Below are 72,089 nucleotides of genomic sequence, written 5' to 3'. Positions count from 1 at the left end.
TGATAGGCCCTGCTCTAGGAATTCTAAGTTGGAACCCAAGAAAATGGGAGCTACCTCATACTAAGTGCTCAACAACAAAGGCTTAATAGAAAAAACTCACAGGCAGAGTAAAATCTCAGCTGGGGTCCATTTTGTAGGTGTCATTGTGGATGGAATAATCAGGGAGGAGAAAAAGGATAAGGGGCAAGGGAGAGTTGTTGATGGGACACACTGGAAGAGCAACCCTGCCCCCCAATGCCGTGTTACCCAGGCCTTTCTGTGGAATGTGTAAGCAGCTCCTAAAAGAAAATTGCAGACGTGAGTAATTAAAAGTTTTGTTCTTGCCGATCTAATTATGTGCTGGTTTTCAAGGGCTGTGTTGGACCTTCCTCTGAAAGTGTCTGTCTGTTAAAAGCTAGGGCTTACAGAGTGCACACACTGAGGTGTTTGCTCTGTGCTACTGTTGGTAGTCATTAGCAAACTACTACATTGAGAAAAAAAATCCAATTGGTTCTACATTGAAAAGGAAGCAACCTACATGGAGATATTTCACATAAAGACAAATGTACTCTGTGCTAATGATTTCAAATAGTTTTCACAGCCAATTCCTTCCGTCGATCCCATGCCTGAGGAAAAAGTTGACTTTTACCAACTTCTTTAGTATGTACATTATGAAATAGCATATGTGACAGAGGGGTGAGATAATCTTTGCCTTCATGAACACAGATTTGCTTCCAGAAGGAAATAGATGGCAGAAAGAAAATTTTCGCGAGATTGGTTAAAGGAAAGAATGAAATTTTTGGTGGAGACAGCAAATGAGAAGTGCTGGAGTTTCTCTCTGGCTTCAAATCAAAGGGATTTTAAAAATTATTTTAAAATTCCATTGGTGTATTCATTGTGTGCTGTGGTGGGTTCCATGGAGACATTTGTCACACAGGTACATCATATGCTTTGACCACATGCAATCTTCCACTGCCTACATTTCCTCCAACCACTTCCTCTTATTAATCCCACTCATTCACACAACCTCTTCTCTATTCCCATACCACACATATAATTTATGTTATTACGTAAAATGCAGGCTCCACAAATGGGAGAAAAGCTGAGGTTTGGTTGAGTCTGAGTCCTTCATTTAATCTGATGAGCTCCAGTTGCACACGTTTTTCCTTCCGATGGCATGAATGATTCTTGTAAAATTCCATTGTGAATATGAACCACATCTTCCTTATCCATTCATCCATTGATAGATACTGCCTTAGTTGATGTTTTACTGCTATGAAGAGTTACCCCATTACCATGGCAACTCTTATAAAGGAAAGCATCTAATTGAGGCTGGCACAGAAACTTAGTCCATTATTGTGACGAGAAGCATGGTAACATGCAGGCAGACATGGTGCTAGAGAAGCAGCTGAGAGTCTACATTCAGATTGGCATGTGGCAGGAAAATAGATGACACTAGGCCTGGCTTGAAATTCTGAAACCCCAAAGCCCCACCCTCCTCCATTTCCACCAAGGCTACAACCTCTGAAGTGCCTCTCCCTAATGGCCAAGTATTCAAATACTTAGGGTCTATGGGGCCATATCTATTCAAACCACCACAGATATTGAGGCTGGTTCCATTTCTCAGCTGTCAGAAACAGTACAACAATAAATCATGATATGTAAGTATCTTGTGATGTGCTGATTGAGTCCCTCAGATGTCTATCCAGGCGTGCTTCCGGTGGTCCAACAGGAGTCCTTTTAGCTTTTCTGGGAAACTTTCATACTGATTTCCATAGTTGCTAGACCAATTTAATTCCCACAAGTTATGGTTAAAAATTCACCTTTCCTCGCTTCCAGCATTTGTTGATATTTATTTTCTGTTGATAGTCATTCTGACTAGAGCAGGCAGAAGAGACAACTTTCAGAATGGGATAATAAATAGCTTTACTAGCTACACATAGAATGAATGCCTAAATGTATAAAAACTTGAGAGATCTCTCTGGAACCAAACAACCCAATCAATAAGAGAATGGGATGGACAGTCTTCAAAAGAAGAGTAAGCCATTAAGCATGCGAGAAAACCCTGAACATCCTTAGACATCAGTGAGATGTAAACAAAAACTAAAGAGACAGTCTTGACTCTGTTTTCTGTACAGAAATCCTCTCTAGCCACTCACCTTTAGGTGAACTCGGGGGTGCTTTTGAAAGCTAGCCCAGTGGATGACTCTGTCAGGTAATTCTTCTTTATAACCTGAAATCCTCCCACCCTGCTTTCTCCCATTTCTTCCTCTTAGTTCAACATTAAGCAAAACTCACCATTTTGGATAAGGTTTTGACATATTTAACACCATGGACATCTGTTCCTTAACCACTGGAGGGCAGCTATTTACTCTGTGAACTTTCAGAGTGCTATAGGTCCAAGAGCCCCTGGTTCCTCAGCACCTGAAGGCTGTATTTCCCCTTCACAGCAATTTCTTTCTGGAGACTCTGAATTAGTAAATTCACTGAAATTGGACATCCAGAGTGGAAAACAGTTTCTGCTGTGACTAAATCTGCACAAAACCCAAGCCTGATTATAATTTTCTGTGTTGCATGTCGCTATCATATCTGTGCAAATTAAATATAATTTTAGCAACTACACTGAATTATTTGCTTATGTTATAGACATTGTTTTTCACATAGACTACTGCCAAGACACACTTCCAGCTCTGTACTCAGGAGTTTGAGTATTTGAAGGTAAATACGAGAGAGAACATTTGGTTTTCGCCTTTCATTCCAACTTGTCAAGAACATTTTGAATATTGATTTTATCGTCAATCATACTCACTTCCTCTTCCAACTTTCTGTCATCAGTAAACTCAATAAGCTTGTCTTCCTTCCATGTCTTTATCAAGTCCCTGATGAGAGTGGCCAGTGGGGCTGCATTCCGTAACTTGGCTCTGGAAATTGTGCTCTGGTTTCAGCAGGCTTCCCCCAAACATTTCTCATCCCCTTCTATCTCCCAGAAAATGTACCATAAAAAGGCAAAAAAAAAAAATCCTGTAAAATTACTTAAGTTATGGTCTCAGTCTTTGGATAATGTTTTCATTTCCTAGGCCTTGTATTGTCAGTAATTCTTTGAGGATGAGAATGTTAAAATGACAGTCATTCTATGTGTGGCCCACTAAGGAGGTACTGGTCTCTGGAAAGTTCTAGAAACATCTACATTACCCAAAAATAGGCACTGAAGGTAGTTTGACCTGTAAAAGGATTTTAACCCAGCAACATGGCTGCTTTGGGGTCACATACAAATTTCTTCTAGGTCTGTGTGATACCTTCCCTCTGGAAAGTACACACACAATGCAGCAGCCTCTTTAAGGAGTTTTCTAGACCTCAAGCTTGCTAATGTATAGTCCAACTCCTCCTGCTTCATAATCTTCTGTGCCTTCCTAGTCCCCAGGATTCCCCTATCTGATTTTTGGGTGGCTGAGAGTCTGTCTGTGGCTCCTTTGGGATTCTGGGATGGCTTTGGCCTGGATTTATAGACAGTGACACTGTAGACAACCCTGACCTTTTCTGCAAGCCCTCAGCTCTGTACTGGGCTTCAATGTGTTCCTGTGGTATACTTCCAGTTTGAACTCTCCTCTTCTGTCTCAGAGCAATGAAAGCACAAAGAGGCACAGAGTAACCCAAAGAAGTCTTGTTAATTCTAAAAGCTTATGGATCTTCTAGCTCCTCTGACTCTAAAAGCTTGTGGATCTATCAGCCTTGGTAACTCCCCAAGCTAATGGACCTGTACTTACCAGTGTGATTTGCAGCAACGTCTCAGGAATAACTCTCAGAGTTGGTGCCATTCAGTGTTTCTTGAGAGTTGAGTGGAGAAAAATATTTGTGAGATTGTCTTAAAAGTTTACAATTCATCCATGCCTCTTATGCTCCCAAACTCCTTCCCTCCTTCTTGACCCTCTCCAAGATTTGTTTTCTGTCTATGTTTCCTTTCAGGCCAATAATATTTACATATTGCTCAGGAAACATAATTCCTATATTGGTATAGGAGTCATTCAATAGTTAATCAACTTCATTGCTCATCGCCAGCCTGACCCTTGGTGTCTGTCTGCATTCCTAAGTCATTTGTTTTGAATACTGTGGATTCCCAACCAAATTGTTTTTCTTTATTTACAAATAATTATCTTTAAATTTTTATATGTATGAGGGTTTGCATGTGCATGTCTGTGTATTACATATGTATGCATGCCTGTTTGTCTCTTCTGTTTGACAGAAGAGAGTGTGCAACTCCCTGAGAACTGCAGTTATAGATGATTGTGAACTGCCATGTCCCAGGTCCTTTGAGAGAGCACCCAGTGCTCTAACCACCGAGTTGTCTGTCCAGCCCACTGAATTGTTTTCCTAAGAGCCATGAGTGCTGGAGTATGGGCTCTTAGCCTCTGAGAAACCCACATCTCTCCTTTGGCCTTCAGCAGTGTCTTCTGTTGCCAGGAAACACCCCCCCCCGTTGTCTCTATGAGAAGGACTCCACTCTCTTAACTGTGGAAACATAGAAGACCAAACCCAATAGAGCTCACCTCTAATGGGTGACTTGGGCCTCTGAGTGTGTGCATTAAAAAGGACCCTGATATAGCTGTCTTTTGTGAGGCTATGCAGTGCCTGGCAAATACAGAAGTGGATGCTCACAGTCACCTATTGGATGGAACACAGGGCCCCAAATGGAGGAGCTAGAGAAAGTACCCAAGGAGCTGAAGGGGTCTGCAACCTGATAGGTGGAACAACAATATGAACTAACCAGTACCCCAGAGCTCATGTCTCTAGCTGCATATGTAGCAGAAGATGGCCTAGGCAGCCATCATTGGGAAGAGAGGCCCCTTGGTATTACAAACTTTATATGCCCCAGTACAGGGGAATACCAGGGCCAAGAAGTGGGAGTGGGTGGATAGGGGAGCAGGGCAGCGGGAGGGTATAGGGGACTTTCAGGATAGCATTTGAAATGTAAATGAAGAAAAATATCTAATAAAAAATTGAAAAACTAAGAGAAGGAAAAAATGCTTTGTTTATTTCCAAAGCATATCAGCTTAGCTGTAATGAATGTCGTTGGGGAATAGTCTGAATCAAAAACCTCCAGAACATAGCAATCTTACTCATTAAAATCTCGCCTTGTTCTTTCATCCTCTGTCTCTAACTGCATCTTACATTCCATTTGTTGCGTGTTTCCAGTCAGCACGACCCTTGGCTCGGTGTCGGTGCACACTCTTGTTTGTCTTCTGCATCTTAGCTTTTTCCCATTTACTTTTACTGTTGGCATTTTTTTCATCTTAATTTTCTCAATAACCTCAAGCCTTTCCCTTTTCAATTTTTGATTTAGATGTTTTCTGGGTTTTTTCCCCCTCGTTGTTTTAATTTCATTTAAAATCACTTCACTTCTGTACTTCCCCTATGTATCAGGTTATTATTTATCTCGTTTAGCTTCTCTTTTCTTGTTTTACTAAATACTTCCAGTAAGTTATTCTATAGTATAAGCAGGTGTGTTTTGTTTCCTCCTGGTCCTTGATTTATGATCTTTCTCCTAGGTACATTGCTTCATCTTCGCAGTGTGTATGTGTGTGTAAATGGCGTGTATGTGCATATGTGTATGCTGTATGCATATGCATGCATTTGTGTGTGTGTGTGTGTGTGTGTGTGTGTGAGAGAGAGAGAGAGAGAGAGAGAGAGAGAGAGGAGTCCTGCTTGGCTTGACAAGCTTAGGCACTGTATTGCTTTGGTTTCTTTGCACTCAGTCCTGGTGGGAAATATTTTCTACTTCCAACATAGTTCCACACCTAGCCTACTGTGTGCTGTCTGCGTTCTCGCAGCCTGGGAAGGCAGTAGGAAGTCTTGCACCAGAGCTTGCTCTACATAACCAAGTTTCATCTGACTCCAGAGTGGAAGCCACAGGCTTCTCTCCTGTGCAGCCTGGGCCTTTCTATCCACAGACAAAGTCAGCTCTTGGAGTTTTCATTGTTTTCAGTCCTTCCACCGTTCCTCATTCAAAAGAGAAAAAAAATTAAGGCCATTAGCCTTTCTCCAGCTTTGGGCGGTGTGTTGTGTGTAGTTTGTGGGGTTGTGTGTGTTGTGTGTAGTTTGTGGGGTTTCTTTAAGTAGCAACTTGCTTTCTGGGGAGAATCGTGTACACTAGGAAGCTAACAGTGACGCCTTGCTGTCTTCTGTTCCTGGACATTTTATATTGCTCTGTAGCTGCCAGGTTTTTCAGTTCACTGTGTTAGGCTTCTAACATTCTTTCATTTGGAATGTTATTGGAATTCTTTGATAATTCCTATTTTTTATGTTTTGCACATTTTATTATATGATGAGGATGTAAGCCTCCATCTACCTTGATTGATTCTGTCTCATTGAAGATACACAATGGAAGCTTATTTCCTGCCTGGGCTCAGGCCAGCTGCACTTCTCAGTAAAGGACCTGCCCATAGTGCACGGATTCTAGAACTGTAACCAAGGGAACTCATTGTCCCAGAGACTAATTTCAGACCTGCTTCTTCCAAAAGGAAGAAGGTTTTGACATCAGCATCTGGGTGCTGTGTGTCTGCCTTCATCTCATTCCTTATCCTTACTTTCCTTAAAAAAACAAAAATCAGAAAACCTTTTCAATGAGTTTTCTTTGCTGCCTCTTTGTGAATAGCCTCAGATCCTGCTATTTGTGAATAGTCTCGGAAGGTGGGACACTAACATATCGCCACAGTGGCATCTGCAGCCATCTTTCTCTTCTCCGCAGTAATGAGTGGTCTCGCCTTCACTCTCTTAGCTTGGACATAGCTCAAAAGCACGCAGTACATTTTCATCTGCATCCTGTGAGAGCTGTGGTGGCTTCAGTTCTCTTGACAGTATTCTAAAGATCCATGCCAACATTGTGCTTGTTTTGATTATGTACCTTCCTTCCATCTGCACTGAAATGTAATTTACTTCCGCTCTGCTTCAAGCGTTCTCATTGCCTCCTGATATAGTTTAGGTGCAGCCTGACTGAGAGGCCTGGATAGTGATTCGAGTAAACATATTTGCAGCTCAAATTCTTTGAGACACAACTTTACTAGGAGAAGAAAAGTTGGCATTCCCCAAGAATTTGATAATAAGAGAAGCAGTAAAAATTATTTTTAAATTATAATATTTGCTTTAGGTTTTTAAAAGCCCAGAGGTGTGTCCCCCATAGGTTATATAATCCAAAATAGTCATTCCTAAACAGACACATCCCTAAACATTTAGTGTTGCATAGGAGCAACATTAAATGGACCCCGTAGGTCATTTATGTGGTGTGTATGTGTATAATAATAATAATTAAGGAGATGGAGTCATGAATTAGAAAGGAGAGACCACAGGAGGAGATGGGGGGAGAGAGAGAAGGTTAAAATGATGTAAGTACAATGCTCATAATTATGAAACTCTCAGAAGTAGTCAATTTAAAATAAAAGAAAACTGCAGCAAAGACTAAATCCCCTTTGACTTCATGCTGTGAGCTCTGTCTCTGCTGCTAACTCTCTCTCCCATCAATCTGTATTTGAGCCAGAGTTTAACAGTGATACTTCAACACTTAATGTTTTCTCAAATGACATCCAAACCCACACTCAGCTTCCCCTTCTGTTGTGACAAGGATCCATTGATGATCTGATGATGAGACACTGTGATTGATCCAAAGCTGATCATCGTGAGCACTGGATCTGCCCACCCTTGCTTCATCAGGGCTATGACTCCAGCAATTACTCCTCTAGAATTCCTGAATCATCAAACATTTCCTTCTCTATTGGACTGTCCCCAGTGGCTTACATTTCTGATCTAGTCCATCCTGCATAGCTATGACAAACTGTTCAAAGCTATGTATTTTGTGGGGGGAAAAAGTGGCTCACAAACTCTAGGGATAAGATTGGTTGAAAGACCGTGTGCCTCTCTGACACAATCGAGGGGGTCCATGGCAGTACTGCATGGGAGATCCCTGGGCTACATGTGCACAAGTCATAGGCAAGAGTCAACACAAAATGGCAGAGCAGGGGGGGAAATCTATTTGTTTTATAACATTGGGTCAAGTGGTGGATGGTGAGAACATACTCACATGAGACCTAATTTTCTCCTAGGGGGAAAAAGATTAGCCACTCTTAAAGATTTAGATTCCACATCACAAACCCTGTACCTCTCCACTCTGGCCCCTCCATCAGGGGACTGTCTCAGCACAGGAACCCTTGGGGGACAAAACATGCCCAAGAGGAAGCATCCTAGCCTGGGTTAAGCTGCTCTCCTGCATCCCTCATCTTGCTACCATCGCCTTCCTCGGTTTGCTTTGATATGCTTGGTCAGATCTCACCGGCCTCTCATCTCACTGATGAGAGTAAGTTTCCACTATGATCTCCTCACTGTTGGTACCTTCTTTGATGATTGCCTCAGAAGTGCTCCACTCTGGGTCCACTCCCTGCCTTCCTGACTGTTCATTAACCGCTGGCACACACAGGGCTCACCAGCTTTACTTTCTCCCGGTGCATTCCCTAAGCCACTCTGCTTCAGTAGCAAGGCCCGCCTGACATTACACATCAACAGTTACATACTAACATTACACACCAACAGTTGCAAAACTGGCACAAAACCAACATACTTACTCCTTCCCTCCCTCCCTCCCTCCCTCCCTCCCTCCCTCCCTCCCTCCCTCCCTCCCTTCCTTCCTTCCTTCTTTCCTTCCTAACTCAGTAAGATATTATATTCCCCTTTAGTTTTCTGAATTTTTCATCATGGTTGCCTTTCTCCCTACACTCACTTTGTGGTTTTACTCACAGACCTCATCTTGGTTCTGTTATAGACTGTTTCAAGGTGGCAACTCCTCTGTCCAGTTTTAGGTGGTCCTTTCCACAGAACATATTCCTGGAACTCGTTCATCCCTAGAAGAATGTAATGTGAGTCAAATGCTTCACAGGTTTGCATGTCAGACTGCGGCCGGCGCTCCCTCTGCTCTTCTGAGTATTTGACTGTGTATAAATTTGGATATGCAAGCTGTCCACCTAGGAATATTTTAAGTTTCTAGAGCTCTGTTTTTTTTTTTAATCTGATCTTGTTTCATTGTTGTTTTTGTTGTTGTTGCTGTTGTTGGTGGTGGTTTGGGGGACTTTAGAGGAGTCTCAGAACTTTCCTTGAGCTCAGTGCTGGAGCTGGGCCCCTCAGTGTCTTGGGTGCTGCTGGCTCCTCCGTCTGAGGATGGATTTTCTTTCCTGGAGAATTGTCTTTAGTTATTTTTATAATAATGTCTCTCCTCCCATATTTTGGGGAACTACTTTTCAGATGTTAAACCTTCTGTATTTTTTTGTAATGTTCACCTTTCAAAATATGTGCTTTCATCCTTTTATTACTGTTTCTAAGGGACTCCTTCTTGTCTTCTAAGCTTTCTGCTCAATGCTCTCAATCCTGATATTACCTTTCATTTCTGAGAGTGCTGGCCTGTTGAAGGCATCTGGATTCTTCTTCATTGGGATGTATCTCACTTCATTTGACAACTTTGTTTGTTTTAAGAGTTCGTCCTTGGTTTTGTCTCTGTCTTCTTTGAGTGCTGACGACTAAAGGTCCGAGCTTCCATATTCAGTTCTGTTATGTTCACATTTTGCTTTTAGTATTAAACTTTATCTAGACTTAGTTCTTCATTTTCTTTTAATTTTTAGTTGAGCACAGATTATTTTCAGCCCCCTTTGTTTTCTAACAAACACATTAATGTACCTATAAGAATTCTCGTCTGACTATTTCTCTGCCTGCATACCATGAATTGCTAATGTATTTGCATTGGCTCCCAAACGTTCCATATTTAATACATGGATTAATTATTTGAATTCTGAACATAACCTCTAGGTTAGACTTTTAATTTTATTGTATTATTCTCAGAGAATATGATGTGAACAGCACTGAGATTGTAATTTGTTGGGACTTCCTCTGGTACAAGTTCTGACCAACTGTGTAAATATTTTTGTGTGTTCCTGCGAGACTGCGCTGTCATTCCTGAGAGACGTCTGCTGGGCATCATTAACTTGAGGACCTTCTGGGACACTAGAATTTGCAGATCTTAAGTTCTTTATTAAAATAGCCCCATATCTGCATAGATTCTCTCACATCCTCCTCTCTGTAGCTTCCTAGGTTACTTGAAAGAGCAATGAAATGCTCTGGCAATAGCTATTAAATTGCACGATTCAAGAACAAAAACCAAGAAATGAAGTCTTACTTTCTGACTGCATCTTGTCTGTCCAACCTTTATGTGTTAAAATATCCAGCATTTCTTAATTGCTTCACACACCTCTCTGCATGAGGCTCGCAGCATTTACTTTGTCTGTTTCACAGACATGTTTCCAGAATTATAATGTTCTTGAGCACAGTGCCACATCCTGAAGACACTGGTGCCTCCTAACCACTGGTCTTACAGTCTTACTTCTTCCTCTTCCATGATGGTCCCTGAGCCTTGAGTTGTGATTAGATGTCCCTTTTGGAGACTGAGCAACCACAAACACTTTCTCTCTGTACTCTGCCAGGTCATTAGTTTCTGAATTAACCAACAACTATACTAAGAAACTTTTCCAATCCGGTAATCCTTTTTAATGACTAATGCCTATTTAGTCTTTCAAAGAAGATGACAATAAACATTTTAAATAGTCTTCTTATGCAACCTCATATCTAGTGGGTGCTTTATAGCAATTATTAAATCACAAGCCATGGGTGTCTTTATCCAAAAAAGGGGTGGGGGGCTTTGGAAGATGTACCACTCAAACTAAGTACAAGCCAACAGATGCAGGCAAGAAGCCCAGTCAGGGACTGCTTCCTCCTAGCTAGACTGCAATCAGTTAGTAGCTGTAGCAGGGAAGAGTCTCCTGGCTATTAAAGAACATCTTCCCTGCCCTGTTTTGCTGGTCAGGGAGGACAACAGCCCTTACCACACTGTTACATCTTGCCTCAGAGGTGGTTTACATTTATATTTCCATGAAAGTGTAAAACCCTGATTTCTTCCTTTTTAAGTTAGTAATTATTTTATTAATCATTTTATTCCTTTACATTTCAAATGATAGCCCCTCTTCCTGATTACCCCTCCACAGATCCCCCCATTTCATCCCCCCTCTCCTCCATCCCCTTTGCCTCTATGAAGGTGCTCCTCCACCCACTACTCAGAAAGAATAACACTCCTCCATTACCAGTAAGACTGAAAGCTGGTAAAACCACTTTGGAAATCAATCTGGCAGTTTCTCGGAAAATTGGAAATAGTTCTACCTGAAGACCCAGATATACCACTACTGGGAATATACCCAAAAGATGTTCCAACATATAACAAGGACACATACTCCACTTTGTTTATAGCAGCCTCATTTATTATAGTCAGAAGCTGGAAACAACCCAGATGTCCCTCAACAAAAGAATGGATACAGAAAATGTGGTATACTCAGCAATTAAAAACAATGACTTCACGAAATTCATAGGCAAATGGATGGAACTAGAAAATATCATCCAAGTGAGCTAACCCAGACACAAAAGAACACACATGGTATATACTTACTGATAAATGGATATCAGTCCAAATGCTCAGAACACCCACAATACAACCCACAAACCATACGGAGCTAAAGAAGAAAGAAGACCTGATTTCATTCTTTAAGATGTATTTTTTCTACTCTATGTTTATGAGAGTCTGCCTGCAGGTATGTGTGTGCACTACTTATGTGCTATGTCCACAGAGGCCAGCAAAGGCGCCAGATGCTCTGGAATTAGAGTTGCAAATGGTTATGAGCTATCATGTGGGTCCTGGGAGCTGAACCCCTGCAAGAGCAGACAGTGTTCTTTCTAACCATCAAGTTATCTGGTCAGCCCTCAAATCCTCATTTCTAAAAATACTTTCCCATTTGAAAGTGATTAAAATAGTATCTCACAATTTTTCTCCATCTTCATTGCTTAGAATTCCAATGGCCATTTTCTTGTAGTTTAAAAGTACATTTAGTATATTTTCCAGGGGCTTTCTGCATAAATGCCACTCAACAGCCCTGGCAGGGAAGCTTGCCTTCCCACCCCCGTGGAACTGGAAACAGAGGAGTCAGAGAAAAGGTCTTTGTGTCTAGGACTCAGAGTGGACCACCACTTGTAATGGACATTTATAATTTTCTTTAGCTAACTAATATAATTGCTATGATATATATCAATTTATAATTAATATAGAATTTACCGTGTTAAACTTGAACCCTATATTAATTTTTAAGTTCAGAACTACGCAAGGAACCTCAGGCCCCCGAGATGTCCCAGTTTTCTCATCCTGAAACCTGTCATTATTCTATTATTATGAATTTTTGCGGAGGAGAGGGGAAAATGGGTTAGAATTATCTCACATTTTTTTCTTTATGAACCTTAATTAGAAATGCTTGGTAGTAATGCTTTCAGCTTACCTAATCAACTTCTTCCTTGTAAAACTTTACATTTTGCCCAGTTAGGCATGGTACATGCCTGTGGCTCCAACATTTGCAGATGGAGATGGACAGATGCTTGGAGCTCACTGATCAACCAGTCTAGCCTACTGGTGAGCTCCAGACTCAAGGAGAGACCCCACCTGAAAGACTAAGAAGGAGATATCAAGGAAGACATTCAAAAACAACCTCTGGTCTCCACATGAGCACCCCACCCCCACCCCCACCCCCACACACCAAATTTTCTTTAAAGCAAAGCCTGCTGCCCTGGGTATTTGTCCTCTTCCTGTCTCTAGGATTCAGCTGACTTGCAATCTGCCCAGGGTCAGTAGGGCTCCAATTATCAACACAGCAGAGCACAGCAAACTGAAGGTTAATCTTCCCCCATTGTTGAGGCTTCCCAACAGAAGGCTACCCCTCAATGAGTACAGACTTACTTAGCTCTCCAAGCAACAGGATAGCTATGGGAAAATTGATGTTTTCTGTTTACTTAGGGATCAGGATGAAAATACAATCAGCTCAGGAACAAAGACTCTAGATGTTCATGGTGACACATGTGTTCTAAAGACTGGGAAACAGCAATACCTCTCCTGGGCATATATCCAGAAGATGTCCCAACCGGTAAGAAGGACACATGCTCCACTATGTTCATAGCAGCCTTATTTATAATAGCCCGAAGCTGGAAAGAACCCAGATGCCCCTCAACAGAGGAATGGATACAGAAAATGTGGTACATTTACACAATGGAATACTACTCAGCTATTTAAAAAAATGAATTTATGAAATTCCTAGGCAAATGGATGGACCTGGAGGGCATCATCCTGAGTGAGGTAACCCAATCACAAAGGAACTCACAAATTATGTACTCACTGATAAGTGGATATTAGCCCAGAAACTTAGGATACCCAAGATATAAGATACAACTTGCTAAACGCATGAAATTCAAGAAGAAGGAAGACCAAAGTGTGGACACTTTACCCCTTCCTAGAAATGGGAACAAAACACCCATGGAAGAAGTTACAGAGACAAAATTTGGAGCTGTGACAAAAAGATGGACCATCTAGTGATTGCCATATGCAGGGATCCATCCCATAATCAGCTTCCAAACGCTGACACCATTGCACACACTAGCAAAATTTTGTTGAAAGGACCCAGATATAGCTGTCTCTTGTGAGACTATGCCGGGGCTTAGCAAACACAGAAGTGGATGATCACAGTCAGCTATTGGATGGATCACACGGCCCCCAATGCAGGAGCTAGAGATATTACCCAAGGAGCTAAAGGGATCTGCAACCCTATAGGTGGAACAACATTATGAACTAGCCAGTACCCCAGAGCTCTTGACTCTAGCTGCATATGCATCAAAGGATGGCCTAGTCGGCCATCACTGCAAAGAGAGGCCCATTGGACTTGCCAACTTTAGATGCCCCAGTACAGGGGAACGCCAGGGCCAAAAAGGGGGAGTGGGTGGGTAGGGGATTCGGGGGGTGTGGATATGGGGGACCTTTGGGATAGCATTGAAAATGTAAATGAGGAAAATACCTAATTAAAAAAATTAAAAAAAAAAAGACTGGGAAACATAAAATACAATAAACACAAACAGCTTTGAAAGAATTCAGAAAATTACAACTCCACACAGTAGAAAAGAGAATTTTTCACATTCCAAAACATGCTTTGCAAAACCAAGGACAGCTACATTTTCCCAACTCCAACATTAAAGGTGTTCCATGGGACACACAGAAACACAGAGCCTGGGAGTGCTATGAGAAATCATTTGTAAAAGTCTTCAAGATGTAGGCACAAGGCAGGACTTTCTGGAAAGGACTCTAATATCACAACTCCAAGAATGGACAAATGGTATTATATAAACTGCAGCCTTCTGCACAGCTAACCAGAGTCATCTGGGAAGAAGGAGCCTCAGCTGAAAGAAGGCTTCCACCAGATTGGCATGTAGGCATGCCTTGTGTGGCATTTTCTTAACTGTCGGTTGTGGTAGGGCCCAGCCCACAGCGGTCAGCACCATCCCTGTCACCCTGGGTTCTGTATGAAAGGCACCTGAAGGAGAGTGAGGAAGCCAGCCAATGAGCAGTGCTCCTCCATGGTCTCTGCTTCAGTTCCTGCCTTGGCTTCCATTAATAATGATCTGTACATTGTAAGCCACAATAGCCCTTGCCTCCTCTAGGCTGATTTGGGTTATGGTCGTTATCACAGCAGCAGAAACCAAACTGGGACATCTGGCACCCAAAAGGTCAGAGTGAGTAAGGCAGAGAGCAGATGGTAGCTGTTGGTCTTGAGGCATGGGACAGACGTTGGTCAGGCAGAACTTTAAATAGAAGAGTCAGCCAAAAGAGCTTGGACACACCATCTTTGAGGACAGTTTATGAGTGTGTTTCACTGCCCCAAATCAATGGAAGTAGATGTCAAACCTTCTCACCACAAGAGTTAAGCATGTAAGAAAAGCTATCCAACAACAACAACAATAACAATAACAATAATCGCAGGGTTAAAAATATACCCAATGGAATGATAACTCAGATGGACCTTTGAATAAAGGTTATGTTATACCATGTGATAATGAGTACCCAGCAGTGTGTGATCATGCTCACTCTGGTCTCGAAACTCTGCAAAGAGCTTAGAAAAAGAAAGTTCCCAGTGGATTCTTTCATTGATCAAAACCTTGATAGTTTCTTTTCTCTCTGGTGTTCTCCAGGCTCCAGAAAACTAAATGGCAAGATCCAGAAGTGGCAGTTTTCAGATCTTAAGTCTGAGGCCACAAAAATCTTTTGTCTTTCTTTTCTTCTATTCTCTGCCTACATTTCGGCCACGCTAACGTTCTTTATCCGTGCTTTCTCTTTAACCGTGGACCTATACATGGTGGCTAAGAACAATCCGTGAAATCCACTTTAATGGGAGAGGTCACACTTAGAGCTATAGAGCCAAAAGGTGAATTCTCAAATACATACCATTTTCCTTAGGATGACACTTCTACCCCTCAGCCAGCTCAGGCATCTCTACCACGTGAGGGGAAACACTGCTTCCTCGGGACACAGTGGGGCATCCTAACATAGAAAGCAAAATGGGAGTTCAACATGTTTTCTACATTTCTTCCTATAATTTTTTAAATATTTAATTCTGATTAAGGAATATAATTTGAACTGAACACACCAGAGAACTACATTTCACTGGGAACTATCTTTTCAGCGAAGCTGGGTCAATTACCTTTAATAATCCTTATTATTTAAAATTTTTAATTGGGCATACTTATTTATCTTAATTTAATGCTGAAACTATTTTAAGATTCCTCAGTTTAAAACACCCAGGTTAGTGTTTCTGTCTCTAAATTTGAAAAATGAGATAGCCTATGATTTATTGTAAAGAAAAATAATAAAAGCTGGGCTACAATAAACAAAAAATACTAGTGCAGAATATAGATTCAAACTCAGAGATCATCAGCAATGAGTCAAAAATACTTGGTTTGCATTCTGCCCTTTAAAAAAATCCTACCTGGTCAATTATTTGTAGACAGTCCTTAATTCAGATTCTAAAGGCAAGAAAGGTAGTCAGCAAAAACTGTGAAAAAGAAAGAACAAACTAGAGGAAAAAAAGAATGCAGAGAGAGGTAAAATGACTAGGATTAAATGTTGGGGGGAACTGACATGGTCTGTGTTGAGCAAGGTGTTCTGGCATCATTATAGATTCACCAGGACAGTCAGAGGCTTGCAGCTGATGCAGGTCTCCAGGGTGTGTTGTAAGAAGCCATCCTACTCCAGCACAAAGACCAGATGCTCTATCAAGGCTCTCTCCTCCCCCCGTATCACATAGAGCAGGTGTATAAAGCCTTACATAAATGTCTGGCCACTGAGTTATTCTACAAGAAAGAGGAGGGAGTTGTTAATCTTGGGAAAATGCTTCGTGTCTGCACATATTTCAATACCAGACTCATTTCCAGTTTTATGCCAGGATGGATTATATTTCAGTCACATCTATAAATTTCCTGAGGAGGCTGGGGATTATAGGGGATTAGATTCCGTTAAAATTACTAAGGGCAGAAACAGCCTGAAGAAAAAAGTAGAAGGTTGTAGAAAAGGGGTGAGTGGTTGCCATAGTTCCCTGGAGGTGAGGGCTGGGGCTGGAAGTCATCTTGTGTCTGTGTTTTAGGTCTATGGAAGAAAGGCGTCCTAGTCAAGAAACCTGTACTCCAGAGGCACAACAGCAGGTCAAGAGTGACCCAAATACCTCTTAAACCTGGGCAGATGAAGTCATCAGTTTGCCCCAGACCCCCAGTGTATTCTGGGTTCTCTGGAAAGATGAAAGCCTGCTGTTCAGCTTGCTCTCTGGCTCTAAATACTCTTATGATTTACAAAGCAATCCCATTTCATCTGAAAGCTCAGTGCCCAGGTCTGTGCTTCTAAGGCTACCAGGCACTTCATGAAACTACATTTATGCTGATATTCTGGGATCACTAGACTTTGGAATTCTGAAACCCCACACTGTGTTTTTAATGCCTAAAACCATTCTGTCAGAGCTTCAGTAGGAAGGCTTCAACTGTTTTTGAAAAATGTATTAATCTTAAGAGATCAAGATTGATGGAAAGGCCATCCAGAGACTGCCCCACATGGGGATCCCTCCCATATACAGTTACCAAACCCAGACACTATTATGGATGCCAGGAAGTGCTTGCTGACAGAAGCCTGATATAGCTGTCTCCTGAGAGGCTCTGCCAGTGCCTGACAAATACAGAGGTGTATGCTCACAGACAACCATTGAACTTAGCACTGGGCCCCCAATGGAGGAGCTAGAGAAAGAACTGAAGGAGCTGAAGGGGTCTGCAGGTCCATAGGAGGAACAACAATAAAACTAACCAGTACCCCCAGAGCTCACAAGGACTAAACCACCAAACAAAGAGTACATACACATGGAGGGGCCCATTGCTCTAGCTGCATATTTAGCAGAGGATGGCCTTGTTGGACATCAGTGGGAGGAGAGGTCCTTGGTCCTGTGAAGGCTCGATGCCCCAGTGTAGGGGAATGCCAGGGCAGGGAAGTGGGAGTGGGTGGGTTGGTGAGTGGAGGGGGGTGGGGGGCGGGATAGGGGTTTTGGGAGGGGAAACCAGGAAAGGGAATAACATTTGAAATGTTGAAATGTAAATAAAGAAAATATCTAATTAAAAAGAAGATATGTCTTATATAAAAGGTAATTGCAGTATGAATTAATAAGAAGACAAAACACATGTTCTTATCATGACTAGGATAGCTGCAGTATAATTTGAAGAATTGCTCAAGGTGTCTGGATGCCTTACACTCAGAGGCCTTTCCATTGATGACAATCTGGAAGAGAAACCCTCCCTCATATCAAAAACATGGAGTTTGTAATCAGCCTGGGCTATATAGTGAGACCCTGCCCTCAAAATGATAGATAGATAGATAGATAGATAGATAGATAGATAGATAGATAGATAGATAGATAGATAGACAGAGAGACAGAGAGATAGAATAAAACTACGGGGAAAAGCAAATGGCCAAATACAGCTGAGAGCTTGCCTAACAGGGAAATAAAATGTGTTTCCGATTGGGCAACTGAGGCAGTCATTGAGGGGCTCCAATGGTGAAGTTTGAGTCTAGAAAAGACGAAAGAAAAGAAGAATAGAACCAACTTGTATGGGGGAATCAGAGATAGATACAACATGTAGGCATAGTTGATGAAGACTTCCCTTCAGCTTGATTGGAATGGGAAGTATGGGCCAGTGAAAGGACAAAGCAGACTCGAGAGATTTAAGGTTTGAGGAATTGAATGTGTCCTGCAGATTATAGTGAAGAAATTGCCATAGAGGAAGTCCTGAAAATACCAGCTTCAGAAAAATGAACAGTAACCTTAGAAGAGCCAGAAAAGGCACACGTTGTAATTAAGGATACCTCTTTTTGAAAACAGAAGAAAGAAGGCAAGATGTGTGTAAATATAATAGGTTTGTGGAAGCAGAGGGAATGTGCTAAAGATTGGCGTGTTAGTTCCTAGAGGCACAAGGGCATAGCTGGACAGTAATGCTGAGGCTGGGTTTTTATGTCATGATTACAACCTCCAAAGTTCACTGATTATTTTTTTCCTAGCAGAATTCAAGTCCCAGGATAGCACTTCAGACCATCCAGACAGTGTCACAGCTCAAACGACACATTGGTACTTGTTGGTAGGAAGTAGATGGTCTCACCAACTACCCTGGTGAGCTCATATAGCTGAACATGATCAGTTTGTACTGTCTCCACCACAGACATTTTCATAGGAAATTGAATTAAGCAGCCTGATGTTGATGATAGGCAAATGGTACCATGATGATCACAACTCCAAACTACTAAAACAAAACAAACAAACAAACAAACAAACAAAAAACACTTGACATCAACACAGTGGGTTGCCAAAAACAAACCACACAGCAAACAAACAAGGAAGAAAGGAAGGAAAGAAGGAGAAAAAAAACCTCAGGGATATTGATCTGGAGTGAGGCCACAACAAAGACAATTCAAAAAGAAAAAGAAAAACTCAGCCATAAAACATATTCCCACAGACTGGAGTGCACAGCCCTGATCCCAAGCCAATGCTGTTGACAGTCATCCTTCAATGAAGTGAATCAACAGGCTAGTTGGAAGAACAGTAGTCCGGAGGGAACACAGATAATTGTGAGGACAGACTGGTATCTCATTTTTGCTGATGCCTTCAGCCTTTCTGTATGTTAACTAGGTGATAATTAGTGCCAAAATCGGTGGTCTTTATTTTCTCTCCTTACTTTTGTCACTTCAGATAAGCTAGAGGTGCTAATTAACTGTGAAATTGCCCAAAAGATAAGAAAAATGGAGGACAGGGCAAGTGAAAAGGAATGAGAAATGTTTGAATCCAGAAATCTGGAACTTTGGCCCCATAATAGTGGGTTTAACATTTGCGTGGAACCATGTGCCAGACCTCTGTTTGTAAGTTCTACAAATAACTCACTCCTCCTCACTCCAACCCTCTGTGGCAGTTTCTTCCTTACAGATGAGGAACTTGGTCAGAATCATAAAGCCAACCAGTGGCAGAGTCAAACAGCACCCAGGACATGTGACCCCAGCGTCATGTGACCCCAGGGTCCTTAACCATTCCACATCCATCTTGAATAAATTTGTAAACTCATCCAGAATGTAAACTGTGGTGCTAAAGGAGAGCACTGCGATGTGGTGACAGCCTGTTTCAATCCCTAGTATCAATAGTAAAAACAGGTAAAAGTATATGAAAGGACCTGTAGTCACTGAGAAAACTCTCAGAAATATATATCCTAATCGTTTCTCAGTGTATCCTTTTCTTTTCTGTTTTTAACAAGATAATGTCTGTGAGTGTTTGCCTGCGTGTGCATTTGTGCACCACATGCCTGCCTGGTGTCCACGGAGGTTAAAGGGCATGAGATTCCCTGAAACTAGGGCTACAGATGGTTGTGCATCATCTTGTAGGTGCTGGGAACTGAACCTGTGTCCTCTTCTAAAGCAATGAGTGACCTTAACTTCTGAGCCAGATCTCCAGCCTCTACTTTTCCTAGTATGTACTGTGAAATCACAGTGTGGCACAGTTCCTGAGTTAAAACCTTAAAGAAATAATATTTAAATACTTGAAAGGTAATAGAATTTACGTTGAAACTCAATTTCTGAACCAAGTGATTGATACGTAATTTTCACCATTCTAAAAACACCTGCTTTAGCATACAGATCACAGAACCCTCTTCTACGCTTTCTGCTTTTCTCACTAATAAAATTTCCACCTGCCATCCTATTTGTATTCATTTCACCTATCAGGTAAAGAAACCTTGATTCCATCAGCATTTCATTAAACCCTCATCATGTGGTTAATTCTGTATCTCTTTGGAAATGTCATCATCTGCTGTCTCATGGTGAGCTGCCTCCAGTAAACTCTGTGGTGTCCTAGATGTTCATGGCATGCTTAGCTCTCCATCTTGATAATTAAATTACTTGCTTCAGAAATCATTGCAGAATGTCCCAGATGATGGAGATCAAGTGCACATCCAGATGCTCATTAATATTTCCTGTATCCTTGCAGGAGGAAAGTATTGCAATTCTGCCTCTGATCTGCTCTCAAGACTAGAAGATCCTGGGGTCAGATACCCTTTGGTGGTTATCCTGCACCCACTACAGGTTCTCTGAGTGTTGGCAGGGGTATGGGGCTCTTAAGAGATTGCCAAGTGATTCTGGCTGTATTAGTAGAGTTCTCTACATAAATAGAACTTACAAAACACACACACACACACATACACAATTTATTAGAATGGCTTAGGAGTTGTGGTCCATCTGGTCTACTAGAAAAGGTCCAAGAATTCAGTAGTTGTTCAGTCCGAGAGGCTGGATGTTTCAGCTGGTCCTCAGTATATGCCACAATCCTGAAGAAGCGAGCTCTAATGCCAGTGAAGGAATGGACTTGCAAGCAGACAAAGAGCAAAAGCTTCCTTCTTCTGTGTCCTTTATCAGTGCTGCTACCAGAAGGTGTGGCCCTGGTTAAAGGAAAATTGATCTTCTTACCTTAAAAGATCTAGAACAAAGGTGTATCTTACCACCTCCAAAAAACTTAATTGAGAAAACATCCCACATAGGTGTACTCACCACTGGTGTTTTAGTTAGTTACAGATGTTGTCAAGTTGACAAACAAGTATAGCATCACCCTGGCCTATGGCTTGTATTGAGAACCTGTTCATTAGAATGCGGGAAGACTTAGAAAAAAAGCCACGAGGCTACTGTTTGTACACTAACTACAAAAGACTAGGCAGAGCCAGAAGTGGTGGCAGGAGTCTGTAGCTCCAGCACTTGGGGGCTGGAACAAGAGGATCTCGACCTCAAAGTCTTCTTGGGCTACACTGACAGAGCTTGTCTCTAATCAGTCAATCAATCTTGGCCTGCAACAACTGGTCCAGCCTTCAGAATGCTTCTAAATTAGAAACAATTTTAGTGTGTTAGTAATCTTCGTATTTTATTTGTGTGAAGCTGCTTTGAGCAATCCTGTGAGCTTATTATGTCTTTACTTTTCCCTCAGGTCACTGCAATGTCATGGAAGCCACAAATTTCTCAGAATGAGTCAGAAGCATCATGCCTGAGCCGTTTCCTTTAATGTCCAGTGGTCCAAAAGTCAATTATTTCCTTAAAATGGTGATTAAAATACATTTATCTTTCTTCTATAACTTCCATAACCCATTTTGAGAAAGAAAAGGGACCTCAACCTGCAGAATGGAAGGGCCTCAGGAATACTCTTGTAATTCAGCAAAAGGTGACCATACCCTGACCCATAATGGTCAATCTTCACTGTCAATCAACTGGGCTGGCCTCGGAATCCTCAGGAAAGCACACCTCTGTGTATCAGTTTCTGGGAGGGTTGACTGAAGAGGGAAGACTCACCCTGAATGTGGGTGGTTCTATCCCATGGGCAGGGTTTCTGGCCTAAATAAAAAGGACAAATCTAGATAGGGCCCAGAATCCATTGTTCTCTGCTTCCTGATTGAGGATGCAATGTGACTGGCTGCCTGCCCTTGGAGATTTGCCTTCCCTATCATAGTGGACTTTATTTTAGGCTATGAGCTCAAAGAGACCTTCCTTCGGTTGCTTCTGCCTGATACTTTGTCACAGTAATAAGAGAAGAACTACTGATATACTAGCTTTACACCACACCTTACAGAGTGTGACTAGCAGCGGATGATGGAACCTGTTAGGCTCTACTCTTCAAAAGCAGGGTGGCAGCATTCCCTAGCTAGGGCCAAAGTGGGGGATTAAGTGAGTTCTCACATGACAAGACCCTGGCACAGAACTCATCACACAGTAAGCACCAGTAAGCACTAATTGGAATACTCAACGTTTTTTCAAGTTGCTAGGCAACTCTGTTTAGAATAGAGAAGACAGAGCCCAAGCCCTGTCCCCGCCATTGATCCTGCATGGTAGGCCATGCTCCTCTTGCTTCACAGCCCTGTGTGGGTTGAGATCCTACATCCTAGTACGACTGCCTCTGCCTGACAGTCACTGCATCCCAGCCTTCACAGAGGGATGCAGCTGGGCATGCAGCTGAGACCAAAATTCAGGATCAAGTAAACAGTATACCCAGGATAATTTTGAGAAACAAATGTTAAACACTGATACCAAGCCTCAGCCTTTAGATTTAGAACAAAGAATAGTTGTAGCTTTTTTAAAAATCTAATCCTTGAGTTGAGATATTAGCTATTTTGTTTCTTGATCTATAAGTCACAGAAAACCCATGTCTACTGACTCAAATAAGAAGAGGGTGATTTGTAGCCTTGTCGGTAAAAGACACGGCAGGATCAAAGTGCTATTCTGTGGGCATTTACTTCAGGCTTTTCACCCCAAGGTTGCAGAAAAATTCTCCTTCTCTCCTTGGGGAAGGAAGGAGAGTAACTGGTGAAAATCGAGCGCTCTTCTCAAAGGCTGATTCATTGTCTATAACAACTGTGAATACCTACATGCATTAGAGATGTTGGAATGTTTCTGCCCTGAATAAAATTTGGCTTCTGACAGCAAGGAGGAAGTTATTCAGCAGGCAGCTGAAAGTGACTCCCATTGTGTTACTTCTTGTGTTAGATATGAAAATGAGGCCAATTAATACTCATCAGACATCAGAGGACAGGTGATGTCAGTCACTCTTAATTTTCTCATGAATGAGGTGGAAGACTAGAGAACCTGTTATATCAGCCCCAGTATCGTCCCAACTGCCACAGCCCATCTCTCACAACAGCTATGAAAATAGGCGCCAAACAAACACATTCTCAAATCAAGTTGAACACTCAACACCGTTTTAGAATAACTGGTTTTCCTGAACCATAAGTTTTCAAGGCTTTTTGTGTAATATTGACACTAACGCAGCTTTGCCTCCTGACATCATCCCAACTATTTGTGAACTTGAATTTGTATTTTGTCTTCTGACTGCCATGTGTGGGCAGAAGTGTGAGGATTAGAAACTGAAACAGCAGAGGTCTCATTACAACTAGATGCCAGTGAAGATGTTCTCAGGTGAGCCATTCTGGTCCCTTACACAAGATGACATGTCACTCAGGTAACAGGCGCTATGGAGAAGGGAGAGTCAGTCCTCTCAGTGGTAGGAATGCTCGCCCCTAACATGGCATGTGACCTTAAATTCAGAAGAATTTCCACCCTTTATTTAGTCTCATAAATTTTGGAGCAAAGCTCATCTTTCACCTTCATCTCCTTTGTCCTCTGCCATACGCCCTTTCTGACCATGGTTGCTCCAGACCATCACAATGCATTTACCTGTTATATAATTAGCCTCCAGTATAGACTTTACTTATGGGTTTACGTTGCATTGATGTTACAATGGGGAAAGAAAAACCATGGTTTATGGTGCAGAAATGAACATTTAAGCAATCCAGGTACACCTCGATAACTCAAACAATATTTCAAATACTGAGTGATATTAAGTTTAATAAAATTGTACAGTTTACTAAATTAGAAATATATAAATATAATAGAAAACAATCCCATGATCACAGTGAACCAATGGACTATACTATGTTGCTTGAAAAACAACAAATTGGAGTTGAGTAGAAATGCTAGCTGTGCAAACATTCATATATAAGCTTGAATCTCCAGTACCCATGTTATACACACACACACTGTGGGGCATGCCTGTTACCTCAGTGCTGGGGGGCAGAGACAGTGGGATCTTCTATCTCTTTATCTAGTCAGCCCATCAGAAAGGGCAATATGAAGGCTCACTGAGAGACCCTCTTCCAAAGAAATAAGGCAAATAATCACAGAGCAGGACATATGGCATGCTCCTCTGGGCTCTGGAAACAACCATGATATTATACATCCAGAGGTAAGTAACTAGATCATGAAATCTGTCTCTATCCCAACCAATGAATTAACCCTCTGTGCCTTTACATTATTGTGACATCTGAATTTTTGTTGTTGTTGTCTCAAACTATGTCACATTTTACCCACATCTATTCTTTTCTGTAAAAATATATTTATATTTTTAATATAAAATGTTTAGTATAAAAATATATTAAATGGCAAGCATTGTGCTAGTCCCAAAGAAGGATCCAAAGCAAAGAAGGGTGTTGCCCTGCCGGACACTAGTAGGAGGGAATTTATGTGGGTGGCGGTGGAAAAGAGCCATGCCCAAAAAGTAAGGAGGAGTGCCCTTCAGGTTGGTGACTCTTCGTTGGCTAATAGATTTGTGTGTCAGCAGTGGCATGAGGAGCGCTCATGCAGAGCAGCATGCAACACAGAAGATACATTAAATGAGATCAGAGCAGAAGCTCCAGTCAAGGAGCTGAATTACTCTAATCCAGGAGAAGGGAGAAAGACCCTAATTAAGACAGTGGAATGGAGTGGGGTGGGGGAGAAGAGAAGGTGGGGGCCACACCTGGATGAGAATGGCTGGAGAGGAAAAGAAACTGGAATCTAAGGTATTCAAACTCAGGACTGACAGGGTTGATCTTGCATTAGAACTCACACATGTGGATAAAAAGCTCTACAGAAGCTCTGGCTGTAGAGCTTAATGGGTTAGAACACCGGTTTTTGTTGCTTTGCTTTTGCTTTGCTTTGCTTTGCTTTGCTTTGCTTTGCTTTGCTTTGCTTTGCTTTGCTTTGCTTTGCTTTGCTTTGCTTTGCTTTGCTTTGCTTCGCTTCGCTTCGCTTTGCTTTGCTTTTACAAGGTAAAGGGGAGGTCCAAACTTTAGTCTTTTGAAGCTCATGTTTAATTCACTGAGCTTTGCTACTCAAGACAGGATTTCATTTTCATTCCCTCTAAAACATGGAGGACCCATGTAAAAGAGGGAGACAGTAACTTAAACATTCAGTGTGGTAAGGAGGGTGTGCTCTAGTTAGCTTCTTTGTTGCACTGATAAACACCATGCCCAAAAGCCTCTTGATAGAAGAAAGGGTAGTGTTGTTGATGATGTTCTTGCTCTTACTGTTTTATTTTTTTGCTTCTGGGTTACAGTTGACTACAAAGGGAAGTCATGACAGGAGCTTGGGGCAGGAACCTGGAGACAGGAACTGTGCATACACAGTGCTCACCGGTTTGTTCTCCACTGCTTCCTCTGCTACCTTTCTTATATAGCCCAGAGCTACTAAGGGATGACACTGCCCACAGTGGGCTAAACCCTCCTACATCAATTAGATATGAAGAAAATGTCCCACAGGACTATCTGAAGGAGGCAATTCCTCAACTGAGCAAGATTACCTCTTATGTCTAGATTTGTGTCAGATTGATAAAAACTAATCATGGCTGGAGGCTAGGTCAGAAGACAATCGTCAGCCAGAACTGTGCTGAAGGTCCCAATTCTAAGGTACCTCTTAGCAGAAGAGATTATGAATAATGCTTGTTTTGTTCCTGTTTGTTTGGGTTTTTGAAATTTTATTTGTTTATTTGATTGGGAGGTGTTTTGTTTTGTTTTGTTTTAAGACAGGCAATCACCATATAGCACTAACTGTTCTAGAACTCACTATGTAGACCAGGCTGGCCTTGAACTCACAGAAATCTGCCAGCCTCTGTCCCCCTAATGCTGGGATTAAAGGCCTGAGCCACCATGCCCCACCTAATAATGTTGTTTTCTTAAACTTATAGTTTATTAAGAGGATAATTCTTTCTGGAACATTCATTGAGATAACATAACAAACACACACACACACACACACACACACACACACACACACACACACCAAAACTGGCCTTTCTCCCTTAACAAAACAGGACTTACATCAGTCAAAGTTGAGAACCTCAGAAGGAGCCGGGCGGTGGCACATGCCTTTAATCCCAGCACTCGGGAGGCAGAGGCAGGCAGATTTCTGAGTTTGAGGCCAGCCTGGTCTACAAAGTGAGTTCCAGGACATCCAGGGCGATACAGAGAAACCCTGTCTCGAAAAAAACAAAAACCAAAAACAAAACAGGCAAAATAACTTTTTTACTACCGGAAGATCCAGCAATACCTCTCCTGGGCATATACCCAGAAGAAGTTCCAACTGGTAATAACAACACATGCTCCACTATGTTCATAGCAGCCTTATTTATAATAGCCAGAAGCTGGAAAGAACCCAGATGTCCCTCAACAGAAGAATGGATACAGAAAATGTGGTACATTTACACAATGGAGTACTACTCAGCTATTAAAAACAATGGATTTGTGAAATTCTTGGACAAATGGATGTATCTGGAGAATATCCTTAGTGAGGTAACCCAATCACAAAAGAAGTTATTAGATATGCACTCACTGATAAGTGGACATTAGCCCAGAAACATAGAACACCCAAGATACAATTTGCAAAACACAAGAAAATCAAGAAGAGGGAAGACAAATGGGTGGATACATCATTCCTCCTTAGAATAGGGAACAAAATACCCATGAAAGGCATTACAGAGACAAAGTTTGGAGCTAAGACGAAAGGATGGACTATCCAGAGACTACCCTACCTGGGGATCCATCCCATAATCAGCCACCAAACCCAGACACTATTGCATATGCCAGAAAGATTTTGCTGAAGGGACCCTGTTATAGCTGTCTTGTATGAGGCTATGCCAGTGCCTGGCAAATAAAGAAGTGGATGCTCACAGTCAGCTATAGGATGGAACACAGGGCACCCAATGGAGAAGCTAGAGAAAGCACCCAAGGAGCTGAAGAGGTCTGCAACCCTGTAAGTGGAAAAACAAGATAAACTAGCCAGTATTCCCAGATCTCGTGTCTCTAGCTGCATATGTATCAGAAGATGGCCTAGTCGACCATCACTGGGAAGAGAGGCCCCTTGGTCTTGCAAACTTTATATGCCCAGTACAGGGGAATGCCAGGGCCAAGAAGTGGGAGTGGGTGGGTAGGGGAGCAGGGCGGAGGGAGGGTATAGGGAACTTTCGGGATAGCATTTGAAATGTATATAAAAAAATATCTAATAAAATAAATAAATAAATAATAAAAAAGAGAACCTCATAAAGTATATCAGTCAAAGGTACTGAGTATATAAAACTCCAGGCCTACAACATAATCATAAAGGTTACAGAAATGAAGTCAGGGCTCAAGACTTCCAGGCACAATTCTGCGACTCTAATTCTGAGATCATGAAGCTGCCATTGCTGCCATCCAGAAGTTAAGACATCTCCAGGAAAGTGCCGTCAGTGCCATAGGTACTCAGCAGCCCCCAAACAGATGACACACTGCAATGTGAAGCACTAGGACTGCCTAGGACATCAAGTAGCCACCACTGCTGCTCAAGGGGAAAGCTCCTTTCTCCTCCAAAGGCAAGCACATCTTTCTGATAGACCATCAGCGACATCCAGAATTCTACATTCAATTCCCAGGTCTCTGACTCCTGCAATCTAGGGCAAAGCAGAAGGAAGCTTAGAAGTGAGTAATTGCCAACAATCACATCCAGCTCAGCCCTAAATCTAAATGTGACTCTGCATACAGAACTCTTCTAAAGCAGGTTTAAGATACGTTACTTTCGATGGGTGAGAACCTAACTCTACTGCCCTACTCCAGAATGGCCACCAAGAGACGTGTTACCCTTGAAGGCACAGAATGTCCACTTTAGCTGTAGTCCAAGAAGTACAGACCACATCTCAAGCCAGCATCAGAACTTGGCAGTATTATTCATGTAGTACTTATTTTGCAGCCATGAAGAATGCAAGCATGAGGGAGTTTTAGAGGTTTGCATTCAAGTCCCAGAAAGCCACTGAGCTCCAACGATGCAGAGCAAGGTTGCATTTTCTGCAAGCAGGCCCTGGGAGACAATTGCACAGAGCTGGAGAAACATAGCCTAAGAGAAAACAGAGACACCAGGCTGTTAGAAATCCCAGGGCCATGGGAAATTTACCTAGGAAAGTGGATCCAGCTCAAGAGAGAGGTCACACACATGTCTACAGGTTGTAGGGCTGAAGTAGTGAGGCTCCTCAAGGCTGTTGGAACCTGAGCAATCCTATCATGAGCCCCATGAGCTGCAGAATTGGTTCTTGTCTTCACTGAATGTCTCTCTGTTATGCCTATGTTCCTCCTTTGAGCATGGGCATGCTAACTCCTGCCAGCTGTATGTTATCAGTACATAAATTGTCTTCTTGACAGGGGCTCACAGCTAAGAGATTCCTGAGACTCAGAAGAAACTGCACTTACGTTTTTGAACTGTCTTGGGACTGGTAAAGCTTTCAGGACTTTAAAGAATAAACCAATTTTGCATTATGAGATGAGCAATAGCTTTTGGAAGATCTGAAATGGATAATTAGAGTTCAAAAGTTATTTGTTTGGATGTCAAGTCTTACATTAAGGGAACGTGTGAGTCAGTCTGGGTCAGCTACTTGATGGGCTTTGGGATTGCCTGGAATACAAACCTCTAAGCATCTCTGTGAAGATGGCTCCTTGGAGGTTTAACAGAAAAGGGAGGGTTATACTGAACGTAGCTGGCATCATTCCACGACGTAGGGCACCACATGAATGTAGGTACTTTTCTGTTGCTATGGTAAACGCTACGAGGAAAAGCAAGCTGGGGATAAAGAAGTTTGTTAGACTTAAATGTTACAGTCCATCACCGAGAGAAGCCAAGGAAGGAACTTAAGAACAAACCTTCTGTCTGCTTCCTGACAGCATATGCAGTGTGACCAGCTACCTCACATGCCTTGCCTGCCACGATGGACTGCACCTGTACACCATACATCCTGGGGTTTTTTTGGTTTTTTACCTTGGTTTCTTCATATATTACATCACAGCAACATAAAAACTAATAGAGATCTTTATTCCACTATATTAAAATATACTTTATCAAGGGGCAAACATAGAGGATCCTATGATTAGATCATGACAGAATCAAGTTAAACCACTCATTTGGCAAGATATTTGTAATGATCCTCTGTTGCACATGAGTAAAATAAAGGACTGAATGTTTGGTTCAAAGACATGTGGTTAGTACTGATTCTATGCTGGTGATAACAGCCACTTCCATCACTCCAGTGTTGGTTTAGCTCATGGATTACAGACATATTCACCTTGTGGGAACATTTCATCTGATACCTGTGCTATTTATAAAATATAAATACATTTTGAACCACAAACTTTTTGGAAACCATTTTATCACCTTTCTATTCACTCACGTGTATTTTGTAATTTATGGTAGTAACAATACCAGGATAGAGGATATTTCTAAATAACCTTGGCAGATAAAATGAGTAAAATTCTCCCACAATTCTTATGGGTCTTTAGTATTTTCTTAACTAAAATCATTTTTAATCTTAGGCTTCTAAAGATCAGAAACATATGGATAGGGATTTGCCCTTTTCTTAGAATATAAATCTGCTAACAGAATAGTTGTAACATTGGGGATAATGAATTATGTCATATCCAGTAAGCTTATGAAAATATTGCCTTCCAAATTGTCTTTGGGGGCGGATCTCTTTTTAAAAGAAAATTAATGAGAACTAGGAATTAAAGTTGCAGAATTTATAGTATTCTCTCTTCACGACTAGAATGTTCTTCCAGAGAAAGATGACATTTGTGCCTCTGAGACATCCGCATACCTAGTAATGCTTAAGTATAATTTTAGATTATATTAAATATAACTGTAGAGGTTTTGTAGTGTCATTTGGCATCGTTCCATGAAGGGAAAGAATCACGGTGTCTTCACCACTTCAACAAACCCCAGGAATAATTCAGGGTCATTTGAAAATAGCCAAGCCATTTTCTCCAACAAGATTTGAGAAGTAGCCTAGTCTGGAACCAAGAATTCTCCCAAGGTCAAGATGAGTCTACTGTGGAGATAATGACCCACACTTTGCCCATCTGGAAATGAGGAGTCCCAGCTGCCAGACTGTGGTGTCCAAGAAACTCAGTCATGTTCCTTCAGGAACATTTCTCTGTAGCCATTTCTAGTTAGTTGCCTGGAGAAGTTCTGAACTGCCCAGACTGGCGTACTTTGTAGAGGTAAAGTCATTGATTTTAAACAAGATCATTGTACTTTTCTATTTGTTGTTAAAGAAGGACCTGAAATTGTTTAAGTTTCACACCCTATAAACTCTCGATCTACCTAAGAAGGATTTCTTTGCAAAGATGTATTACAAATGAAGTTTTACAATTGGGTTTCATGAGCTTTAGAAAAAGCCCCTCACTGTGGTTTGTATAAATAGGCAAATGGTCTTCCTAAGCAGTCGTTCAGAGACTGGGGGCTAGTGAAATGAACACTAAGACTTGGAGGCCAAAGGGATCCTAATTTAGACACACACCCCACACCACTTCACCCCCTGCAAACCTTCGTAGCAACAAGTGCACTGTTGTACTGAGAATGACCAAGCAGGTGTTAATTCCAGCCTCGTTGCTAAGGAGACTCCTACAAGGTCTGCATGATCTGCCCCCAAAGCTCCCACTGAAACCCACACTCAACATCCCTGAGAAAATTCAGCAGCCACCTACATCATGATGACTAGCCAGCAAGTACATTAAAGGCTTGGCTCCTCTGAACACCATACCACCATGTCTCCTACAGGCTCTACTTGCTGAACTACAGCAGATCAAACATTCACGGAGAGCCAGAGCTGATCCACTGATGGTTGTCAATCATCTAGGAAGAAACGGGCTAAGAATTCATAAATGTTTAATGCAATTAGCAAATCACTGGCTTCACTTTTACTCTCCGAGCTCACTAACAGCCTGGAACAGGCACAATGTAATTAAGATGAAGTAGGGCGTTTTTTTTAATATATATTTTTTAATTATGCATGCTAGGGACTGTAGTGGATGGCTCAGCAGTTAGGAGCATTTCCTACTCTTATAGAAGACCCAAGTTCAGGTCCCGGCACCCATAGGACAGCTAACAGTAGTGGGATGTAAAACCATGCCAGGAAGTTTGGTAAGGTAGAACAGGTCGAGACCCAGAGACTCAAGGCTTCAGTGACTCCCACCTCCCTGCCAGACTCCTGACTTGAAACATGTGCCATGCTTCTCACATAAAAGAGATGTGACCACAGTCACGTAGGCCCAAGACAGAGTTCTCCATGCTAATGAGGTACCTAGAGGCCTGGAGGGCTTAGCTAATAAGCTTCCCTTCCCAGACATTCCTCCCTGCAAAAAGTGTTTAATCTCAAGCTCACCTTGAGAAGTGAGGGGTGGGGGTTTGTATAATTTTACGAATCCATTTTCTACCATGACAATAAACTATTTGGAAGTGTGGACTGCCTCTTTTCATCAAGATCCACTATGGGGAGCCATGGAGAAGGCATTCGCCTACAAAGCCTGAGCCTAATCTCCCTTAGAAGGCCACTCTGTGTTCCCAGCTACAACTGACACCAAGTCAAGGACAATTATCCCCATGGGACAAACCAGAGCTCCCCTCTCCCCCAGCCCCACCCCCATCTCCCACTCCCCCATCCTCAAGCTAGATGCTGTCCCTAGCCCTCAGACTCCTGACTACTTTATTTTTTATTTTACTAGATATTTTCTTTATATACATTTCAAATGCTATTCCAAAAGTTCCCTATACCATCCCCCAGCCCTGATCCCCTACCCACCCACTCCCACTTCTTGGCCCTGGCATTCCCCTGTACTGGAGCATGTAAAGCTTGCAATACCAAGGGGCCTCTCTTTCCAGTGATGGCCAGCTAGGCCATCTTCTGCTACATATGCAGCTAGAGATACGAGCCCTGGGGGTATTGGTTAGTTCATATTGTTGTTCTACCTATAGGGTTGCAGACCCCTTCAGCTCCTTGGGTGCTTTCTCTAGCTTCTCCATTGGGGGCCCTGTGTTCCATCCAATAGCTGACTGTGAGCATCCACTTCTGTATTTGCCAGGCACTGGCATAGCCTCATACGAGACAGCTATAACAGGGTCCCTTCAGCAAAATCTTTCTGGCATTGTGCAATAGTGCCTGGGTTTGGTGGCTGATTATGGGATGGATCCCCGGGTGGGGTAGTCTCCCAAGATACAAATTGCAAAACACAAGAATATCAAGAAGAGGGAAGACCAATGGGTGGATACTTCATTCCTCCTTAGAATAGGGAACAAAATACCCATGTAAGGAGTTACAGAGACAAAGTTTGGAGCTAAGATGAAAGGATAGACTATCCTGACTATTTTCTTTGCTCCTCCAAGACTCCCAGTGGCGCCTGGATGTCCAAGGGTCTGAGAACCCTATGGACCCGGCCGTGGATCCCCCAACCCCCATCCAGCTCTGGCTTTCCCACATCTCAGACTGCACTTTCCCACCCCAGAGCAGTGTCTCAGCACTTCCCTGCAGCCCAGCTGTGTCCCACTGGCAGATCTAACTGGACCTACAACCCTACAGTTTTCTGTAACTGCAGTTCCAGGCAATCTGATGCCCTCTTCTGGTCCGAACAGGCACTTGCACACATGTAGTGTACATATATGTCCACAAGTCTTTTAAAAATCATGTGTGCTAAAGTAACGTCTATTACTGACATCAAATAGCCATTTGTTATTTTAAATTATATAAAAGAATCTCCACAGAATTTATTAGGTCCAAAGGTAATCTTGCCTTTAAAGGAATAGAAATCCTTTAATCTCTTTAATAAAATGCATGAACCTGGATGACATTATGCTAAGTTAAAATAGCCAGCCACAGAAGAAAACAAACTTCTTTTATGAGGCATTTAAAGGAGTCAACTCATAAAAAAACAAGAATAAAATAGATTGAAGGTAGTCCCTAGAGGCTAATGGGAGGAGCAGAAGGAATTGCCATTCATGGGTTTAAAATCTCCGTTGAAAAAGATGATCCACCTCTGTAGAGTTTGTTTTGATAGATAACAGGGCTATATTCTACCCTTTAAGATGTTAAGGAAGATGACATCCTGTGTTAGCATGATAAAAAAAATACATCAAAGAAAATGAGATGTGGAGAGAAGAGGGAGAAAAGTTGCGGGAGGAGGTGTAGAGGGAGGGAGAAGAGGAAGTAGGGGAAAGAGGGGGAGGGGTCACACAAAAAAAGAGATTGTCCTAAGGAAATGAATGCAAGTAACTTCTCACCTGATGGATGATGGAGTCGGAGGTGAGGAGTAGGGGGTGAGAGTAGAGGGGCTTTAGTACAGAGCAGATGCCAACATCAGAATAAAGTTTGCCGGAGATTGGCTCGCCTCCTTGGTAGCATCTTTAATACAGAAAAGCATGGGCACGAGGGCCCCTTTTAGAATAGTCTAAAGCTCAAAGCTTTTGCTTTGATGCTGTTTGCCTGTTTTGTGTCCCAAGCACAAAGACAGGCAACACTTAGGGAAACTAAGGGCAGCGCCACGAAAGTTCAGTGGTCAGCGTCCTGCGAAGTCTTATCAGGCTGTCCTTCATAACCGTTCACTGGCGGTGGCGAGGAAAGGACAGAAGATGTCCGTTTTTAAATTTCCTTGGTTCAGCAATGCAAATATTAATTTTATTAAGCAAATACCAGTCGTTGAGCAGAATTTTCAAGCATACTGCTCGACAAATTGGAACATACACAGAAAATTCCTCCTGGTGATTGCCAAGGTCTGATGGTTTTTCTCAAGGAAAAGCCATCATAAGATTGAGGTATGCTCTAATCTGGTCATTTTTTTACCAAGAATAGAACCTATATCTGAATAAGGTAAGAGCCCTGTTCATTTTGATATCTTAGTTGGAAGACTCTTTCCCAGCAACGAACCAAGTGAGATGCCACTTTAAGGAAAGACTGATAGCATTCGCTGCCAATGCTAAACCTCAGGCTCTCCAAAAGAACCGGGACTGTAGACAGGCACATCTGTCACCACAGACCTGACAGAACTCTTCTGATGACATTAGAAGAAATAATAACAAATATTACAGTTTAATGAATAAATATACCAACACTTTGAAGATCTATACCAACACTTTGAAGATCTACACAACGCAGTGAGCTGACACCCCAAATGCCCCTCCCTGTTAAGACACCCACAGTTAAAACACCCAGAGCAGAAGACAGACCAGGAAATTTCAACATGATAGAATTCTGAAAAGTTCATTGATACAGTTTCAGATTCCAAATTGCATCCTACTTTTAAGAAAATGTCACTATTTTTTTCTTATCTACCACTACAATTGGGAAGTCTTATCTAAGAATATGGATTATTTTCTGAAAAGGCTATTAAACCTTTCTAACAACTTACCTGTAGGAAGCTGGCCCTCCCTAATACATGTCAATCAAAACAGCACCCTGGTGGGGTTTGAGGTCACTCACTCAGTAAAGAATGCACCACTCAAACCCAACGACCTGAACCCACAGAAAAGATTGGAGGAGGGATGTGACTCCACAAAATTGTTCTTTGACCTCCACATACACACTGTGGCACATGCATACACACATAGGCGGCATGCATGCCTAAATAAAATGTAATAAAATGTAAAACAAAAACCTCTCGTTGTAGATTGATATGGTTTTCAAAATACATCCATAGACTACTTGGCATTGAGTTAGTAGAGTCCGATCCTCTAATTTTTATGTGCAAGCCACATGACTAATAATCTTGAATTGTAAACTGGCTAAGCAGGTAATGGTTATGTTGTATATGTCTACTTCAGACATTGATTCTCACTTCTAGTGAATAATGATCAATTAAAGGTGACTGCATGGCTTATAGTAATGTTTAAGAGGCACTACATTTCATTTCCCTTTGTTCTCTGTCTTTCTGTCTGTCTGTCTCTCTCTCTCTGTGTGTCTTTCTCTCTCTGTCTTTATCTCTGTGTCTCTGTCTGTCTGTCTGTCTGTCTGTTTCTCTCTCTCTGTCTGTCTGTGTGTGTGTGTGTGTGTGTGTGTGTGTGTGTGTGTGTGTGTGTGTGCGAGTGTGTGTGTGCGTGTATGTGTGTATGTGCGTGTGTGTGAATGTGTGTGTGTGTGTGTGTGTGTGTGTGTGTGTGTGTGTACTAGCAGGGAGTCCCAGTATGCTAGAAGACAACTGAATTTAATCAGAATTGGGTTGATGAGTTAGTTGGTTGCCTGATGCATCTAATAACAGAAACAAGAAACAAAGAAATGAAAAGTATTTGGAAAGAAGTGGTACCCATACTGGATACTCTCCAGTTCCTGCCTCTACGGCCTCTAAAAACAGTTTCAGAAAAACATGTCCCTCCCACACATGTTTACTGTAATACATAAACGCTTTGTTGTAAATTTAAATGTGGTAGACTTTTTGATATATAATGTACTCTCATCTATCACTTTTAAAATACTAACCCATAGATTTAAATACCATATAATTTTGGTACCCACCATCATCCATTTAAAGATGCTTAGAAAAGAGCTTCTTACGGTGAAGTTTCTCATCCTTTCTATTTGAGCCTGTACTTTCAATCCACTCCCTTCACACCTACCCCCAGAACTGAATTTTATAATATATTTCTGTACTCATGGGATTTTTATTTATCATCCTCACACATTTCTATGCAACAAATATGTATATAACCTAAAGTTTAATATGTTTTTTTCTATTTTTATGAGCATGGAGTTCTAGATGGTAAAAAAAAATTCTTTCAGACTGAGCTGCTACTGCAACTATTATAAAGTGGCTATAATGTTTATATACGCAAATGTTTTGACAAAACAACATGCTAAAAACCTTTATTAAATGCTATTAAATAGAAAACTGAACACTTTGTTGGAATTTCTCTTAGAAGAGCAGGGACAGTTAAAGTCAGTGTCTTAGTTACTTTCCTGTTGCTGTGATAAAACACCATGAGCAAGGGAACTTAGAGAAGAGAGAGTCCACATCTATGATGGTGGAAGGGAGGCATGGTGACAAGGGTAGGGATGGGTGATAAGGTAGGAGCTTGAGCAGAGATGGCAAGCTGAAAGTGTCCGAGCTTTTCAATCTCAAATCCTGTCCTCAGTGACATACTTCCTTCAACAAGGTCACACCACCTCAGCCTCAGGAAACAGTGCCACCAACTGGAACCAAGTTGTTCCAGTGTGAAAGACGATGGGCAACATGTCTCAATCAAACCACCACAGTAAGTGAGGATAGCTTTTTATCATTGCTTCATCAGTGTTTAAATGTTACTTATTTTGGGTTGATAAAAAAATATATAGGCCATTATTATCACCCATATTTTACTTATATGTGTATTTCAGAAGCTTTTTCTGATACTCAAACAATAGAAATTTTATAACAATAGCATTTGTTCTAGGTCTATTTCTGTGCTGTGACAAACACCCTGATGTTTGTCAAAAGCAACTTACAAAGAGCCTATATGCCTTACAGTTCCAAGTCACAGACCACAGTTTTGGAGAATTCAAGGCAGGGAGTCATGTGACCTCCTCAGTCAGGAGCCAAAAAGAATAGACAAATCCTTGCTTGCTCCCAGCTAGCTTTCTCCTCTCTTTGCCTAGGGAATACCGATGCCCACAATGGCCTTACACCAATTAATAGTTAAAGCAATGCCCTCACAGGCATATGCCTACAGGCCAACCGGATCTAAATAACTCCTCATTTAGACTCTCTTCCAAGGTGTCAAGTCTAGGCTGTATCAAGTTGGCAGCTGAAAGTAAATAGCACAGCAGTCAACTCTTTGAATTCCTCCTGAATTGAAAGTTATAATAACCTATGTAAGTGTCTTAGCTAAGGTTTCTATTGCTGAAAAGAAAAAAAGAAAAAGAAAAAAAAAAAAAACCACCACCACCAACAACAACAAAACCCATCATGACCAAAATGTATGTTGGGGAGGAAAAGGTTTATTTGGCTTACATCTCCAGATCATAGTTCATTATTTGTGGAAGTCAAGACAGGAACTCAGGCATAACTGGAACCTGAAGCCAGGAGCTGATGAAGAGGCCATGGAGGGGTGTGTTTACTGGCTTGCTAGGCCTGCTTTCTTGTAGGACCCGGCCACCAGCCCAGGGATGACTCCACCCGCCATGGGCTAGACCCTCCCCATTGATCACTAATTGAGAAAATGTCTTATAGCCGGATCTCATGGAGGCATTTTCTTAATAGAGGCTCCTTCCTCTCTGATGACTCTAACTAGTCTCAAGTGACATTAACATACAAAACCAGCCAGTATAGTAAGACTCTCTTATCAAGGGTGTCAGATCTCAGCTGAGAATTTATTAACAGTAAAGATTCTTCTAATTAAAAAAAAAATGAAGATTCTTCTAATTTGTAAAAGTGTTTGTTATTCAGCTGTTAAAATAATTTATTTCCCAATATCTTTGACATATGTTTTAAAAAAGCTTTATAAGACTTATCTGAACAACTGAAATTATACTTTTTAAACTTTCCTTTAGAGTCGTGCTGCTTAATCCAGATTTTTACAGCAAAACATGACAACCTGAAAGCAGAAGAGGTGATTTCATTACACTTTTTCTCTGGGTACGGTAGCGCATGCCCATAGTCTTACACTGAGAGGGCAGAGGCAGGATTGCCACAAGTTCAAAGCCAGCCTGGTCTACAGAGTAAGTTCCAGCCAGAGCTACAAACTGACACCCACATCACAACCTGTTTGTCAAAATGGTATTTTTATTAGTTATTTGATCACATCACAATTTTTAAATTAAAATTGATAATTTGAGTCAAATGTTGATTCACAAGGGGTGGTAAGAAGTGATGCCCCTCATCTGGCGTCTCCTGATCATGTTCATTTTACACATTTCAACAGAACTTTTAAAAGACAGAAATTGTTTGTTCAATATGTGGAGAAACCTTCCATGCAATACAACCAACAAAAGTAATATCTGACAAACAGTGAGCTAATTCTAAATGTCCTTAAAAAGGGTGATGTCAGCTTAAAATTGTCCTTCATGGGAGAAGTTACTGAAATATTTTATGTGAATATTCACTTTTAAGGTCAATCTATAGACTCAATATAATGTTTTCTAATTGGTTATGATAAAAATAAATCAGTAACATCAGGTCCTCATGGTGATTTTCTAAAACTATGCATTGGTCAACTACAGTGATAACTCTTGATAGATGAAGAGACTAATAAAATGTGTGGCTGCCTCTGTGTCTTCTGTATGTGCATCAAGCCTGTTTCCTAACTTTTTTACAAAATAAGGTTTAAAGGGTTAACATAAAATCAGAGTTCCGAGCCAGTCTTGACAACCCCTGCCCTATAATCTGAGCATCTGAGAACCCGACCTGGGCAGGAGGGTCATGAAGTCAAGGCCAGTCTAGACTATTTAGGGAGACCCTGGCTCTAAAAAAAACCCAAATAATTTTTTTTAAAAAAAACTATAATTTTCTATTAATTTTGTTGACTACAGAGGTTCCTAATAATAAATTCTGACGCTTCCACTGATCTTATAAAAGCAACAACAACAACAAATTCACAACCTTTATCACTGGAAACTTTCCAAGCAGCAAACAACTACAGCAGTATTGCCTGTTACTAAGAAGAAGTAAATATTTTGTAACATAAAGTTATTAGCAAAATTAGAATTCATATTTTATCATTTGTTAAAAAGGGATTTGTCTTCTTAAAAATTGTATGAATTTACCTCATATAAACATATTAGCTTGTAATTCTTGAGTTGGGTGTAGTGTTGCATACTAGAATCCCAGCTCTTGAGACACAGAAACAAGGTTACTGTGTGTTTGAAGCCGATGTAGGTCAGGTGCTCAACAGGACATTGTCTTTAAACATCTAAATTAGTCTTCAAAAACTGCTGGTCATAGAAAGCATGGCAATGATGTGTAAAAACCAACAATATGAATGTAACTTTACTCAGATATTTCAATGGTTCTTCTTGTGGTTCTAGACCACAAGCTCTAGAATGGGTCTTATCATCGTCAACCTCAGCAATACCTTTAGAATACCTTTATGGATAACACTTCACAACACTATCCCAGCAGAGTGGGCACGTCGCCGCTGATCAAACACAGCCTGTATCGTGACAGTAGCACTTTACCCCTGGGGTCTTTCTCCCCAAATCTATATATCCCAACAAATCATAAGAAAAGCTGTAGAGAAATGCCAACAAAAGGACATTTGACAAAGTGCCTTACCAGTACTACTCTAGTTTGGGAAGGTCATAAAGAAAAAAGAAGTTTAAGGAAATATCACAGCCAAAAATAGACAAGGAAATAAGATAGCGGGTGTAATGTGGCACCCTGGATGCAGTCCAGACTGATACCTTTTAGAAGCTGAGAAAACCTGAATAAAACATGACCCATGACTAAGACAGGAGCATTAATTGTTTTGTTAATTGTGATGAAGATGCCATCACAATGTGAGATGTCATTGTCAGAGCTTATAAAGGGAGACGGAGAAACAGGAGCCCTCTGCCAATGTCTACTGTTTCCATAACTGTAATTGTTCAAGAAGCCTGGATTGTATTTGTTAAACATCTCCAAGTGAAGTATCTTTGATGGATAAGGCAAACATTTCAGGTAGATATGAATGTGGCTTTGATTGTTGGCATTTCTCTAAGGTATTCTCTTTCTTTAGCTTTCAAAACTAAACTTTTGTTGCAGATAGGGTAGAGATAAAAAAGCCAAGGTCATTAAACAAAACTATTGTTTTTCCTTCTACAGCATTCTATTCAGCATCTGAATTTAGAACGGTACAAGTGCCAAAAATAGACCGCTTTCGCCTGAAGCAAAATCCATAGGGAACAAGAAAAACAGTGAAGGCTCGAGACTTTAAGTTAGTTAATGTTACTAAAACTCTCTCCTAAATAATCTGATGATATCATTTTATTTAGCATGATAAAGGTTTTACACCCTAGTTGGCTTGGAGTGAGGGATGTCTGTGCCTTTCTCAGATCACATGTCCGGAGGGTAATATAAGCTCCCATGAGTTCTCAGATATATCAACTTAAAAATAATTGACAGAAAGTGCGAGAACTTCCTTAAAAGTACCCCCTCCATGTCCCTACTTGCAGGTCATCCTGATGTATGCCTAGCTGAAAGGCTACTGGGGCTGACAGGAGCCCAAGCTGAGGATGGAGGGAAGTGGTGACACAGGAGCCATCAGGTGAGAAGAGCAGCAGGGCTGCCAGCTAGATGCATTTGATGGTGTTGAAGAAATTGTTGCTAAAGGACCTGGCGAGGTAGAGAAGGAGGATGATGGAGGGAGAGGAGATGGAGTGGGAGAGGAAGAGGACACAGCAAGAAGATGGAAACTAATGAGGTGTCTTCTTGACTGGAATTTTAAGGTGAGGAAAGGCAAAGCCAACAATGGGGGTCTTCATCCTAGGGTTAAGTGGGAAAGTAAGAAGACAGGTGGCAGGCTGGTGAGATGGCTCAGCAGGTAAAAGCACTGATTGCTCTTCCGAAGGTCCTGAGTTCAAATCCCAGCAACCACGTGGTGGCTCATGACCATCCATAATGAGATCTGACACCCTCTTCTGGTGTGTCTCAAAGATAGCTACAGTGTACTTACATATAATAATAAACAAATATTTGAGTCGGAGAAAGCAGAGGTCCTGAGTTCAATTCCCAACAACCACATGATGGCTCACAACCATCTGTACAGCTACAGTATCCTCATAAAATAAATAAATCTTTTTTTAAAAAAGAAGAAGAAGAAAATGGGTGGCATTTTCACACAGATTTGAAGGTCACTCTGGCAGAAGCTTGTCTTGTTCATTACCTGTTTCCTAAGCAGTTCCTGATATATGGGAGGTGTTATTACTGAATAAATGAATGTATTTAGATTGCAAAGCACTCCCAGAGTGAGCTGCAGGTTGAGACTTGAATGAAGAGGGTTGTATGACTGGCCACACTCTCTGTCTGTTTTGTTGTTTTTATGTCTTTAAAAGACAAGGTCTCTCTCCATATCCTTGGCTACTCACCATGCAGATAAGGCTATCCTGGAACTCAAAGAGATCTTCCTGCTTCAGCCTCCTAAGTGCTGGGATTATAGGTGTGCACCACCACACCTGGCTGGCTGGCCATGCTTAAATGCATTGGTTCCACAGACATTTAACTACACAGAGCTTGCAGAGAACTTCCTTGACCTCTTTTGAAGAACATGTCTGAAACATGGAAAAAAAAATGGTTCATTGCTCAACTGTGGGTCCGCTGGGTACTCATACAATTCTCCACTAATGCGGAATCTCGTGAAAAAAATCAGGATTGAGGCATTTTCTTCTTCTCCGCACCAGAGAACCTTGGCTGAGATGTGTAAACCCCAAGGCTGATGAGTGTCTATGGAGCACACCAGGCTCCGTGGGATAGTCAAGGCCACACACATGTCTCACGTGTGCAAGGCTATGAAGCAAGGCCAAGTGTGCAACAACTGTGCCTGGCGTGGAAACTTCTCACTTCTCTCCCAGAGATGATCAACCCTTGTATAATTATAATTTTTGTACTCTTTTAAAAAGCATTTTTTCAGGCTGACATCTCTCAGGTAATATAGATTCCCCCCACCCCCACCCCAGGATTGTCTGAGGAATTAGCTGAAGAACCAATAACAAAGCTATTGCCAGACAATGGGAACCCTCAAAGTCAAGAGTTTTGAAAGGATTTCAACTTCACTAACTGTCTTAGTTAGGGTTTTACTGTTGTGAACAAACACCATGACCAAGGCAACTCTAATACGGACAACCTTTAATTAGGACTGCCTTACAGGCTCAGAGGTTCAGTCCATTATCATCAAGGTAGGAGCAGGGCAGCATTTAGGCAGACATGGTACAGGAGGAGCTGAGAGTTCTACACCTTCATCTGAAGGCTGCTGGCAGAATACTAACTTCCAGGCAGCTAGGATGAGGCTCTTAAAGCCCACACCCACAGTGATACACCTACTCCAACAAGGCCACACCTACTCCAACAGGGCCACACCTACTCCAACAAGGCCACACCCACTCCAACAGGGCCACACCTACTCCAACAGGGCCACACCCACTCCAACAAGGCCACACCTACTCCAACAGGGCCACACCTACTCCAACAAGGCCACACCCACTCCAACAGGGCCACACCTTCTAATAGTGCCACTCTCTGGCCAAGCATACACAAACCATCTCAAGCATACAAACACTATCTCAAGTCCTTCTACTTCTATCCCACTACACCACAAATTTCCTGCTAACGTTTTCAAGGTTCTTTCCATCCCTATGCCATTTCTCTATGAGGAAATGGTAAAACCACGTCAAGGAAAACCTATCTTTGAAGAGCCCCCAAATAGCACATTACAGCCTGTGAGGCTCCAATAGAGCAATTTAAATGATACATATGCACCTCAGACATCATTTCCAAGGTTGCCATGGACTCAGGTCATCCAGTCACAACACAGAGATGAGAAGGATGCATTCAAGTCCCCACCCATGCTTAATGTTGCTCATGATTTACAACCTAAGTACTGTGTGCAGCCACACACGTATCACTAAGACGATCCCTTTATGAGTTATATCCATATTTATTTATTTATTTATGTTTTTGTTTTTTTGAGACAGGGTTATTTATTTATTTATTTATTTATTTATGTTTTTGGTTTTTGAGACAGGGTTTCTCTGTGTAGCCCTGGCTGTCCTGGAACTCACTTTGTAGACCAGGCTGGCCTGGAACTCAGAAATCCGCCTGCCTCTGCCTCCCAAGTGCTGGGATTAAAGGCATGCGCCACCACGCCCGGCCTATATCCACATTTATATGTCAGTATTTTTCTCTCATCTGCACCCTAGTGTGACTCAGTGGTGTTCCAAGGACAATTCTACTCACTATTATCAGGAGAGAGAGAGAGAGAGAGAGAGAGAGAGAGAGAGAGAGAACAAGCCCAGTGTATGCTTTTGACAAACGAACAGAGCTCCTTGGGGGGTGGCTTAGCATCTTTCAATAATTATGTTTCAATGCATCTTCCCTACCTTCAGCCAGGAGATACTTCCTACTTGAAGCCCCATTAATAGAATCACTTTCTCTCTGAACGTCTACAGGTCACAGGCTAGGATACACAGATGTTTTCTTTTTCATAAACCAGGAGAAGGCACTGTTCTGGAAAATAAAAAATGGAGGTCACAAGCTCCTGTAGGTGACCCCAAACCACAGTTATGGCTGGACTAACTAAGCAGGGTCTCCTAGTAGACTGGCCTCTGCCTACTTGGAGCCTAGCAAAACCTGCAAGAGCTGGAGCATGAAGTGGTACATGCTCAGACACACTGCCTGGGAAGGGAGGGGGTTGACATTGGGGTCTACCACCTGCCATGGCTAACATCTTGGCTTCCCAGCCCCCCGACACTCCTCACATTGGGCTCCCTCCTGTAGCATCATTCCGTAGGTCATGCTGGTAGACTGCTGTCATTTTTTTTTTACTACTGTCTATCCTGAATATTTCCCTACTCTTTGTCCAATTTCCCTGTCATCTAACCATCTCATTCCCCAAGTAACAGCCATACGTGAGTTCACATTTAAGCTCCAGCTCTTCACGTCTCTGTTGCTAATGATCAGTGCTGAGGAAAAACACCATGTCTCTTCTTGCCCTTGGTGGAATCGTGCACCATTTAGGAGGGGTCTCCTGTGAAACTCTGGTTGTTGGTGGAATAATGCACTACTTAGGAGGGGTCTCCTATGAAATGCTGGTTGTTCACCTCAGAGGCAGGCTCTAATGCTGGGGAGTCCTGAACGCATAACAACCTGGGAGGCACATCATCGACTCCAGACAGCCATTTGTGGAGTCCTAGTCACACCACTGAAGCTTTTGCGATGGTCTGTATAAGACAGAACATTCCCTAACTGCCTCAAATAATTGTGGAGTTGTGGAAGACATGGGTCCAAAGAAAGGCAAATGAAAACTCACAAATACTCAGAGTTACTCATCATCCTAAAATTGCAACATCGTTCACTAATAGGAAAACAGTGAGCTGTTCCTGAAGGCTTCCAGGAAGATCTAGCAAGCTTCAGCTGGGAGGCCTGGAAGAGGGTGACTCATTCATTCGCTTACCCTCACGATGCTCTGGTCTCTGCCTGCCCGCTGCTCTCAGGTATTTATCCTTTTCCATTTTTGTCCTCAGCATGGATTTTGATCTTTGCTAACTCGAACTTTTCTTTTCTTTTTGAGATAGGGTCTCATTCTGTTTTCCTGGCTGCCCCTATGTACACCAGGCTGGCCTCAAACTCGCTGAGATCCTCCTGCCTCTGCCTCCTAAGTACAGGGGAATTAAAGGCCTGGCGATTTTCTCGTTTGTAACTTCTACTTACTTAGAATTTCAGCCTTCACAGAGCATGTGCTGTCCTAGAGCCTCAGTGTATGATTTTGTTACATCTCTCTTAGATGCTAATGAGCAAATTCTAACATTTCTAACTCCAATGCTCTAAGAAGAGAAATCACGTAAATCAATTAATTGCCTTTCTTGTTATACAATTAAAACCTGGCTTTAGCCAAAAGTATTGTCGGTTATAGCAATAGAAATCAACTTGCCTAGTTTGTTTTAATGATCAGAGATGTCAACAAATGAATAGAAACAAGAAGCCAGAATTACACGTGAGAATCGGCAGAGAGGGGAGTCTCCTGCCATGACAACCGTGGGAGCTGTGACTTGGAACCCTTCTCTGGACAGGAGAATCACATGTCACTAACCATCACTTCCCCCTGTGGGTGCAGGACTCCTATTCTGGTGTAACTACCACCAGAGGGAGCTTTTCCTAGCAGCCCCTGCACCACCACCACCCAACTCTTGGCAAAATCTAAGCCATGAGCTCTCAGCCCAGCTCTTATGTGGTGAGAAGGAGAAAGAGTGCATGGTCTCCTAATCTTCATCAGTGAGAACTGGGTTCCACTTGGCACTGAGTCTCAAGCAGTGGGATTGTAGTAGGAGGGCAAGCTCCCCCCCCAAAAAAAATAACCCAGATGTCAATTACAGTAACTCTGATGTAGCTGTCCTTCTGTCACATGTCCCGCCCAAGCCAGCTGACTTGCTCAGGAAACAGAACATGGTTGCTCATTTATAGGGGTCCATGGATATGGAGGCCATCTTGGTTGGCCAAAACTATCACAACCAACATTGTTCAGGGGTTTCTTTCACATATACTGTGAAACATACATAAAAGCATGGCATTCAAATCATGTGTATATGGCATGTCTGTCTTTTTGGCCAAAGGATAAGCATTTTAGGGCATGTGTTTGTCTCTTTGGATCTTATGTCCTTAATTCCTGGAACATAGCAGATGCTCCCAAAATACCTCTTAGATTTAGTAAAACTTTAGACCAGCAATTTGTCTGTAACATCAGATGCCATAAAATTTTCCATGCTTTGTAGAACATCATGATATAAGCAACAACAACAAAAGCATATTGACACATCGTAAAATTGTTATGATCTATAATTTTCTTAGAGTTATTTTCTCAGACACTTTCAGAGAGCACCAATTTTTAAAATTGTGGCAGGTGAAATGAGAAGATTACTTGAAGACTGAAAGGTGGGATCCAGAGAGAGAAGGTAGGGATGGGGAGGTACAGAAAAGGGGGACAGAGTTGGAGAGCTGCAGGAGATGTAAGATGCCCACAATCGAGGGGAATATTAGTGAATGGACAGAGGACCTTTGAATGTTGCTTTAATGGTAGCAAGGAAGAAAAAAATGAAATTTTCAAAGCTTTTATTTTATGTGTATGAGTGTTTTGTCTGCATGTATGTATGTATACTACATGTGTGCAGTCCTCACAGAGGCCAGAAGAGAGGGTATCAAATGCCCTAGAATTACAGGTATAGGTGCAGGGAACTGAACCCAGGTCTTCTGTGATGACACAGTGCTCTTAGCCACTGAATCGTTTCTCCAGCCTGAGGTAATATTTGTAAACGTGCACTATATTCTGACCTCTAGCAAACTTACACTGGTACCACTTTGCACATGTGTGCCTTAACATTTTTGGCAACAATTTCATAAAGCAGACGCCATTCTATTCACTTGCTAGATCAAGGCTCCAAGAGTTTATATAGTTGAGTTGTATCACCAGCACACGCATTGTAAGTGTCAGTGTCGGGATTTCATGATTCTCTGTTATTCTAAGTTCCACATATTTTCTACACCCACTTCTCCCTTGATAAGACTGAATTGGGTGAAGGGGTTAGCTTTCACAGAAGCTATGTCTCTAGTGAAGGGGTTAGCTTTCCCAGAAGCCATGTCTCCTGAGACTGCTGGCAAATCTCCTTCTGGTGCTACCTTGTCATCATCTGAAGGCAGTCCCTGTAAGTAAACTGGATGTTTAACATTTCCTAGGTATTTGTCATGAATTAAAAGAAGAACATTGATTAACATATCACCCAACTATTCAGTTTTCACTACCTTCACTACAGATGTTTTATATCATTTAAATTAGGAGGTATAATTATTAATCAATTTTAAGTCAAAGAAAGGGGGTAAGGAAGAGTTATACACAATTGTTAAATATACAAAGGCCCTGAAATACACTAACATGTGTTCTCTAGACCATAGAGAATCCCCTGTTCCCCTTGGGTAGTGTTAGTAAATTGACTCTGATAATGACCTAATGACCTAACATCATGAGAGTCTACCTGATGTCAAATGTCCTAGCCCCAAAGCAAAGAGCTTAGTCAATCATTAACCATCTATAAAGACTGAGTGATGTTGCTCCAAAGTATATGTACATCTAGAACCTATGAATGTGTACTTGGGGGATGTCTGAAGTTCTAGTTAAGAATTTAAAACACTGTCTTGCTATTTTGGAGAGAAACTCTGAGCTAATACAGTCCTCCTCCTAAGAGAAGAGAAAAAGAAACAGAGAGAAGATGAAGATGGCTGGAGACTGGGATGATCCATTTGCCTACAGGCTGAGGGCCACAAAGGGAGCCAGGATCTAGGAGAAAGGCATGCAGCAACTCTCTTTGGGCTTCCACAAGGGACCAGGTGACATTTTGATGTTTCCCATTTTAAGCCATCTTGTCACTTCTTAAGTGACCACTTGTTATACAAGCCTCAGGAAACTATAATACTAACATAGTTTGGGGTGTGTAGATGAAAGCCTTATAAAATGGGCATCAAAGAAAACCAAGGAAAGTGCCCTACCTTGCCACCAAAGGTAAAATAGAGAAAAGAAACCAGCTTATGCCAATCTAAACAGAAAGCGCCAAGAGGACAACAATCCTCTTCCTTCTCTCTCTGAAACTCACGGGTCCTCTGCAGGGTTCTCAATGGAGACTCTGAACTAGAAATACATGGAACGTGGAAGAAGACTATGAAGCTGTGGCTAGAGATCTTAGATACAGAGATGTTTGAGGACAACTATCCTGAAGGCTGACAGCTTTAACTCTCCTCTTTGAATCCTGAGAGTTTCCCAAGTGCTGTGTAAGAAAAGGCAGCTGTCTCACGACAAGATTTCTGATGGCGTAGAGGATTTGTCTTTAGATGGTAAAACATTTCTCTATATTCCAACCTAATGTAATGGATATTGCTGCTCAGGAGGAAGAGAGGTGAAGATGCAAGATAGAATTTACTGAACAGTTAGCGAGCAGGGGACTGTTTGAGTCTGCTTTGCAAAACCTGGGGAGAAAGGGGGTTGACTTATAGGTTACAGTCCATCCTGAAGGAAAGTTGGGGTAGGAACTCAAACAAGACCCTGGAGGCCAAAACTGAAGCAGAAACCAGGAGGGAGCATTGGTTATTGGCTTGCTCCTGAGGGCTTGCTCAACCTGCCTTTTTAGACAGCCAAGGGTCACCTAATCAGGGTTAATGCTGCCCACAGTGGGCTGGGTCCTCTCACATCAATAACGGAGCAAGAAACTGTCCCCATAGACTTGCACATAGGCAGATCTGATGGAGGCACTTTCTCAATAGAGGCTCCTTTCTTTGGGTTACTCTGGTCTGTGTCACAATGACAAAGAAAGCAACAAGCATAGCGGTCAGTAGATGATGTAACTGAATTCATAGAAGTGGCAATGAGCAAATGGTTGAGGTTTACCAACCAGGCACTTGGGATGCTAAATCAGAAAGACCATCATTGTGAGATGGGCTTGGGCTACACAGTGGGTCAAAGACCAGCCTAGGTCATAGAGTGAGCCCTTATCTCAAAATCAAGCAAACAAAAAGTAGGTGAGCTCTGGAGTACAAATGTTTGGAGAGAAGCGTCTTTGAACTTGCTCTCTTGACAATACAGCTCATTCAGCTCCCCCTACATTTTTATTTTATTTTAAATGAGATGGAGTCTCAGACAAGGCTACCTTGGTCCTGGCTCCATAGCTAAAGATGGCCTTGAACTCTGTCTCCACCTTTAAAGTGTTGGGAGTACAAGTAAGTGCCACCATGCTGAGTTTATGTGGTGCTGGGAGTGGACTCCAAAGTCTCTAGCTGTTCGAGTGCTCCACCATCTGAGCTCCATGTTCAGTTCCACCACACGTCCCCCTCCCCCTCATCTTAAGTGAGGCACACGCATATCCACATAGAAAAGACTCACATGCCCAGGACAAGCAGAACAGAGACAGCATAGCTTTTATCACAACGGTGTCTCAGAGTTAGGCCCCATGCCTGTCTCTACCTGGAAAACCAATAAACGTGGACAGAAACAGTGTAATCCAGGAGCTAGGCACTGGTGAACAACGAGCTGTCACGAAGATTTAGGCAGCCCAGTGCTTTGTTGGTTCACTTTTAAGCCAAAAAATGGGGGGGGGGGGCGGTCCTCCGGGTGAAAATCCATCAACAAAAAGTAACCAACATGTCCCAGAGCTCAGTGCTTCAGATCATATAGACCAGGGAGCCAACTGGGTCTTTGAATAAAAAAGAACCCAAGACACCAAAGAAACCAAGCTTCTCTTCTCCCCAAAGCATCTAAACAAGCCCAGGCACGGAAGGCTCCCGTTCCATCGTTCCTTTATAGGATTGTGACATTTATCCGTGTAGTCTTTAATGATTATCTGTGTGACTGGCGGTCGTAGAAACCATGGTTCTATTCATTCATTAGATGGTTTCTCAGAGGACTGAGAGGGCGGGAAGGAGAAAGACTGAATGGGGGAGGGGGCTGAGGTGAAATTCATCATAGAAGGCGATGTCCCTTGCAGCTCGCCCTTTTGGAGTGGAGGCTGCGCAGGACTCGTAAAGACATAAGAAGGGAAACTTTGACAGGAAAGGGATGCTTTCCCCTGAGCCTAGGGGGGAAAAAAAAACTGAAGCCCACCACATATCGCCACAAAAGTTCAGCACACCACACCTGCCTTCCCCAGATGGGGCTCCCCGCGCAAACGCCTCCTCGTCCTCCAACCAGGGTGTAAGCTCCTCCCTCGTTAGAACGCCGTGCTGTCCTAGCTCCAGAGCGCCTGGGCTGCCTGGCGGCGGGGAGTGGGCCCAGCTCTCTGCCATTGGTCGCATGGCCCCGGAGGGAGGAGGGACAGCGCAGAGCCCAGCGCAGCCTACCGGGTGCCCACTCCCATTGCGCTCGCCGCTCGTGCGCTCTGCTCTCGCTCCGCGCCCCCGCGAGGTGCATTCCCTAGGATCGTCGTGGGGCGCACGTCGTCAAGACAGGGCCGCTGCCCCACCCCAGCGCCGGAGTCCAGATCTGCACATCAGTGAGCACAAGAGTTGGGAACTAAAACGAACCGGTCACAGAGCAATGGCAGTGGGCTGGTCCCTAGAGAGGGCCTCCGGACGCCCCGCCTAGGGTGGCAGGGGGTTCCTTAGCTTCGGGATGCTTCATCCCGACTCTCCTGGGACTACTTGAGATTTGGCTCCTTGCTGTGGAACGCCTCCCGAATCTTTTCTTTTCTTAGCTGGCCCCGGAAGCCCAGCTCTCAGGGTCTCTGGGAGACTGGGCCAGCCAACTACAGCTGGATTCACCAGGGGCCGGGCAGGCAATGTCCTTGGCCCTGGGATGACCCGCCTGATTCCTGGGCTCGGGGAGTCAGGAAAGTCTGCCCTCCAGTCCGCGCTGCTGCAAAGGATGATTCCTCTGCGGGCAGTTTACACTTTGTAATACGTTTCTGATGCCTTTTGTGTGGGGTTTGAGGTGTATGAGAGCATTTCTTTATTTCTAGGGTCATCTGCTTTTCCTGGGGAGTCGCCACAGGCACATTGACGGCTGGCGTTTCTCTGTCCTGTATTCCCTTGAGTCTCCTCGCCTGGCTGCGAATTCGGATAAGTTCTTCCCGCTGAACTCTTGGGTTCCCCAGCGGAGCTTTCTTAGCTCCCCCCAAAACCGGGTAAGCAATTCACTCTCAACCCTTCTCTTTCCCGGGATGTGAGAGGCGAGATTGCCTGCAGTCCTGCACCTCCCAGGCAAGCGGGAGGTGCGCGCATTATGGGCAAATGTTTGAGTTCTCATTAAGACCGAAGAAAAAGCAACACTCCCTCCTCCTGAGAGAACAGAGAGCCACATTCATTCGCAGAAACGTCTTGAAGATCAGGTTTGTGGACTGTGCCTGTGTGCCTTGTGCGGTCAGGTGTCTGGTGCCGGGGGCTCCCCCAGGTTTAGTGTCAGGGACTCCAGGGACTAGGTCTGTTTCTTAATGTCCTCCGTTTTCTCTGCCGATTTGTCTTCCTGGCAAGAATGTTCTGTTGAAGCACTTCAATTCAGTGGGTCTTGTCTCACAGTGCTTTGTTTAGAGGAAGGTCAAAGCTATCCTGTTGGACTTGGCTCCCAATGCAGGTACCAGAGCAGGTGAATGGACAACTGCTCCCAATGCTGGTGAATGGACAACTGCAGGCCCTGAACTGAGGTCCACCCAGAAACCACTCCTTAGGATGCTTGTTCTAGGATACTTTTCCGTTTCTGTGCCTCCGATTCACTGTGCAGGCAACAGGAAAGAGACAAGACTGTTGAGTCTTTTCCTAAAACATTTACTTTTTTTCTGCCATCCTACTGCCCAATACACTGTCCTTAAAACTGCATTAAAATCATATTTAATTGTCCTCGTTGGCCAGCTATATCATAACTAATATTCCTTTGTGATTTAGTCTAATATACTGGCCTGTTACTGAATATGCTTCATTTTGGCTGGAGAGACTTCTTTTCCCAGCTCCGACATACACACACACACACACACACACACACACACACACACACACACACACACACATTATCAAGAACAAATCGAGATGCTTGTAAATGAAGTTGCCCAGTGATGGGATTGTAACCCCAACACCTTGAAATGCTGGGCAAAGTGGAGATGGAGAAAGACCAGCCCAGTCCATTAATATTCTGGGACCTCTAAACTCCAAGAAGTGGGTAGAGTATTCCATTTTGTGTTTTGAGTTAGGGGGGGGGTGCTTATTTCTCACCTTTATTCCCCTGTAAAAAGCAAAGTTCTCTGAAAACCAGCTCAGAGCACATTCATGACTGCCACTGAAGAAGCTTGATGTCAGGTAAGATGGGCTCTGTTCTCCTTTGCCTTGGTCAGTTCGGCTTGCCTGATTTGACTGGATGTTTGTATGTCACAAGTGGATCTGATGTTAAGAGAGAGCAACTGTGCTATTGTGCTTGGCACCAGTAGATTTGTCTGCAAGCTTTCTGAATTCCTCTTCCTGTCTTCCTCTATCTTACTTATTGAGGCAGATAAATGAAGGAGGAGGCGATTGGTCACCATGATTAATTGTATGTGTGAGTCACTTAGTAACCTTGAAGTTATCATTCATCCTAAGAGTGAAACATAAGCCCACCCCAAGTGAAATCCTCTCATCTGGCCTCGGTTTCCAGCAGGATCAGTTTGGAGTTCACTTGATGGTAGTTCTAGATTTGATCTTCTCCCTGAACTTATATTTTAGCATTCCTATTTTATATAGTGATTTTTTTACATTGAACTTATTATCAGAAAGAAATGACGAGCAGACCATGTGGTATTATCACATTTCTATACTAATATCAGGTGTCACAGGCCAAATTTTGTTTTCTTGTATCATTGTTCATAGTGTGGGATAAAAGAAAATAACGAAGCTGTTTGGCTAGTTCTTAGACTAGAAAAATCCAACGCAGAAGCTCAAGCTGTGAATGCATGAATAGCAGGTCTCCTTTCAGACAGTCTGTGAGTGTGAAGGACCTAACAGGCTTAGGTGAATGAGGTTCTGGGCAAGCACATATGGCTTGTCCTTGATTTAAGTTCATGAGGTCTATCTGGCCATTCACTGGATGGCATGACACAGAGCCAAAGTCTTTGATGATGAGCTCTGGTTCTGATGTTGGAGATGTGACCACAGGGTTTAGCATTCTGAAGCCAGCTGTCCCCTGATATCAGAATTCCTTCTTCAGGAGTTCCCTGGGGATGTGACCATGCACTTTGAATCAGGTTTATCATTTAGAAGAGTTTGGCATTGAGAAGTGTGAGAGAGAAAGAGAGACTGATTCCTAGCAGCCAAGAAACCACATCAACATTAACTGCACCTCTGGTTAGAAATTGTACAACCCAGCCACAAACACTCTGAGTATAGAAGAGCTCTGAATTCTTATCAAGAATTGAACATGCCATTAACAGATCCAAGTTCTTAGCTGTTGAATTCCCCTCTATTGTCTTATGTTAAGGCAGAAAGTCAGTTCAAACTAAAATGTGTATTGCAGGGCTCCTTGATTGATACTTATATTATTGTAGACAGTAATGAAAACCTCTGATAAATATCAGCCTATTATAATTATTAACAGGGTCACTCAAGAAGGTAACAGACTAAATTTAACTCCCAGTGGGAAACAAAGGGAGATGTGGCTATAATTACTAATTTTAAATTCAGAAAGACAGGATGATGCCCATATCAGAACACTAACTGCAACATTCACATTGTGAGCTACACCCTTCCATTTCTTCCTTAACTATCCTCAATGATTAACCAGAGAAAGTCTCAAGTTTCTTAGTCACCAGTGAGGAGCAGGATTAATTCTGAGGATGTATGTGTAGATCTCACTCTGTATCTCAAAGCTTAATTTTATTGCTACAAATAAACTCTTTATAAAACATAGGGGAAGTTTATGCATATTCTGAGTACTTGCCATTCCGAGTAACTGTGATTTTTATACAGGATCATTCATTCACTCAGTAAATATTCTTTTGCTTGTAAAAAATAGAATATAGGCTGTCTCTCCAGGAAGCTTCAAGTTTTTCTTATTTCATTCTTTCATTCATGCAACTGTCTAGCAAATCTCCTCAATTGTGTGTGGGTAATGCTCTGTGATGGTCTGGGGATAGCAGAGAAGGTGGAGCTATTGGTCCTTTCATCCAAAGATTGACAGTCCATCAAAGCGCACACACATGTAGATATAACTGGTATACTGAAATGTATAAATGCGTATGGAGAGAATGCAGAACATAGTTTAAGAATACAGAGCAGGGAGCCAGAAATTTGCATAGAGAAAGTAGGTGGGAATTATGAGATTAAACATAAGCACTGAAAATTTAACTGGGAGGTTTAGATCAGTTTGGTATGCCCGGAACATCATTCTTAGATGTAATAGGGCAGGGAGGGGGGAGAATACTGCATAAGTGACCTATGACTACATAGTAAAGAATATATAATGTGGAACAAATCTGTCTTTTACAATTTTTAGTCAAGATGGTGTATAAAATGTATGCACAAGAAAGCAACCTTTTCCCAGACACTGTGGCCGCTTGCACAAGATCTGCACAAGCTTAAGCCAGACAAAACGCTAGTGCAAAGGTGGAAAGTGGGCACAGAGTCCCACCCTAGATAAAAGTGTTTGCAGACTATAGCCACTGGAGAGGGAAACTCAGATTTCTTCAATGGAGTGACACCGGGTATATCAACCACACTCCAGGGCAGGCCTCATGGCTGGGAGCATTTAGCCAACACAAAACAAACTCTATGGTTTTTTATTTCTTTTTTTTTAAAGAGAAGGAACATGATGTTGGATGAACTGTGGGGGTAGATCTGGGAGATTGGAAATAATATAATAAAAATATACTGTATGAGATTCCCAATGAGTAATTAAGATAGGAAAATAATGTGTATGATTGTATGCACATATTGGTAATATTTTATCTTTTCCTGTATGTAGTGCATTATTAGTGACTGTTTGCTGAATGAATGTAGAAAAGAATTGCTTTTCTGCACCAAACAATAGCCTTAACCCTAATTTGTATGATGGGCTGTTTTTTTTAACTTTAATCTACTTTTAATATCATTATTGCCTCTTACTCCAGAAACCATTTGTCCCTATTAAAGATTTTTCTTGTACTCTAGCAGTTCATCACATGATGGATTATATTTCTGGCTCTATTTACTGGTAGATCATCATTCTGATTATTAATGAACAAATTCTTAGTGAGCATATTAGCCATACAATATATGTAGCTGTCATCCAGAAATTGGTTTCTTAGCAGTCATGTTTTTGGAGACCCATCATAAAATCTGATGTCACGGTAGAGTGCAATGTTGTCTTAGTCATCAAAAATGGATTATGTGGCAAGAGCAAAGTTCACTATGAGTGTTTGTCCACTGTTAGTGTCAAATGCCTACGGCATCAGCAAGGGTAAAGGCAGCCGCTGTGGTTATTCCGTGACTCTTACAGTCACTGTCACAGAGAAGAGGGGTGTGGCAGCTCTTATTCGTGTCACATATTTCCTGTCATGACAGGTGTCATAATTTCTACATTTCTTCAGCACCAAACAGTGATATGGTGAGCACTGTAAATTCAGACAAGGTAGGAATACTACAAGAGACACAGAAGGGGGGAGGCCTGGAACTTTTCCTCACCAGTGATTCGAGGTTTCGAAGGATCTCTCCTCCATTCTCAGCCTCCGGAAGAAAAGAAATACGATGAACATAGGATTTAAACACATAGGGATGTAGACATTGATTCCAGGCCTGCCTCTAAGTTCATGGGTGACTTGTAACACCTGTTTATAAAAGGAAAGAGTTAATAATAACTACCTTTAAGAGCCATAAAGACAAAGAAACACATGGGAACAGCCCTCCTGTCTCCCTGTACATCTCTCTCCCTCTCCCTCTCCCTCTCCCTCTCCCTCTCCCTCTCCCTCTCCCTCTCCCTCTCCCTCTCCCTCTCCCTCTCCCTCTCCCTCTCCCCCTCCCCCTCCCCCTCACCCTCCACCTCCACCTCCACCTCCACCTCCACCTCCACCTCCACCTCCCCCCCTCCCCCCTTCTCTCTCTCCCTGAACTAGTACATCTTGCTCCCTAGCTGCTGCCTTTCCCACTGCTTTGTCTAGCTCCACTTTCTCCCAGAGACACCCAGGGTTTCCCTCCCTGTTCCCATCATACTCTGCATTCTGCCCTTCTATACATCCCCCTGCCTCTTTCCTCTACATCACAGAATTCTTCTGCATGTTGTATCCCTGCAGGTCAGCCCACAGCACTGAAATAAGAAGGAACAAAGAACAGGTAATTATGGCTCAATGAGTCTCTGGCCAAGACCATTTCTTTCTGCGAATGAGTAAGGCAATGAGCTTATAGAAAAGATCACTCTTTATTTCCTCTCTCAAACCATATTTGTTTATATTTTAGAAGAATATATAACTATTTTGCATAGGTCACCTATACAGCAGTCTGTTTTCTACAAATAATTTTCAGTTATTTTTCAATTTTGTCTTCTTAGAGGTCGAAGTTGAAGTATGTTCTTGGGGAACTGAGCCAACGCTTGTTTTTTCCTCCATATTGCAATGGCAGAGTCTGGTCTTGGGTTATTATCTAAAATGACAACAAGCTGCTGAGGGCTTCATTTCCTCCCACACTCTATAGATAGCCTGATGTATCATTTTGTTCAGGATTACAAGGGATATGTTGCTATTTTCTTTGTAAGCAAGACTTTTGAGCTCCTGAGAGAGACAGAGACAAAGAGACAGAGAGAGAATACAGGCAAGTTCTACTACTCTGTGCTCACACAATGGATAAGCAGGACTTCAGAAGTCTATTGTGAGAACACACTTTTCTAGTGAAGAATTAGCATCCTCTCTCTATTCCCCGCCTTTGTGCTTTAGGTAGCGATCCAGGCAAAAGAATATCCATCTCATTGTAGGGATGATGACATTTATAATTTACATCTCGAATCCGACTTGTCTAGTCTGCATCATTTCAGGGTACCTTTCAGCACCTTTGTATGATCAGTGGTGACTGGAAAACACACTTCTCAAATCAATACTCCCAAGTATCTAATTTACAGCTATATCTGGAGTTGACTAGATTCATTTATTAATCATTTACTAGCCCCTAGTTTCAAAGAATTCTGACCCTGGGCTGCAGAGGACATTGTAGGGTGATGTTTGTTCTCCTACCACACTGGAGAATTTGCCCAAACCTGGATGATCCAGAGATGGTGACTGGATAGAGTTTGTGAGAAGCCTGAGTGCTTTGATTTGTATAACTTGCTGTTTGCAGCCTGTGTGTTTTCTTTTGCTGCCTAGGTAACGATTCTATTTCTGTCTAGTTTATCTACTACTGTTACTTCCTAGGTCTCTGAACCTGAACCTTAGTAGCTATTGTGGGGTTTCCATAAGCTTCTTAAAGTCCACCTGCTCTGTAGGACTATGATGTTTTCACAGTGCTACCTTTGCCTGGGCATTTAAGCTATAGGACTTTAAATACTGTAGCTGCTTCTGAAGACAACAGATGATAGCAGGGACATACCTGATTCTCTGATCCAGAGGGCCCACGGACATTCAATTCGGTGGATGGTAACGGCAGTGGACTCATGAGTAAGGCTCACTGGTTCCTGGTTCCCAGACAGGATTCTCTTTACTGAGGGCCGTCCTGCAATCATTCATGGCAGGCACCTGTGCAGTGAGTAGGGACATTGAGAGCTAATGGTAGCAGCAGAGAACTGAGCTTTCGATGGCCACTGAAACGCCCTGCTCTCATCTGTGTATCTCTTTTGAAGCTTCTCACACTTGGGCTGAATGTCAGCTTACTTCCTAAGCATTTTCTTTTCTTGAAATCTTACAAAAAATCATGAAAACTTGCAAGAGTCCTGATAGTGAACACCCATACGCAGATTAGAGAAACTAGTTTGTTTTTTCCTAAGGCACTGACACATTTGATCTATTATATTTCTATGCGTGAGAACACGCATTCACTCTTATGTTGCCTGAAGATTACCTGATAATATGGCTAGCTATTTCAACATAATAGCTCCTAAGAATACTCTCTTACACTACATTTGGAACTTTCCTACTGATGTAATCTAACATGTATTCCTTATTCAAATTCCTCAGTTTGAGCCATCTCACATGTTTAGTTCAGGCTGGACTTGAACCTATAACCCTCCTGCCCAAGTCTACATAGTGTGGGGATGACAGATGTCTTCCACTATCTTGCATCTTTAATGTCCTTTATAATAATGCTTTTTTTAAAATTTTAATTTATCTAAAATCCATTGAGAATTCTGCGTTACATGAAGGGTAATAAATGTTGAGATCTGGGTCTTTCCTTTTGCTCAGTATTCAGATGAAATAAATCACTTCATATGACGAAAACTGAATGCTTCCAAAAAACTTAGCTGGTGCAAGCTGGCAATTACTAAGCATTATTCTTCTTAAATGCCCATTTTTTTCCACAAAAAGCTTCATCACACTTTGAGTGTCATCCATAGAGGGCTGGAAGAATGAGGGAAATCATTCTTGGCAAAATTGATCTGAACGTGTTATACTAAATACTTGGCTAATATCCAGATAACACGTGCAATTTATATAATATGTAATCAACTCAGTTCTACTTGTAGCTGCTTTTCCAGAGACGATGATTCATAAACTCAAGTAAATGTTAGAGCTAAGTTTTAAGTACATTAAGTCAAAGACTCTGTGAGCTGGGATCTCTGTTGAGAAGTGCAAGATCCACCACATTTATACACCCTGGTGGTGCTTCAATACTCTGTCTGAGGCTTCGCTTTAAGCAAACGCAGAAATGTATTTGTAAAGATATGGAAATGAAAAGCGTCCTGGTAAACTCTTTTGTTAATGCTAAAGCTCTCTGTAGACAAGCTGTATTATCTCCTGTCTTTCAATTTGTGCTTATGCATGTAATGTGATGGATCAGTTATGACTTTTAGACTGTAGGGTATTGTTATAAGCAAAACTAGAGAACTAGATATATTTGATAATCTGCATCTCTTCTCTGCGCCTCAATTATCAAGGTATTTTAAATGGACATAAATTTGGAGTCTTGGTTAGAATAAATGAACTATTCAATAGCCATACATTCTGTGTACTGGAAACACACACATACACACTCAAATAACAGCACACATTTTAAAGGACCACACACAAACAGAAAGGTATTCATTAAATATCGTACCTGGGATGTACATGGAAGAAATACAGGGAAATGGAGTGCAAGGAGATCAAGATCACAATAAGCTATGGACTAAAGAGTGTGCCTGTGTGCCTATGTGTGTGCCTGTGTGTGTGTGTGTGTGTGTGTGTGTGTGTGTGTGTGTGTGTGTGTGTGCGCGTGCGTGTGTGTGTGTGTGTGTGTGTGTGTGTGTGTGTGTGTGTGTGAATTTCATACTATAAAATTATTTTAACTGAGAAAGGACAGAACCTCATTCCACTCCTACCACAGCATGGCTTAATGTGAATTCTTAAAAACACATTCAGAGCCCGGCATTTGTGGTGCTCACCTTTAATCCCAGCACTTGGGAGGCAGAGGCTGACAGATTTCTGAGTTCAAGGCCAGCCTGGTCTACAAAGTGAGTTCCAGGACACCCAGGGCTACACAGAGAAACCCTGTATCAAACAAACAAACAAACAAAAAAACCCACCACACATTCAGATTTTATAAAGGTATGTAAGATTTTTTTGTATACTAATACTATGGTTTAAATAATCGTAGCAACTTTGATGTTAATTTTTTTTTTCTGAACACACCTCTAAAAACCTGAAATTTCTCAGAGGTGGGTGTGAGGAGAAAACAGAAGAAAAGCACGTTTTTAAAATGGTGGCAGCATCTTGAAAGGCAATCTTGGCCTCAACAGTCCTCTCCCAGGTTTGTCACAGCTTTGCCTGTGACCAAGTCATTACCTCCCGCTTAGCTTTTTCTGCAAATGCTCCCTTTAGCTGTGACCTTTCTTCCCACTCCCTGAAGCGACTGCCATCACTCAGCTGCTTCCTATCCAGTCCCTCTTCCACTTGACCTTGAAGATGCTGCTTTTTCTCATTTGATGTGGTCCAGGCACTGCATGTGAGGTGGGCCCACTTACAAGTGTGGGAATTTTTTTCTTGATCTTTCCCCAAACACATGAAAGAATCATAAAAAACGCTATGCCTGAGATAACCTGGGGGGTGGGGAGGGCTTATTTTTTAATCTAAGCAGTTGCCTATTTAAATCGCCCATCTGTCTTATTGCAAAACTCTAGTATTTGGAAATAATTATTCTTGCCAAGGCAGTGATTTAGATAGAAAATCTTTTCATGGAGCATAAATACACTAAAAATTTATTAAGAGTAATAGTTTCATCTTCTCTCCTAACACATTGTTATATAAATGCAAAGGACTCATACCCAGGTAGTTTTTGAGAATGTATAAGGTAGAAATTAAACAATATCCCTTCGTAACACTCCCGTGTTTTTATAACATCTCTGATTCCATTCTGTTTGCATATCAAAAAGTATATTTTTGATATTCTATCTTAAATGAATAATTAAATTTCTAAAGTATTTAGGATAGAATCCATTGTCTAAGAAAGCATTATTGATCTTCTTATTAACTTTTAATACTATTTTTATTCTTTTAAAGTGTGTATCTTTGTGAGTATTTGCACATGAGTACAGCCTGAGGAGGCCAGAAATGTGAGATGCCCTGGAAATGGAGTTACAGACAATTGCCAGTCACATGACATGGGTGCTGGGAACCAAACTCAGATCCTCAGCAAGAGTAGTGCATGCTCTTAACCACTGAGCCGTCTCTCCAGACTCCACGTTTATTTGCTTGTCTATTCATTCATTCATTCATTCATTCATTTCTGAGTAAACGTCTTGACTCCTAAAATGCCTTCCGTAGATAAAGAGATTTGGTTGAAAGGGATGCACTGAAGCCAGATCGGATCCGGAGTTGCCCTAGAACTCATTTGAAAATTAAATCACTGACCCAAAGCTTTCCCATTGGCATTGCAAGAGTACAATGGGAAATTTTCTGATCACTCATTTGACATGAAAAACTGGGTATTTTAATTTTCCATTGTACCTTATCCAGTAGGAACCCATGACTTCCAGTGAACTGTGCAGAATTCCCAATCTCTCCCCATAGGGTGTCTGTCCCTCTAGGTCACTGGTTCCCAGCCTTCCTATGCTGTAACCCTTTAATTCAGTTCCTCGTGTTGTGGTGACCCCCAACCATACATTTTTGTTGCTGTTTCATAGCTGTAATTTTGATACTGTTATGAATATGTTGTAATGTAAATACAATATATTCATAACATTTTTGGAGACAGAGGTTTGCCAAAGAGGTTGCAACCTATAGGTTGAGAACCATTGATATAACTCAATGGCTGATAGTCCCTAGATGCAGTCTATTTCCTTAGCTGGGTTTTGATTTTTATTAGACAGATACAATGAATCATGACGAAAGTTCATGCAGAATTTTACACACATACTGTTCTGATAAGTAAGAACACTTCTCAAATGGGAAAACATGTGGATCGCTGAATCAGCTTTGAGTAAGCACAGCTCATTATATCAAAGTAAACTTTACTTTGATGACTGCAAGCCTAGGTCTGTGTTTGCCACTGAATGCAAATAAGGATTTTCATTTAGAGAGAGTGGTGGGGAGAATGATGGTCAGCACCCCCCCCCCCCTCTATCTTATAGGACCTAAAGGCCAAGAGGCCGAGAAAGCATTTCAAGAGAAGGTAATTACAAAAGGATGGAGGAATGGCTGGAAGCCACAGTCTTATAAAACACATCCTTCTTTTTTCTAATAAGCTGAAGACAGCTTTACTCAGATGGAGTAAAATCTTTTCTAGATCCTGGTTGTTCCCAATGTCCTGCAGAGAAGGATAACTGATACATCACCTGAAACCATCAAGTGTTACAGTATCAGATTTTGCATCAGTGTGTGTGTGTGAGAGAGAGAGAGAGAGAGAGAGAGACAGAGACAGAGACAGAGAGACAGAGAGAGAGAGAGAGAAAGAGAGAGAGAACTCTGCTCACATGAGAACCTTATCACACAGTTCTAACCTGCTAATGTCCTGGAAGGATCAGCTTTTGGTATCATACAGCAGGACTCGGTAGGGATGAAATGTTGGCATGACCTTGATGATCATAATAACTGAGTCACCAAGGAATGAGTGCAAGGATACAAAGTAGCTTGTCCTTGTTTTCTACAACAAAACTTTAAATACCTCTTATCCACATAGAAATCCCAGTGGCAGCCTCAGAGCCCTGCATTCCTGAGCCACACTGGAAGCTGACCTGCAGGCTGAATTTCCTAAATCCCTGCGTTAGAATTCAGGGCAAACCAAGTCTCAGCTCACTACCACCTTTCCTCCACAGAGCTCCAATGTGTGGTGTGAGAGAACACTGAGATGAGGGCTGGCCAAAGCTTCTTTTCGGAAGGGATGTAGGGATGAAGGCACACACTACAGTTAGGTTCTTCCAAATCATCTCCATCCCACCAACATGGAGCTGTACGCCAGCTCTCGGGAGCTAAGACAGGGGAATTGTTCATTCAAAGCCAACCCAGGCAGTATAGTGAGACGCTATCTCAAAAGATAAAGGAAAAAGTGAATTTACAACCTTTACAACCACCTCATGGGAAAAAAAAGTATCCACTGTCCAAGAGGCTGGGCGTGGTCCCAAGCAAATAAACATCTTTTCTTATATGTGCTGTCCTGCCTCCCCACCCCTATACCACTGGGCTCGTGGAGAGAGATAGACTGCTCCAACTTGCTCACTTTAGTAGCCTTTGGTATGTTTCTTCCCAAGACAAAGTTTTATTCCAAGAAACAAAGAAAGAATTGGTTGACCATGAACCATCTTATTTTCTCCTCTCTTCGTTTTCGTTTTTGTCTTTATTAAAAAGTCTGTTGTTTGAGAATGACACATGGAGGGACTCATGGCTCCCGCCGCAAATGTAGCAGAGGATGGCCTTATTGGACATCAGTGAGAGGAGAGGCCCTAGGTCCTGAGAAGGCTCGATGCCCCAGTGTAGGGGAATGTCAGGACAGGGAAGGGGGAGTGGGTGGATTAGTGAGCAGGGGGAGGGGAATAAGATAGGGAGTTTTCAGAGGGGAGACTAGAAAAGGGGATAACATTTGAAATGTAAATAAAGAAAATATCTAATTAAAAAAAACAACAGAAAAAATCAGAATCTGCATGAATCTAAGTATGACCTAAGTATGACTTGAGGTGAGTTGACTTGGGGCTGCTGTTGCTGCTCCAAGACAGGTCCAGGCTATGCATTTAAGAAGAGGTCACTTTCTGCTTTGCCTTGACCTCATCATTGAGGAAGAGCTGGGAAGTGCTCTTCTGAGAGCTCTCCTGGATTCCGTTTCCACAGTGACACCTCTCAGGACATGAAACAGGGCTGAGTTTACTTACCGCCAGCTTTATACACTCACCACTGGATAAAGCGTTTGCCAGGGAAAAACTTCAATAGAGAAATGAGAACTGATGTAACCAAATTAAAAGCATCTCCAACGTTACACATACTCAATTGTGTCAGGGAAGAACAATGGATCAAATTTGGGGTGCTGTCATTTTACATTTAAGAAGCAATCTGGAAATGGCACTCAATTTGTAATACTAGAAAGACAGCTTTCAAAGCGGAAGACGTTTCACTGTAAAACTGAAGGAAGACACAGACTTTTCTGCTTTATTTTCCACCACTGTCCAAAGGCCACATGGGAGACTGGGAGTTTCACCCACAGCTTCTTGGTGTTTTCTCTAAGCTGTTCTATAGACAGCTGAAGCTTCCTGGGAAGAAGGTGACCTTCAGGACAGTTACCCTGACAGGAAAGACCTTTGTTATGACAGCATCTCTAGACAATTGCCAGCTTTGCCACCGGCATCCTGGTACCACAGTAGTGTTCCTGTGCTTCCAGCCACTGCATTAGAAAACTATACTAATTTCAGTGGCAGAGAAAAGGCAACTTGAGGAAAACCAGCCAATTCTGGCTAAACCCGTGACCTTATGTCAGACCTGTGAGATTGTCAGAGACCACAAAGCATCACTGTCTTTCTAGGCCTGATGAAAGAAACTTTCCACTTACTCATATTTTACCTAGGAAGATCTCTCTCTCTCTCTCTCTCTCTCTCTCTCTCTCTCTCTCTCTCTCTCTCTCTCTTTCTCCCTCCCTCTCCCTCTCTGTCTGTCTGTCTCTCTCTGTGTCTCTCTGTCTGTCTCTCTTCTCTCTGTCTCTCCTCTCTCTCTCTCTCCTTCCTCTCCCTCTCTCTGTCTGTCTGTCTGTCTGTCTCTGTGTCTGTCTGTCTCTTCTCTCTGTCTCTTCTCTCTGTCTCTCTCTGTCTCTGTCTCTCTCTGTCTCTCTGTCTCTCTCTGTCTCTCTCTCTGTCTTTCTCTCCCTCCCTCCCTTCTCTGGGTACTTCTCTCGAACTGTGTAGCTACACACTCTGAGTAAACATCAGGGTCTTTGCAGCCCAGTTTTTCTGTGAAGTGGGTCATCCTTACCCTATCTGCCCTGGAAAGTGTCTGAGGCATAGAGGGTGCCCAGTCACTACCGTCTTTGCTCATTTCAGAAGAGGAATGCAGTGCAGGTTTTCCTACCAGAATGAAGAGCAGAAGCTACGAGGTGGAGCTTCACAGAAGCCTGAAGCTAGGACTTACCTTCTTTCTATAACTCTTGTCCTTGTCAAATCTGCTGGCATCTACGCATGCCCTGTTTCCTAAGCTACACTTTGATTGCCCCCGGATATCTGATACTTTTCTGGTGTACTCTATCAGGCGTCTATCCTAATTTTCTATTCTTTAATCATGATGCCTCTGAGACCCCCTTCCTCTACCCCCAGAAATGAATGGCTGTATCGTGTGAGAGCTGTGAAAAGTCTGGGGTTTCCAACATCAGCGTGACACATTGGCACCCCCCCTCTGCAGTTCCTTTTACCATTTTATTTTGTAAAGATTATCAGGAGCCTGGAAACGCCTAATAGAATTAAAATCACCAGGCAAAGCAGAGTGACGTCTATTTATTTTTGGAACTCATAAGACATAGTTCCTGGCCCACTGTGAGGTGCTCACCAAGACTCATTGCTCTGTGTAAAACCTCTGACAGAGACAGGGACCTCCATGAGGTGTCTCCTTTCTGGGTATCATCAGTCCTGGCCACAGAAGTAAGTGTGGCCATTGGGCGTCTCTCTTATGTACATGTGTTTAGGGATGAATATTTGGTATTGGGTAGCTCAGGAAACTCATCTATGGATAAGACTCGTTCCTCTGTCTCAGCAGCCCTGGGTCCCCTGTATCTCTTCATCTTGGGTTGTGGTCTTATGAGATTTCCCCACCCACATTAGCGAATCAGTTGGTGTTGTCACTGTGTAACTTTCCTGTGTGCAGTTTCCCTGCCATATACAGAAGACAGCGCCTCAGCGGACACCCTTGTCCTCTGCCTCTTTCTCACAATCTTTCTGTTTCTGCAATGTTCCTGGGCCTTCGGCTCAGGGGTTTAACTATAGAAGTGGCAACCGTGACTATGCACCCCCTGGTCTCTTATTCTCTGAATTTTGAGCAGTTTGTGGATCTCTGTGGTAACCTCCAACAGAAATATACTTAAGGAAATGCTGTGCCTGTTTGCTTACACGCTAATGAAGCTAGCATACTCCTTATGTACTAATTCACTTTAGGGATTCCAGTCCCCTTCAGACTTTCAATCAACTGCTAGGAATGTAACCACCATGATACTGAAAATTCCTTTTTTTTTTTTTCTGAAAGTCATGGTTTGGGTAGATATGTAAGGAATAATGAGTAATTTGAGTCTCAGACAGAACTCTTGTGCCAGAGTAAACCCTGTATCTTCTCCACCATTTGGAGGGAAGCCAACCCCTTCTAAGCTACGTGTATACAAAAATACTCAATATAATAAGTATATGAATTACCCTTAAAGAAGAAACACACGAGAATGGCCCACGATTGCATGCTGATGAAATTTTATCAATAAATCAAAACATTAGACAAAAGGCACACGCTAGGTCCCGTGTTGGTTGGGGGTGGGGTTGATTCTTGTGGAGGAGGGGCTTCTGGACCTGAAATCTGGTTTCCACCTCAGAGCATCCACTTGGCGTGTCCACCAGAAGCACAATGGGGCACAACAGATGTACATTCTTTCTTTCTCTTTTCTCTTGAGTTCCTTGGAGAAACCTGGCACGTACAATTCTGGAAAGGGAAAATCGAAGCTTGTTTTTATATCTCATTTATGCTGAAAGGACATAAATATTGTTTGTTTCTTGGGGAATTGTTTCATTCTATTCCTTCCCTGGTGGGTTTCATAATTAAGCCTCCCTGAAAGAAAAACTAAAAATGAGATTACAGATGTGTTATTTCCTTGCACTGAGCTGTGTGTGTTATTGTTTCTGCAGTCTCCGTGGACAAGTGATCCCTGCTGTTGCTGCCTTTGTTTAAAAACCAAGACGGTTTGTTGTGCTGACATCCTAGCCTGTGATTGCTGCTGCTGCTGCTGTCATGATCGAGCAATGTCAGTTTCGCCACTCTTAAGCCCTGTGTGAACCGCGGACTCCGGACGCGGACGCGAACACGGACTGGACGCGGACCAACGTTTGAGCGTGCCTGCTCACACCTCCCCTCTTCGTAGAGATGTCGGAGGCTGACTCATCATCTGGATTTGCCGGAAGTGTGGAGAATGGAACTTTCCTGGAGCTGTTTCCCACATCGCTGTCCACGTCGGTGGACTCGTCCTCGGGCCACCTGTCCAACGTCTACATCTATGTCTCCATATTCCTCAGCCTCCTGGCTTTCCTGCTTCTGCTGCTGATCATTGCTCTTCAGAGGCTGAAGAACATCATCTCTTCCAGCTCCTCGTACCCGGAGTATCCTAGTGACGCTGGGAGTTCTTTCACCAACCTAGAGGTGTGTAGTATCTCCTCTCAGAGGTCGACGTTTTCAAACCTCTCATCCTGAAGGAAATATTCCAAATGAGAATGGCTTTGGTTTCTCCGTACTGGAGGTATTGCTTCATGAAAGAAATGAGCATCAGGGCAGACCTGTTTTCCTCCTTCGTTTTTAAATTTCTTTTCTCCTGAGTATATGCTTCTTTTGTGAAGAGAGGAGCCATGCTGGTGGAAATGCAGGTAAACTTTGAGGCATGGGATTCCACACAAAGTTCATGGGTCACCTGAAGCCTGCTCAGCACTGTGTTGGGCACCACGGACTCAGACTACAGGGGAGACTGGGAAGAGACACTTCCACCCTGACTCTCTTACAAAAGACCGGGCACTGGAGACGAGCAGAAACTGGAAAGCCAAGTAGAGACTGTTTAGAAGATATTTTCTGTATTTAAAAGATAAAGCAGAGACGGGGGGGGGGGGGGGGGGGGGAGGGAGAGGGAGAAGGAGAGGGAAAAGAGAGAGAGAAATTATATTTAACATATAACATTTCCAAAGGGAGGTTAAAATTGGCTAAATGTTTTTATTTAATTTCACCTTAGCAAATGTCACGCATGATGAGGACTGTTCCAGGGGCGTGGAAAGCTTTGGCGACACAAGGAAAGTGTGTCATGAGGCAGTTGGCCCTGCTTTCTGCTCCTGGGTTTCCTCCTGGCTTGTGTTGCAGCCAGATTGCTCTCCGGCTATGGAATCCTTTGTGACGGTCACTGTTGCTATTACTAAGTGAAGCCCAGAAGAGGCCCAATTCATTTTAATTTCCTCACTATGGTTTCCATCCAGTGGGAATTAAATATAAAGACATATTCGTTGAGTTGCATTTTATACAGTGATATTCCTAGCACTCGTGTGCTCCTTCATTTCCATCCTTTAAAGCTTTGCTGCACAATAACATGGCCTCTAAGGTGTCAGTGTGTGCTCATGTGATTTCTCGATCCTTAGGGACAATGTCGCTAATAGTCGTGTCATCCTCCACACACGGGGCCTGTCTCTGATGACTTGTTCATGTTGACATAATGCTCTGGTTTTCTAAGCGGTGAGTTTATGCTAAAACTGCAGACATTGCAATTGGGTAGCTGCAGACACTGGGCGCTGCTATCCTGAGGCCACCCACGGGTGTCCATGAGATGAGGCACAGCTGTGAGCACAAGGCTGTGCAGGGAATTGATCAGAGCCAATGACAGCTTGTATGGATACGAATTTAAAATCAATGTGTAAAATAAATGGTCCACAGACTGAACTCTGAGCTGGGTAACCTGAGTGCCGCCGAGCCAACATACAGGTCTTTCTTAGGCAAAGTAGTTATTCCCTGCTCACAAAATGTGATAATCTCAAACACTGTAACTCCCACACATAAACACACCCAGCGGATAGGTTGTGCAGTCAGGACACCCTGGGGACTGGAATGGGAGAAAGAGTGAAACATTTTCCAGGCCCTGCCTGACATCCTAGACACGCTGAGGGTTTAAAGTGGTCAAGACTATCAAAGGCTGCTTCCTTCTTTTTTCTCCTCAGTCAGATCGGGACACACTTAGCTACTTACATTTCCAAAGTATCTACAGACACCATCAGACCAGTGCAGATGCTGCCCTACAACGTGTAGTGAAAAATCTTGTGTCAGCTGTCATGTAACGTGTGACTTAATACATATTAAAATCTTGGACTGGAGAGGTTCTGCAGTTTGGGTGCAAACTGCCATTCTCTGAGTGCACATTCTCTCTGTGGGCACATGGATGCGTGTAAATACGTACACGCGGTGTGTGCACAGACACGTGGATGCGTGCACAGGTTTTCAGGGAAACGTTGTGGGACAGCTATCAGGAATTCAGAAGCATCTGCAATGTCACTTATGCTCTTCTGATCATTTTGGTTCTTTGGGTAAAGAGATTCTAACAAATAAAAGGACAAACATCCCGAATGACAAGTCAACCTCGTCAGGTCCCGTCCTGCAGAGGTAACTTCATATTCTTTTCTCCTGGAATAGATTCAAAGACTTTAGACAGCAAAACTACCGAAGTCAAACTCACTTGCCTCTCTGCAGGTGCGCTGCCTAACTAGCCACATCGATTCTTGTGCCTGGAGATAGGCGGAGCAATTAGTAGCAGAACTCACCGGTGGAAAAGAGGCATCGCCACTAAGCATTGTAGAACTTGGGAGGAATCTGTCTTGTGGAAATGTTCAGAGAGACTGGAATACAGGTATACAAATAAAGAAGTGGAGTCTGTTGAAAGCCTGGCTTCCTATTTTGTTCAGCAATTTAGTCTCCTAGAGAAGACACTTTGCCTAAGAGTTCTAAGTATATCTATAGAATCTATAGCTACATAATATCCATATATTAAATGCCCATGGGGGTTGGAGAAATGGCACGGTGGATGAGAGAACATACTGATTTCCAGAGGATCAAAATTCAAGTCCCAGCACCAGCGTTGGATGGATCACAACCCCAGCTCCAGGGGATTAAATGCTATCTTCTAGCCCCTTCAGGCACTCACATACACATGGCAAACACAGGCATGTGCATGTATGTTTTATACAGTGTATCTGTGGAATGTGTGGACATACTTTTATCCATATCACCACTGATCTAAAGAAGGATCAACAATGTATAACCAGATGCCATCCTCTCCTCATGGTTGTAGGGACCACCCCCACCCCCACCCCCGTTGGCAGTGATTGATTCTCAGATTGGCCTAATGAGAAGACTGACATCACAAGGGTGCTTAGAAATTTTACAAGTTCCTACCAAATCAAGCATCTAAAACTCACAGGGGGCTCCAGGTGCCAAGGAGGAGAAGGGGGAGAAAGAAGGAGAGGAGGCAGGGGAGGAAGAGAGAGAAGCCAGGACACTTTTTTTCTCCACAAGCCCCAGGAATAAGGCAGTAAGCATGGCTCATGTATACCTGAGAAGAGAACTCTTCTCTACATCACTACCAACTGCAGCATCTCCAATCTGAACGTTGGTCTACCTGCCACTCCCTCACAGACCCACAGACACCCCCTCTCTGCTGGACTCCAGGCCATCTCCTAAACATAGGGAGATGCTACTATTGTGATGGTTCAGAAGAAAAGACAGGCGAGCAAGGTCTATCTCATTGTGCTCCTTGGTTCCTACAACTCTGCTTTCACAAGTCAAAGCTTGTGTAACAGACTAGAGGATTGTAGGGGGGAGAATGTGTCTTGTCTACTAAGACACCCACAGACCAGATAGTCAAACCTTCAAAGTCAAACACAAGCACCAGTTTCTGTTGGTGCCCTTGCCTTGACATCAGCCTCCCATCTGTCACCAACGCCAGGGATCACCTTCCTATTCTCCATTAACAAGGTCCCCTGGGGCCACCTCCATCAGTCCAATGCACAGCGCCTTAGCCTTTAGCCTTTAGACAGCCTGAGTATCCAAGGGAGACTGACTCGATTCTTAAGGTCCCTTTACCTCAATTTAACGGAGCTTTCAATGGCAAATGGAATATGCTAATTTCCCTCCATGTATATCCCTCCATTTCAGAATTATGCCCAAGCCACTAACACCTCATAAAACACTTCCTGCCAATACTGCTTTTTACTCTGACTCTGACCATTCTTCTGACTGCAGAGACCTCATCAAACCAGCCCGAATGGAGCTTTTCTTTTTTTCTTAGCTGAAGTCCACACTGCATAAGCAGTGTGCCATCCTGAACACTGTAAGAAAGGGTTAGCAAGTATTTATCAAATATGAGAGTGCATCCCTCAGTGCTGGACAGAGCAAACAGATACAGTTCCTGCACTCCCAAGACTCATGAGTGAGGGATGGAGGTACCCAGAGGAAAATGAAAAAACAAAAACAAAGCAAACAAACAAACAAACAAAAACCCTGGTGAATATAATTGAAGAGCACAGTCATGACAGGAAATGTCCCTAAAGGGAGTGTACTTGGGGAAATAGTTGAACGGCTTCTAAAAGTGTATTCTCTGAAAAGAGAAGAGAATACACGAAATCCCTGAAGTAGGGAGAGCCTTGGCTCTTGCGAGCAGAATAATTAGTGCTGGGGCCTGAGATGTGGTGTTGGGAGGTGGGCAAGACAAGACAAGCGGGGCTTATGAGATACATAATGGAATTTATGTTTAAGAAAGATTACTCCAATTTCTTCTGGGAAAGAGACCAAAGATGGACAAACAGTCCTATTCAGATGCATTCTGGGTGGGATACAGGAGTGGGTGGAGAGTTGTTCTGCCTGCTACAAATATCTGTTCATCTTCTAGCCATGGAGACAGACTTAGCTAAGACTGAGTTTATCACACAACCCATCCCTCCTCCACCACTTCTCTCTCTGTCTCTCTCTCTCTCTCTCTCTCTCTCTCTCTCTCTCTCTCTCTCTCTCTCTCTTTCTCTCTCTCTCTCACACACACACACACACACACACACACACACACACTTGCATTCCCTCCTCTCCTCTCTTGACTTGTCCCCATTTGGCCCTTATTTAAAGTCTTTCAATCATTTTCAGGCCACACTGAGACTCTTACTCCAGTATTTTTAACACGTTGTATGACTAATGCTCCAACAAAACTCTAATGCCACAGTAAAGTTGCAGCATTTAAAATCTTGCTTCTTTCAAAATCCCATTTCTAAACAAGCTATTGTTCTTTGTACCCTAGAAAGAGGGAACAGCTTCCTGTAGCTAGGTAGTATTCTGGGATGTTTTCTCCTTGGTTATCTGCCAGCCCTATGAATTTATGCTAACCTCCTTACAACATGGGCTTAATCTAGACAGGCATTTATTTAAATGCCTCCAGTTATTTCCTCTGTGGCCTCAGATAACATGACCTGAGGTCCCAGGCCTTGATAAAATAAAGAAGTAATGATGATTTTAAATACTGTGCAGATTCAATGACAGCCATATGCGAACTAACACCTCACTGTTTAGTGCATGGTAATATATGCATGTGTCAAGCCAACATCATTTAGAACATTTGGCTTTATGGGGTTCAAATCTTCCCACTGTTTCTTTCTACCACCCACTCTCTCTGTTTTTTCTGCACCTAATCCCTCTCCTCTTCTCCCTTCCTTTGCACACCTAATTTAACCTTTCATATGCTGAGCCTTCTGCCCCGGGTCATCTTCTGCCTTTAGCCTCTCACTGGTCTGCCTATGGCCCACCATAGGTATACAGGGCTAGATGGAGGGCTTCCTGTATCCCTTTCTTCCAAGGGGTCCACTTATTCAGCGTATCCCCTACCTATGAACCATAAATGATATTCTTGTTTCATGTGCAAGCAGAATTGGTTAGGAAACATGCAAGCTTAAAGACTTCTGTTGAGGATCGTGCCGTTCAGAAAGCATCACCAATGTGCTGGAGAGGCTGGGGGTTATAACGAAGCTGGCATGGACTCAAGGAAAGTCAAATGGAGTATGGTGCTATGTTCTTCAAGGCTTTTGTCAAAGAAGCTTCTTTTTGCAGCCGGCAGAGGTTAATGCGTACTCAAAACTTCCCAAGTGTAAAGAATAAGTGATTGAATGCTTAGCCCTAACTGGAGTATCTGTAGCAGTCTCCTCCTGAGGCTCAGGGAACAGCATGGAAGAGGAGGCAAGAAGAATGTAAGGCCCAAGGCATGGAGTAAAGTGCTGTCTATATGATGTGCCCATTGTGCTCATGAACTTGTAGAAGCTATGGTTGCCTGACCTGCACAAAATGAAGCCAATCAGAATTCCAGCTGCAGAGACCATCCAGAGACTGCCCCACCTGGGGATCCATCCCATATACAGTCACCAAACCCAGACACTATTGTGGATGCCAACAAGTGCTTGATGATAGGAGCCTGATATTGATGTCTCCTGAGGGGCTCTGCCAGTGCCTGACAACAGAGGTGGATGATCTCAGCCAACCACTGGACTGAGC

The 72,089-nt window shown here is 42.6% G+C and overlaps 1 protein-coding gene and 1 long non-coding RNA gene across 3 annotated transcripts; one reads left to right on the top strand and one right to left on the bottom strand.

The window, feature by feature from the left end:
- Nucleotides 1–12,257: 12,257 nt before the first annotated feature.
- On the bottom strand, nucleotides 12,258–49,496 carry Gm31358. 2 transcript variants are annotated; one of them, XR_375676.2, is made up of 4 exons: nucleotides 49,424–49,496; nucleotides 43,137–43,263; nucleotides 15,359–15,454; nucleotides 12,258–12,546 (listed from the first exon to the last, which is right to left on the bottom strand). It is a non-coding gene; the product is annotated as a predicted gene, 31358 (long non-coding RNA). The 2 variants fall into 2 exon arrangements; XR_375675.2 differs by lacking the exons at nucleotides 12,258–12,546; nucleotides 15,359–15,454 and adding an exon at nucleotides 20,523–20,913.
- A 131-nt stretch (nucleotides 49,497–49,627) lies between these two features.
- Nucleotides 49,628–68,447, top strand: Sertm1 (serine rich and transmembrane domain containing 1). Its single transcript, NM_177854.4, has 3 exons — nucleotides 49,628–49,778; nucleotides 50,244–50,408; nucleotides 65,678–68,447. Exon 3 carries the CDS (start codon nucleotides 65,913–65,915, stop codon nucleotides 66,234–66,236), a length of 324 nt encoding a protein of 107 aa, NP_808522.1. The 5' UTR covers nucleotides 49,628–49,778; nucleotides 50,244–50,408; nucleotides 65,678–65,912; the 3' UTR covers nucleotides 66,237–68,447.
- The last annotated feature ends 3,642 nt before the right edge of the window (nucleotides 68,448–72,089 follow it).

Source organism: Mus musculus, chromosome 3, assembly GCF_000001635.26.
Source record: "Mus musculus strain C57BL/6J chromosome 3, GRCm38.p6 C57BL/6J".
Lineage (NCBI taxonomy): Eukaryota > Metazoa > Chordata > Mammalia > Rodentia > Muridae > Mus > Mus musculus.
Note: the sequence above shows the minus strand (reverse complement) of the source record. Positions and strands in the feature narration are given on the sequence as shown.

Bases quoted from the DNA above. Each gene is read 5' to 3' on its own strand.
- Sertm1 (NM_177854.4), top strand. From the start codon at position 65,913: ATGTCGGAGGCTGACTCATCATCTGGATTTGCCGGAAGTGTGGAGAAT.